General features: G+C 43.3%; 3 protein-coding genes across 9 annotated transcripts in view; 2 read left to right on the top strand and 1 right to left on the bottom strand.

The window, feature by feature from the left end:
- Positions 1 to 6,764, top strand: part of LOC139664672 (peripheral plasma membrane protein CASK) — a 28,003-nt gene extending 21,239 nt beyond the window's left edge. For 4 of the 7 annotated variants that reach the window (XM_071543592.1, XM_071543589.1, XM_071543590.1 and 1 more), the window contains 6 exons: positions 697 to 812; positions 2,736 to 2,816; positions 3,181 to 3,261; positions 3,520 to 3,722; positions 3,925 to 4,008; positions 4,700 to 6,764. In XM_071543592.1, the coding sequence (XP_071399693.1) occupies positions 697 to 812; positions 2,736 to 2,816; positions 3,181 to 3,261; positions 3,520 to 3,722; positions 3,925 to 4,008; positions 4,700 to 4,876 (742 nt within the window). In that variant the 3' untranslated portion in view covers positions 4,877 to 6,764. Of the gene's footprint in view, positions 1 to 696; positions 813 to 2,735; positions 2,817 to 3,180; positions 3,262 to 3,519; positions 3,723 to 3,924; positions 4,015 to 4,699 lie in introns of all 7 variants that reach the window. The other 3 variants (XM_071543593.1, XM_071543591.1, XM_071543586.1) reach the window with 2 other exon arrangements.
- An 8,961-nt stretch (positions 6,765 to 15,725) lies between these two features.
- LOC139664676 (nuclear receptor subfamily 0 group B member 1-like) lies at positions 15,726 to 17,395 on the top strand. The gene is made up of 2 exons (XM_071543597.1): positions 15,726 to 16,272; positions 17,154 to 17,395. The coding sequence occupies exons 1-2, from the start codon at positions 15,726 to 15,728 to the stop codon at positions 17,393 to 17,395; spliced, it is 789 nt and encodes a 262-aa protein (XP_071399698.1).
- Positions 17,396 to 28,646: 11,251 nt separating this feature from the next.
- LOC139664674 (interleukin-1 receptor accessory protein-like 1) lies at positions 28,647 to 62,970 on the bottom strand. The gene is made up of 5 exons (XM_071543596.1): positions 62,843 to 62,970; positions 51,616 to 51,761; positions 41,112 to 41,258; positions 35,015 to 35,185; positions 28,647 to 29,374 (listed from the first exon to the last, which is right to left on the bottom strand). Exons 1-5 carry the CDS (start codon positions 62,902 to 62,904, stop codon positions 28,647 to 28,649), a joined length of 1,254 nt encoding a protein of 417 aa, XP_071399697.1. The 5' UTR covers positions 62,905 to 62,970.
- Positions 62,971 to 72,089: the final 9,119 nt, after the last annotated feature.

Raw genomic sequence — 72,089 nt, 5'->3', positions numbered from 1 at the left:
TCCTAAGCAATACTCTACTTAATGCCTGAAATGGTATTTGGTGGCAAGCAACATTAGCGTGTTGTTAGCGTGTTTATCAGTAAGTACTGGGAAGTTATCATCTCTTAGAGCCTTGCTGATTTAATTGTCATTGCACTGTGAAATTATGAGAAATTATGTAGGGCTATAAAAATGTGCACTATTGATATCATCAAAGAATTAGTGCATGTATAGCTTGCTAAGTATGTAACCATATGAAGGATTTACACCTTTAAATGCAATGTAATTGCTCTATGTGAACCAAGCGTGTCACATAAGCTATACTTTAGGTTTCGTAGACACTGGTGGGACGGATGCAAACTGTAAAAAAAATCATGTAGAACTACAGATGGAATATTTGTTGAGGAAAATCTGCTGAATTTACCAGCCTCAGAAAGCATCATAAGGTAGTTTTTCCTCTTATCAATTGAGTCACCAGCTAAATTAACCTGAATGCAGCTGTTAAATGGATGCAGGTGGGAGCTGTGAAATTGAGTTAAAGCAAAGGCTAGATTTGGCAAATCTCGGAAGTGAGCTTGATTCAACAGGGTGCATGATGGATGGGGTGTTCAAGTGTGTGCGTGCATGAATAGCCAGAAGAAGACTATTCAGGAGCAGACGCAGACACACAGGCACAAACCAGGCCATTACATCTCGGTGTGCATGTGTCCTTTGCAGGCGTGTGGCGTGTATAGCTATGGAGAAGACCAAACAGGAACAGCAGGCCAGCTGTACCTGGTTCGGCAAGAAGAAGAAGCAGTACAAAGACAAATACCTGGCAAAGCACAACGCAGGTATCTCCACACACAGCACAGCATGACAAAGGTGTAATAGACACACACACACACACGCACACACATGCCTGTCAGTGTATATGTATGTAAAGAACAAAGCCGACTGTTGCACTTCCCTTCAATCCTTTGAAGGAATGTGTGGATCCATACTCACAAATCTTTGATAAGATACTGATGTCTATTCACTGCACTGTTTTTGATACATTTTGCCCTTTGGCAAGGCTTGGTTCAATAAAACAGACTCAGTAAAAAGTTGAGGGCAGGTTCCCACTCCTTTTCATCTGGTAGAGGTGTACAAAAACCACAGCACACACACAAATGCACACAACCTAGAACTGTTACACTTGCTTCACAGCCTTTAAGTGCTTTGTGTTTGTGTGTGAGTGACATAGGGTCAGGAGGGCTCTGACCGTGCCTGACACTGTGAAAGCTGCCACCAAGTCTGTAGTTGGTGGCTAGCTTCCAGTGCTAACCCATAATACATATTTACCTTGGAGGCTAAGCTAGAAGCTCACTAAGGCAAGGTAGTGTAACCCCCAGCACATAAGTAAGTACTCGAGTTGGCTTTGCAGTTGACCCTTGCAAAGTAAGCTTGCACCTGTCAACACAAATCCACTCTGCAAATTACACTTGAGTTACACAAGCAGCAGAGCTAGCACACTATGAAATTCTCTGGGGCTTTGCTACTCATTTGCTAAGCTACCCACAATTGGATTGGGAGCATAAGCTAACTTGCTAACGTTTCTCTATTTCCAACAGGCATATAGTATTTTGCTGTACCATTTTTGGGTGATGGGGTTGGAAGGGGATGGGCTGTGGGGGGAGATGTAAATGCACAATCATATTGTTGCAATGTCACATGTTTTATAACGTTTGGTATACTGTATGTGTAAACGCTGCATGTCTGTGCTCTGTTTTCCCTCCCAAAGACGACCTCTCTAACTGCTGTCTCAATTTTGCCTCAATGTTCAACGACTAACAGTCCTGTACTACAATTTTTGACGTTAACCAGTTTGTCTTTTTTTTGTTCAATTTGTCTTCTGTTATGGTGTCTTTTTATTAACCCCTCCCTTCCCTCCCTCTGTCCATATTTCATGCCGTCTCTTACCCAAATGACTTGGCTGCATGTAAGTAACTCCGGACAACTGGCGTCCAGCTTCTCTCTGTTTCTCCTTCCTGCTCTCTCTGCTCCTCTCTTCCTTCTCATCCTCATCCTGATGTCTCCTTGACTTTTGAATGACGGCCGCATTTTTAACACTGTTATGAGCTCTTGTGTCCGCTCCGTCTGGCAATGTAATTCAAATTGGCGAGATGCTAGTCAGCTTAGCATTGCTTAGTTGTGTTTTTCATCTGACCAAGGTTACTGCAAACAAGCAGGATTTTATGCTTTCTTAAGGCGTTTGACCTTGATCAGGTCTGCTTGGTGCTTATTTGAGCTAGCGTTTGGTGTACATTATGGCATCATTTGAATAATTTAGTTCTAAAGATTAAATACACAACTGATTCAGGATCCCAGGCTTGATTTAAGCCAGAGGGGAAAAAAACATGGAACTAATGTTAATCTGACTAGCATTGGCATTGTTGGTGTCCCCTCTGATTCTTTATTAGGCTTGAATATCATTATTGAGATGTTTGTTTTCACAAAATTGTGGAATGTATTACTTATAACGATATTCACCTGTGGAGCATATCCCATGTACTTGTATTGGAGTACTTAGTATCAGTCACACTTGTGCAACATCAAAGCTACTCCAGTCTCATCATCCAACAAGCCTAGTTAGATTATTTCCATAGAACATGTGAGATTCACCTCATTTCATTTTACACAAGCGAGCCCATAGTGTCCTCATCATGTGCTCACTTAAATCCTATGGAAGTTACCAACCTCACAGCTAATGCTGTCATTTCTCCTCTGCTCTCCAGTCTTTGACCAACTAGACCTGGTGACATATGAGGAAGTGGTCAAGCTGCCCGCGTTCAAGAGGAAAACACTGGTTTTGCTGGGTAGGTAAAGGCAGTCAAAACTGTGTTCATTTGTGTTATTTGTGTTGTGTTACTGCTTGTAGATGAATTGTTACGCAAACATATTTTTAGGTCGTTAGCAAACCAAATGTCAACATCTAGTGTGTACTTTTGTCAGCATGTCATGATATCGAGTTTTAGCTACTTGGTATTCTCACTTGCATGGAAATTTAAACATTTTTGCCTGTTTCCACTGTCAACAGGCTATAAAATGTTAGAATAAATAACTTTCTAATTCTAACATGCATAACAGTAAGATGGTAGGCATCTCTATCAACATGTATTATTGGATTGTCCAACCTGTTGTTTTTACTAAATTATCTCCGCTGTGTCACCTTCATTCCAGGTGCACATGGAGTTGGCAGGAGGCACATCAAGAACACGCTCATTACCAAGCACCCAGACCGCTTCGCCTACCCCATCCCTCGTAAGTTCACACACGCTCACACACACACACACACACACACACACACACACACACACACACAACTACACAAGTCGGTTTGATTCAAGGGCTCGTCCTTTGTAACACAAAGGCAGGCGGGCAAACGCACACTAACACTCAGAGACATCAGTAGCAGTCTCTTCCTTCCACTGTCTTTTATCTAATATCTTTTTTCCGGTCCTTTCATCTCTTCTCCCTCTCTGTTCCTCCATCCACCCCCCCACCCCCCCGTCTGTCCAGACACGACTCGGCCTCCTAAAAAGGACGAGGAGAACGGGAAGAACTACTACTTTGTGTCACACGACCAGATGATGCAGGACATCAGCAACAACGACTACCTGGAGTACGGCAGCCATGAGGACGCCATGTATGGGACCAGGCTGGAGACTATCAGGCAGATCCACGCCCAGGGCATGATCTCCATCCTGGACGTGGAGCCACAGGTAAAGAGGGATATGGTGTTAAGCAAGCAAATTTTTGGGCTTCACCCCAACTGGTGTCCAATTCGCATTTTATTTTTTCAAATTGCTCAAATTGCTATTATTTCAAAAGTTTGCTTACAAAATTGCAGGGCAGCTGGGTGGAAACACAGAATACAGATAATAATACAATACTAAAAACAATCTTGTTTGTCTTTCTCATCAGGCACTAAAGATCCTCAGAACAGCTGAGTTTGCCCCCTATGTCGTCTTCATCGCAGCACCCACCATAACACCAGGGATGAACGAGGTAGAGGTGCGTACATGCATACTTTCTCTCTTTCTCTCCGTAACCAGTTAGTAGTTCACCATTTTTTTCATTCACACTCACTCACTAACCCACACTCAGTTTACTTCTGTTTCTGTACTTCTTTTGCTTTGCCTTTGCTGAATGTATCTCACACTGCATGTGCCTTGTGTGCTTTAAGCATGTTTGTATTTTCTTTGGCATGCCTTTTTTCATTTGCACTCAAGGTCCCAAAGTGGTGCAGGAAACTGCCTGTAAGTACTGAAAAAAAGTGGTGTTAGTTCAGCTTGTGTTTTCCTATTGTAGACATGCATGTGTGGCCTCTGTGCTTGTGTGGCTCCAATAGTTGATGCCTCACTCTGTCCATCCTTATTCCTCTTAATTTCCTCTAATTCCTCTAATCCCCTAATAATCCTCTTAATTTTGTGCTTTCTCAGTGGTGCATTCTCATTTGTGGTGCATCTTCATTCACCGATGTCTCCTCTGGCCCAATCCTACCTCTTTATTTCCCTTCTCCTCTCCTTCCCCAAACTTCTAAATCTTTGCGAATGAAAGCATGTAAATGGAGAACAAAGCTGGACCCAGCATGGAGCCTTGAGGCACGCCGCACTTAATGAGCACAGGGTCTAGCCATGCTAAAAGCGAGTCGTTAAAACCCCCCCCCCCCTCTTTTTTTCTCCCAAACACCCTGCAGGACGACTCCCTCCAGAGGCTCCAGAAGGAGTCGGAGACGCTGCAGCGGACCTACGCGCACTACTTCGACCAGACCATCATCAACAACGAGATCGACGACACCATCCGCCTGCTGGAGGAGGCCGTGGACCTGGTGTGCACCACCGCGCAGTGGGTCCCCGTCTCCTGGGTCTACTAGCGCACGCGACTCGCTGAACTCCGAGTCAAGCCCCCACGCACCTGGCCGCCGCCCCTCGAACCGCGTCTCTCTTCTCGGAATCGCGGATTTCTGTAGATAAACTGTTGTGGAAAAAAAAGAGGGTGATGAAGAAATAAATGACTGTGAGGCCTCATTACAGAGACTTCGCCCTCCCCTTGCCCCCTCTTCTCAACAGCCTCAAAGGCATATCGTTGTGTGTATATATATACATATATATATATAAATGATAGAAAACTAAATGAATATGGTCCTGTCCTTATATAGTTGAAGGGTGGGGAGTGGAGGGGCAGTGTGGTAGATATTTTGTACTTCCTTTTTTTTTGTAATTGATGGATGGGTGGTAATATTGGAAAGGCAATAGCGAGCATGAACATACAGCAGTCTTATGTGGGTGCCTGTGTGTGTTGACCTTATTAAGGCATTACTTGTGGTACTGTGTCCCCCCCTCTCCCCGATCCTCTCGTCCCGTCGGCCCCCGTGACGAACGGGCCAAACTTTCAAGCACATTGGAAGCTGCCACAGTGGCAACAAGTACCCCTGCCCCCCCCTCCCCCTCCCCCTAAACTCCACCCGCGATTTTGAGTGAAGCGAAAAAAGCACAGGAAACTTGGCAGTGGCTTTCTCTTTCCCCCCTCCCTCCCCTTATTTATTTCATTGGCCCTTGCACCTGTCAATCAACTCGTTGAAGGAGCACACTACTCCCCCCCTCCCCCTACCTTTCCCTGTGTTGCTGTAGCCTGTTACACCCCCCCTTCCCCTTCCCCTTCCCCTTTCCATCCTCTCCTGGTCTTTGTTTACATCTCAGTTTGCACAAAATGGACAATTGAGAAGACGTACCGCATCTTGTCATCTCACTATTTTCATTCCCTCTCTCTCTCTCTCTCTCTCTCTCTCTCTCTCTCTCTCTCTCTCTCTCTGTCTTCTCCTTCTCTTGCTGTCTTTAATCCTCTCCTCCGTATATGAGATGTGTATGCTAATCAACGATCAGTGGACCTGGAATTTCGTTCTCGGTGCACGATCAGCGACGACGAAGCACCGGCAGCCACCGCTAAACACGGCTCTCGAACCCGGGAGGAAAAAAAAAAAAAAGCTCTAGAGAAACTGAAAAGGAGAAAAACGGACTGCCTCACCTGAGCCTCGGGGGAAGAAGACAGTAACACCTATGCACACCCCTGGCTTCTCTCAGGCAGACTTTCTTCTGGAAGCCCCTCTCTCCCCCCCTCTCTCCAAACTTGAATAGTGAGCCGTGTTTGTTAAAAAAAAAAAAAAAAAAAAAAAAGAGAAAAAAGTCATTTGAATGGTTGTGTGGAAGGGGACGGCCTCATGGAGTACGAAAAATCCAATCCTAGAGCCACCATTTCAGAACTGTTAACTGTTGTCTTTGAAAATATAAATAAATAAAAAAAATGAAGAGTATTATTGTTTTGAGGGAGAGAAAATTACTGCAGATTTTGTGTGTAAATGTTCCAATGGTGCGTACGTCATACGAGTGAATTACGAAGAGCCAGTGTATATTAACCCTTAAAAGAAGCTCAGTATGTGACATAAACTCTTCACGCTTTACGAGAAGTGGCACAACGCTGCCCCACATGCAGTAACTCATGAACAGGGCACATCTGTTGAAGGGTGTTTGGAAAAATTGTGACCAAGGTTTTTCTTTTTTCTTTTGTTTTTTTTGTGTTTGTTTTGTTTTTACTACTGTACGATGTGGGTGCCGTGTCCTGCCGCTTCAAGTAAAGTGTTTTCATTTCAAGTCCTGTGTAAATTACCTCTGCAAATGACAAAAGCAGCTCTTCTGTATGAAATGTTGTTCTTTTTTGTTTTTTCATTTTTAAAAAATATATTTCCTTTTAAGTGTTGAAAGTAAACTGCCTTCGGACTCTGTCTTCCTCCTGATTTGCGACATTTGTGTGTGTGTGTGTGTGTGTGTGTGGGGGGGGGGTGTTTGTGTAAGCATTCATGCACATAATTATGCAAATAATTGTCATTTTAGGAGCAAAAATTCAAGCAGCACCCAAAATTTTGCATACTGTTATAGAAGTCCTACAGGGTTTTCATTCAATCTAAAACACTGTAAAACTGCTATTTAAAAGATTGTTTCCAAAACAAAACACATTCTGATTGGATTTCATTCTGCAGCCCATCTTGAAACCTATGAACATTTTCCTATTGGATTTCTTAATGATCCCTCTTTAACGAGGGATGCTCCCACAGACATTACTATGTAAATCTACTCTGTATTCAATGCCATGCTCATGGACACACAAGAAAAGCCCAATGAAGCTCTATACACAATCACGTTCCTCTCATAAATATTACAACATTGCATTGTTTATCGCGGTTATAGTTCCACGTTCTTCACCAGCCTCTTTGTAAACCGTGTCAGTGATAAACTCATGCGAGAATAAAGCCGAGTTGAAACAAACCGCTGCCAGGCCCTGACATGCAGCACAGCCACTCCTAATAACCAGACTTCTTTCTTTTACATGTATATAGATTTCAAGCACAGTTTTCAAGGAGACCCAAGTGGTAGGTCATTAAAAAGGGATTGGAAACACTCAGTGGAATCTGTATGGGGCTTTGCTGGATAGACCCAAGGCCTGTACACTTGCACGGTGCCCTCGGGATGGAGAGGTGTGCGTTCATACATGCTCAATTGAATTAAAGGTGGTGTAACGTCATCCGCTGCTGCTTCGTGCCCCGGATATTTCTGTATGATGGATGGGAAACCGGAGTCCCGCTTGTCGTTTTAACATCCGCTATTAGTATCATCCAGTCTAATCATCTGAGCTAATCTTTTTTATCTTTCAGTTGATTGGCTGACAGATTTCAAAGCTAGATATTCATCTACTTCAATTAATACTGTCAAACCAAAAAGCATCTACAGATTGAGCAAAGATAATAATGCAATTTACAGGTTACTTGCGCTGATCTGAAAGTCTTAAAAAATATGGAAAATGATCATTCCCAGGTCTCGTGAAGTGTGGAAATTGCACGAAAGTATGGAAAAGTTTGGAAAAATATGGTTCAGTCCTGATACATATATGACTACACATTTTATACAGTTACACACTCACTGTTTTATCACATATCATATGTGATATTAAGGTCTGAAAATGCCTGAAATATTGCAGCTCAAAATCTGTGGCAACATGGAAAATATACTACTTAGAAGTGTCAAAGTAAAACAAAAATCTCTTTCTTTTCAATGAAAAGATTTTTTTATTGCGTATTCCTTTGTAGCAGAAGAGAGCTACGTCAATGTAACTTCAAAGGCTAAACAGACTATTTCACCCCGCATTTGAAAGTAATGTTTTAGCGGTCAAACTCATTTTCTATCGCTCAATTCTTTGTGTTTGAGAGGAACGTCAAATTGGAGAAGGACAAAGGGCTAGAGAAGAAAAACAAAAATAATCTTGAGTTTCCAAGTCTGCCTTTCAAATACATATTCTGCTTGCCCTGAAAGCACAACACAATAATGAACAGTGCGCTTGAGTTCACTCCAAGTTCAGCATAATGAATATCAAAGCGGCAGACTGAGGTCCAGCCATCAAGGGCAAGCTTAGCAGCTGCCTGTATTGCTTGCATATAATAAGCGAAGGTCTGAAACAACACATGGTATGTGCAGTGGTGTTACGGGGAGATTCAACAGTCTCACATTTAAACAGGGCATCATAATAACCAAAACTATATGTTATTTGCTATATAAGTATGCTGATAATGAGAGATAGTGTGAAAGAGGCCCCAGGAGAGAAATCAAAGATGATATATGCTGTTTTGGGGTGCTGAAATTTCACTGGTATGTAAGTAAGTAAGTGGACTGAAAATTCAACAAATTGTACCAAAGTGAAATGTTGCTTCTATCATTTTTCTATCATTGTGCATATTGTGTGTATTCTCTGCCTCCCAATGTGATTTTTGAGAGGTTTTCTTCATACTGCAAATTTCACAGAACAGCACAGAGAGGAGCTGATTTGTTCCACTTCTGTTTTGCCGTTTTAAAGCAGTCTGAATGCCTTATTTATTACGGTCCCAAGTCCTCAAAGAGTAGAAAAAGAGGGGAGTTAAGAGGAAGGCCGCTGAAGGAGGTCTGGCCAGTAGTCTTCAGTGAGGTTTTCAAGTTTGTCTGTCCTTCTCTAGCTGAATATCTGGACAAGAGGGCTGGTCTTCGTCTCTGCATGAGAAAAAACAAGCACAGGATCATCCTACATCGTGCCCACGCATTCGTAACTCGTGCACATGCTTTACTCAACTGTGGCCACGCATTAGAAATATTTTTTCTTAATGCAGTGGGCTTCGCAATCCAGAGACTTTCAGAGAACAAGTTCAGAAGCCGAGCCTGCTGAGAGATACACAAGTAAGATAAGTAGATACGGGAACTTACTGAGGTGCTGCCTTTGATAACCAGTATCTAGAGGAAAGACTGAAAAGCTCTCAGAAACAAGCTTAGAATCAATGTGACCCAGTGGCTCAACGTGACAGACAGCTGTCTGTACAGTCTGATGTTCTGGGTTCAAGGTCTAGGCCAAGTTTCTGCTTATGAAATTTTGAAAACCAACAGCCCAAGTAAAGTTTGAAGGCTATGTGAAGGTTTTCAGTTTGTGGGTTCAAGCCTTAATAACTTTGTGAATTTTGATAACCAACATCCCAACTAAAGACTGAAAAGCTCTGAGAAAACAGGCTCCAAGGGAGAGTGACCCAGAGTGGCTTATAGGGATGGATGGCTACCTGAAGTTTTTGAGGTTGTTGGTTCAAGCACAAGAAAGCTGGTCAATTTTAAAGCCAACATCCCAAAGAAAGATTGAAAAGCTGTGAAAAGAACCACCCTGCAGCAATGTGTGCCGCACTGCAGTTTTGAGGTTGTGGGTTCGAGCCTGAGTCAGTCAGTTTTGTCATTCGTCTTTCCGCATATCATGTCAATCACATATAGCATTTGTGTCTAATACTGTACTTGTCCATGTAACTGCCTGTAGGAGCCAGTCAGTATGCATCAGTTTCTGACTGTTGTCTTGTAGTATTTGGATCTGCCTACAGCATCAGTATGAACATGCTGTGTATTTTTTTGGAGCAGCCTATAGGAGCCAGTATATAGTATATTGGTCTGTAAGCCAGTGTGTTTACCAGTCAGGTTTAATGCACTGCAGACTGGTTTTAACAAGAAAATCTCTCCTCCACCAGACACTCAGACTGTCAGGTAGTGATGGATAAAAAAGAAAGCTTATCCTGCTGAGCTACTTCTGAGTTTAGAAGTACTCCCGTTCATCATCTTATTTCTACATCACGTTCACACTACTGACAACACTTAAGAGTGAGAGGGCTGGGAGTCAAACCAACAACCTCCTACTTATCTCACTGAGCTATAGCCAAGGACTTCTCCATCTGTGCATCATCTTATCTAAGTGTTCTAACTACCGATGATGGGTATCTTGAGAGAACACAAGAAGACCTGAGGTTTGAACCTGCATATTCACGCATGAAATCCAACAACTTATCTGACTGAGCCAGACCCGTCGCTATGGGCCTTAGGGGGCGGGCCTTAGGGGGCCGGGCCCGCCCCCAAAAGTGCTAGTGCCCCCCCACTGGCACCCAGATATAGTTTGAAAATTATAATTTTTTTGTTATTAATTATACTATTTTTCTGTTAAAAATTTAAAAATACGTACTAACTTTATATTCCTTATAAATGAAGACATTAAAATAGAGAAACGATGGTGTGTTTTTGTTTGACGGGGTTCTGTTATGTGAATCGGAATCTGCTGTGGCTCGCGAGTTCCTGGTGAAGAAGATGACGAAGACCTCGATTCCCCCCAAAGATGACAATAGCCAACATTCTCAGTACATTCCACTGAGCGCTCCAGGCCATGCCGACTGTCATCACAGCTTAGACCCTTGCCCTAACTTTGGGGGCCTCTACCGCAACGTGTGAAAACTCCTTTTCAACACTTAAAAACGTTCTTTTCTTCTTTTTTTTTAAAGAGCGGTCGGCTGCTTTGCACTTCTGATGTTCTAGTTAAATGTTGTTTGGTGCTTTGCATATTCCTATGTTGACTGCTTTAAATTATGGCGACATGATATTAGCCTATAACGCGTCAGCATCCGCCGTGGTGCTTTTTCAATTCGAGAGATGTGGGCTGCTTTGCACTTCTGGTGTTATATTTAATGTGTTGTCTAGTGCTTTGTGCATAACATTACCTCTGTGTAATTGACTGCTTTAAATTATGAGGACTGATGTGGTATCTTTAGGCTGGTCGTATTTGCTGTTGATGGTTTAACGTCATGATCGCATCGGTCATACTGTATCTTATTTGCAAGTGCACTGATTGCGGTGCCAACCTCCCCCATTTAGTCATTGTATCCCTGGCATCTATTCATTTTCTAAAGCCAGTTGTTTACAAAACCTTGCAAGTGCACCTGATTGATGCCAATTGTCTAATCAGTGAATGTCTGCATTGTGAATGCGCCAGTTTTGTTGCCGCTCTCTTATGATCGTAACTTACTGCATAATAAAAAATAATTTTAGGCCTAATACATCGGGACATATTAAATCTATCTGAGTCCAATTGGTTAGTACGCGACCTCAGTATAGTTAGTATGCGTCAGTGCTGCACGAATACAATAGCATATTGGATTATCAAAAATATTTAATCATAATTGTGCCCCCTCATGCAGTTCATATGCCCCCTTAAGACTGAGCCCTGGTGACGAGTCTGAACTGAGCTACTAAATCTCATGATAATTGTCTATGCAAAACTGAAACCTATCCTTCGTCATCTGAAGAAAACATGAACACTGTCTGCTCACACTGGCTTTGTAAAAGACAGAAACATAAATCACACTACTCTTTAAAATCTAATTAAAATCTCCACCTTCCCAGTCTCCTAATTTCCAGTTCATAGGACACAAATGCGGCAATAAAATATGTCTGCATTTTGCCGTTGTCAGGCGAAAACCTCGGAACTCCAGTTTTGCTGATTTTCGTAAATTGGAAGAATTACATGGCAAACCGGATGGCTTTTTTTTTCTTAATTCCTGAAAAGTTGACACTTTTTGGAGATAAAAGGTTTCCACCTGACGGCAGTGACGGGCGGCCGTCCCTGCCTCCGAGGCCGCTCCCATCCGTCTCCTGAGCTGATGGCTGACTGATGTTTTACCTCAGGAGACAGACAAGACAGGCCTGATGGAATAACTCAGTGCCAAATGGAGCGAGGCGTTTGCTGGCTCATCGCGGGGCCAGTTGTTTTCCACTGTGTACTCTGGCTCTCCAGCGGGGGGGAAATGGTCACCGGTTGGTTTCTACTGCTATAAATTGCTTGCTGGGAGCTGAGAAAGCAGGAAAAGCTGTGATATGGGGAGAAGTCAGCAGCCACTGATGAACCACTGTCACCCCGGCGCTGGCTGTTGTTTGATATATTGGATATTGGAGACATTTTTCTTCACTCTGATATTTATTGCCTGAGCTACAGTACTGATACAGAGACTGAGAGCGTGTGGCAGCTTATCAGGATTTTTTTTTGAAGTAAATCGGAGCTGTAAATAGTGTTTGTATCAAGGGCTTCACTTCCCTAAACTCAAAGGAACCACTTCGGACCCACATCATCACAGATATTTGGAGGCCACAGGATCATAGAAAGGAACTGAGTGTCCTTCAAAGAGGGATCCACTCAGTTCACAGCATGTTGGTCCCCAAGCAAACGTTTTCACAAAAGTTACTTGTCCTTGATGTTTGAACTTCAAGGTCGTGGCCTTGCCAGCACGTCTGAAAGCCCTCTTCAAGTCAGAGCGGCACGCAGGTTGCGCTGAAAAGTGGACTCCCATTTGAGACAGTTTATTTCTCTTAAACTGGAAATAAAGATAAAACGGAAACAGAATGAGAAAGGTTTCTATGTGTTGACTCAAGGCTTTCTTGACATTGAGGCCTGTTTAGCTGCGATATGAAAAGATATAAAAGCCCCAGATGAATGATAAATGAAACACTTCTGACGACAACCCTGAGAAATAAAGTGTCTTTTGCAAAATTTTGAACAAAAAAGTTCTTCTTTTTTCCCTCTCAAAATCCTTCAGAATTCTGCATAATATTCATCCCACTCATGTCCCAGAATGATCTTGGTATAATCATGATGATTAGTTCTCCCTGGTTTGAATTCAGACATATGTTTTCTAGTACACTTTGTTACTATAGAAACCAATTCCTTCACAAGGAGAAACGTCTGGCCTTGTCAGGTAATTACACACTGAGGGCAGCTTTCTTTCTATGCTCCTATGTCACTCTCTGCTGCTTTAAAACCTACATCTACCTACAACTGTATATATGTTATATACGATTACTGCTAAATGTTTAGAGCAACTTAATCCACTGGATTGTTCAAATGCTGTAAAGCTTTCCCTTACTTTTGTCTTATTTTTTGACCAAAGCCCATAGAATATGGAGTTAAGTGGACAGTGTATTTAAGTTGCAGACTGGAATTTGACTACTGTTTATCATCATCATCATCAACAGACATTATTATTATATGCAAAATTATGCTGAGGTCTATAATGTCACACTCTTCAAAATTGCCTTCAAACATGCTTCAAACTAGTTCTTGAAATGTATGTGTTTTTAAAGAAGCTGCATCACATCAGGTATCATTTCTGTAGTCAGATTACTCTGGTCCTGATCTGGTATGGTATGGGATGGTTTCTCCAACTGCATTTTTGCACTCGAATCGACCCAATCTTGATCCAACACCCACAGAAAACCAACAGACATGGGTTAAGCCTGAAGTCAACCAGTAAAAAAACTCTCTCGATACTCAGCATTATGAGGCTGTTGTGTTGAATGAATAAAATGGATCTCAAATGAAGAGGGGGTCTAGCCTGTCGCTCTGAAACACACCCGCAGGACTTTGCTTTGGATAAACAAACAGGACTTTACATACTGTATTCCCCATGACTCAACACATCTCAAATTAGGTCCATGAGACTGAGCGGAGGGTCGCCTTATTTCAAATTTTTTTTTTTTTTGCATCTCTAATGAATCAAACTGTTACATGCCCCCAGTCACCGAGTTCAATTTTAATAATCCTATTCTATATTTCTGACTGTCACACTGCCTGCTGAACAGAACAAGCAGAGTTGGAGAGAAGCATTCAAAATTTGACTGTAATTTAAGCATCATTTAACATATTTGGCAAGCAAATTGTATTTCAAGTGGTAGAGTAAATCTATGTACATGAAAAAAATAGTTTCATGATTCACTGAATTTTAGTTTTACAAACATTTCTCAGAGGGAGAGCAGAAATTTCTGGAGTTGATTCCGATGCTGATTCTAAATGTGGGAGTCGCTGGAATCAACATTGCACTTTTTCAGTTAGTAGTAAGAGCATTAGGCTTCATAATATTAGCTTCCACCTCTTACCTTTTGCCTTTTTCACTGGGCTTCAGTCCAAGGTACTTAACCAGACAAACTGTGGTTCTTTGGCTCCGCCCACTGAGGTTTAACTCAACCAATGAGATTGTTCTGCCTCCAGAGCAGCTCTGCCTCTGAGAGGTGTCTCTAACTAAAACTCCAATCTGCTGCTTTATATGTAAAATTGAAATAATGTTGGGTTATGCTGCTGGTTGTGTGCTGGCTCCCAGGAGTGCTGCAATAGCAACGACTGCAAACAAGCACAAACAATATTCCTATGAAAAATACATAGACAATATTCTCCATCTTCAGGGTCATTGCTTGGCCATGGGAGCCACTGAAAAGACAGTAATATACACAAATGAGAAACACATACGTTCAGGAATAAAAATGCATTTGCTCAACCTGTCCGTAATGCTTAACGGCCTTGTGCTGAGAACAGACTGTGCAGAATACCTGAGCTGATCTCACCATCCTACTTCTTAAGGATTTCCTTTCAGATAATTTCATTGTTAAGAATTGTATGAGTTCTCTGCCATGGGGAAGTAGTTTTGATATTATTGTTTGAACAAAGCTACAACCTGTCAGTGGCATATACAGTAATACAGCACTGATTCACAGTCTCTGTTAAGTAGGCCTATAATAATAATAATACTTGACATAGATGATAAAATAATGATAAAAAAGCAATGACTTTTTTATTGGAATCTGTAACATTATTGTTAAATTAGTAATCAGTTACATCGCTTGTTATTGAGGAAAATAACAATAACGCCTTACTGTACCAACACTGTATTTGGGAGTTGCATCAAGCCAGACAGAGACAGCCGGAATGAGACCGGACGTCAGGCGATTAACCTTCAAAATAAAAGCGTAAAATGTGCCACTTCCAACATGTGGCGTGAGTCTTTAGCTGTAAAACAGACGAAAGAAAGACTATATCCCGGGATGTAGTGGAAGGTAAGCCCGACTAAATTCAGTTGACCCTCTTTTCTATTTGCAGAATAAAGTGTATTTACCTTTTTAGCCTGACATTTATCACATAAATTCATATTATATATCATAGTGAGAAGCACTCAAACTGATGAGTTATATGAGGATAGGGAATTTTAAGGGGAAAAAAACTGTATAAATAAATGCCTTTCTAAAATATGAGTGACTGTTGTTTATATTGGCGGTCATTTTCCTAATGATGATCACTGACCGGAGCTCATGGACTATCCACATTTTAATTTACCACTATACCACTTGCGTTATGTTAGGGATTATGGTTTTACTTTGAAACTTTGACCGGACGTGTCATTTTGTAATTCTGTCTGACTTGACACTGGTGTATTTGGGGAGGGCTGGTACCCAAAGCCTGTATATAAAACATCACGTCCGCGACAGAAACATCGCCCTGATCAGTCTGGCCGCGCGCTGCGAGAGGCGAGAGGCGACATGGCGTGCTGCTCCAGCTGTAAAGGCGGTGAGGAGGCGGGACAAGGCAGCATCCTGTACAGCATCCTGAACAGAGGCACCCAGTGTCCACCGGGACGCCTGGACACGGTCTCCGCGCACCAGGCTTGCTCCTGCGCGTCCAAGAGGAAACTGGTGGCGATCCGCGCTCCGCACGCGGTCTTCAAAGCGGCGTCCGAGGTGCTTCTGAAAACTTTCCGCTTTGTGAAAAACGTCCCTTGTTTCCGCGGTTTGCCGGCGGAGGACCAGCGGCGGCTCGTGCGCAACAGCTGGGCGCCGCTGCTGGTTTTGGGCATGGTGCAGGACTCCGTGGACTTCGACACCGTGGAGACGCACCAGCCCAGCCTGCTGCACAGGATTTTAACCCGCAGCAAGGAGCGACAGCAGCACGCGCCGAACGAGGTGCAGGACCCAGGGGTGCCGGTCACGGACGTTCAGGGGATACAAATGTTTCTGATCAAGTGCAGGGGGCTTGGGATCAGCGTCAAAGAGTACGCATATCTGAAAGGGACTGTTCTGTTCAACCCAGGTACATCAATACTCTGGTGATTAAAGATCATATAGCATCTCAGCCTACGCCTCATAACACTTTCATCAAAGTTGGCTATAAGCCTATAACTGCATCCCTATAACGAAAACTATTGCCTATAATAGGCAATTTTTTTCCTATATAGGAACTTAGTGTATCTGGTAGGGTACTCATTAACCTTTATAGGCTACTGAGATAGGATGGTATTTTACCTGATACTTTATGGCATTTCTAACCTCGTATGGTGTCACTATAACATTCCTAGAGAGCGTTTCTGTGGTAGGCCTAAATACTACTGTACTATAGTGAGTTTATAGTGACCTTACGATACTGACCTATGGCATTACTAGGATAGGCAGTAGGCCTACCAATTGTGTTTATGGTGACCTTATTGTATTTCGTGTTAATCTCCTACAGCATCACTATAATATTGATATTCATATAGTGACTTATAGCCTAGGTGTGTCTGTAGGACTTGATAGTGACTTTATGGCATTTAACCTTTCATGGTATCACCGTAATATTCTTATAATATTCCTATAGTGACTTTAAGTGTGTCGGTATAGTCAATGAGTTTAGTGACCTTAGTATAGACTACTTTACGGTAGGCCCTATTTTTAATCTCCTATGGTATCACTATAATATTCCTATAATATTCCTATAGTGACTTATAGTGTGTTTTTGCTACTCAGTAGTGAGTTTAAAGTGTCCTTATGGTAGGCTACTTGATGATATTCTTTTATCTCCTATGGTATCACCATATACGAAAAAAAGGTTAGTCATTAATTAGTCTATAAAAAAAACGCAAAAAAAATACATTTTAAGGTCACAATTCTGTAAGGTGGTAAGGAATATTCCTGTGTGATTTGTCTCTGCTGTAGATATCACAGAGTTGGAGTGTCGGGACTACATCGAGGCCCTGCACAGAGAGGCGCAGCGCGCGCTTTATGAGCACGTGAAGACGGTTCACCGCGGGGACGCGACCCGGTTCGGCAGGCTGCGCGTCGTCCTGAACACCCTGCGCTCCATGAACGCGGACGCAGTGGCGCGACTCTTCTTCAGACCCGTAACTGGGACGTCCAGCGTAGATGAACTGGTGCTGGCGATGTTTTATGAGAGATAGACTCAAAAAAAAAAAAACATTAAGGAAGAGGATGGGATCTATTTTATGGGACTGAAAGATGCCCACACCAGTTTTAATTTAATTTCTCTATCTGTTTCTATCTAGTACACAAGTTACACTTTGCTCTACATTGTGCAGATCACCCTCTGCATATATGGACATCATTGGATCAAATATCCTCCTAAATAGTCCTGTTGCCACCAGGACTTCTTTCCTGCAGTGGGCATCAACGAGACGAGAGAGAGAGAGAGAGAGAGAGAGAGAGAGAGAGAGAGAGAGAGAGAGATATGAACTAATTCAAAACTCTGCTGTTATTTTCTGTGTCATTATTCACTCAGCAGTGTGGGTCAAGATTGCCCTCCTCAGGTAAAATGTGGAGGAACTCTAAAGTAAATCTCTTTCCAAGCTCTTATTTTCCATCATTCCAGTCCCTTGGCTCGTCATTGACATCAAGACTGTAGCATTAAGAAGGCCCCAGCTTGACATCTGCCTCATATTGACCCTGTGAGGATCCCATTCACAAAGGAAGCAGGAGATGAGAAACTGCAGGACCTTGGATGCTTGTTATAACAATCTAGGAATATAAGTGTATTCTACTGTTGCACTCATTGTAAGTCACTCTGGATGAGAATATCACCTAAATGCCTAAAGTGTCAATGTAAATAAATACATTTAAATGTTTTTATACATACTTACATACATTTAATGTACATTTAATGTATTTATACATCTAAATACATTCCCCATCCATCCACGACAGATTTGTGTTTTCTCCGTCTGTCTCAATCTATCCAAATCATGTTTGCAAATAACTCTGTTTTAATCGAGGCCTACATGTAGTGCCAGATAGGTGAGGTTTATCACATCAGAAAATGCCAGGTAAGTTGTCAGAAATATATGCTAAATTGATTTTCAGTTTTTCAATTGATTTGATGTTTGAATAGGTTAACAGCACACATTTGCGGAGCATCTGTTTGCAGAAAAATTGGTTGTAATTGGACTGTGAAAACGAGACCAAAGAACAGCAAAGGTTGTTCAGAAATTTACACATTCCCCCCAGTGATATAAGCAGCAATTGCGGACGTTACAATTTGAAATAACAAGCCATGCCAGCAAATCACAGGTTTGGGAGGCAAAGAAGGAGTAAGAACCAATCCCTAGCAATTTGAAAATTGCACTGCCGAGGCTCAATTTGACTGGAGGAGCCGCCGGTGGAGATAACACACATCACTTTCTGAGGAGGACGGTTTTCAGAGACGTTTTAGAAAAAGGGGCGACAGCATCACTGGAGGAGGAGGAGGAGGCCTTTAACTTGTGTCCTGCATTAGTTTTCAACACAGCATGTCATTTTGAAGTGTTGACAATGTTGCTATAAACACAAGTATTGTCTAATTATGCTCACAGGTGGGTTTAAAATGATACATCAGCATTTAGAGTGTATCATGTGTTAAAGAGGCATTAAGCGATAAAGTTGGTGATTAAAAGTGTGTTGAAATTCCAGTGGGTGGCGAGTTTTTGTTCCAAAACTGGCCAGAAAGCGAGTAATCTCAGCACCTGGTGAAGTAATTATTGAGTTATTGGTATTGATCAATAACCCTAAGCAGATATATTGTGGTCATTTTGTGCTGTGGGACAGTAAAAATCTATGTAACTTATTTCCCCTTTAAAAATCAAATAGGCATCCTCCTCATTGATATGACTTCATCTCTGGGATATTTTTCTCAGCTCTTACACACACACACATACACATAACTCTTCAAAAATGCTATGGGTGTCAAACCCTTCCAAAGCCTTGTTGTAATGTTATTTAAAAGCCCACTGTGTAATTATGTGCCCCTGCTGAAACACCAATATTGGCTTTGTTTGCACAGCGATTTTATTGAGTTGCAGAACATTTTTTTTATTTTGAAATGTCTGAGCTTTTGATACAAAGACTGACACTGTGTGACAGCTAAACATGAGTTTTGAGGATGCAAAGTGTTGTTAACATTTGTAATATTCAGTGAAACAGATCTGTTTTTAGGGTTATGATGGTTTGGAAAGGTTTCTAAAAGCTTATTTTACATTGTCAAACTCATTAAAGACACATTTGAGTACACCGACAATTTAGAAATAAAACTGAAATTAGCTATGGATTGTATCTTAAAGGTACCATATAACCGGCCTGGGACAAAACAGTATTTGCAAACAATTCCTCCTGCACAGTGGTTGTAATTCCTAACCTGCATGGAATAGACAACCAATGTGTGGGTTTACCACATCAAGACCATTCAGGTAGCTTCAAACATAATATATTAAATTCACTCTCAAGTATTTGAAGATATCGTCTAAACTTTCCAGCTCTCTGTATATTGTTCTATGTGGTAAAACACCATAATACCTTCATCAAGGAGTGTGAATAACAACAACATTTACAAACATATAGCTAAAAACTAGCAGACCTCATTGACCCTAACTGATACAGGGGAATGGCCAGTTCACATACATCAATTCACAGGTGATATACAGTGTTGAGCAATGTATAAAGCCCTGTTTCTGCCATCAGCACCTGTAATACTGATGTTTCTCCCTGATAATACACAAATATTATTATGTGTTCTAGGAAACAGTCTGCACTTTCACATTTTGAGTAAAGACACTGCCATTGATTATAGAGCAAATACATAGCGGCTCCAACACAGCTACTTATATAGTTGTTCAGTCTCTCCTCAGGATACTGGCTTTCTACTGTTAAATACAATGTCAGGTATCAAAATGTAAAAACTTACCAACTTCACATTTCTACTTTGCTTAGTCCAGCTTGTTCTCTCTCTGAGGCTTTCCTTCCTCTGGATGCTGGCTTTCAAGACAGAATAGATGTTTAAGCTTAGCCATGAGTATTAGCACCACAATCTTCAAGCATTTGCATAACAGCTTACTGCGCTCAGCTGCTGAGTGGAACAGCAGCTAAGCCTGTCTGAGATCATTTCAGTTCCCCTTCAGTGCTGGATCCCCAAACACAAACACCGCTCCTAGGGCTCTTCAACACAAAACCTCTCACTTACAGACTAGTCACTGATCTCATTACACTACTGCAGTCGGACTGCCTACACTGCCTCAAATTAATATAACAGTTAATTCAGACAATATGATTCCAATATTGATGATACCCACCATTAAAAGTATTTTGCACACTGGACCAGATTTCAGTGTTTAATCACGTGACAAATCTGCCAAAATTGGGTTAATTAAATTATTGTTATTGTAGTAATCTAACTTTTAAAATATGGTAGTAGTGAAAAACCAAACTAGCTTAACAAGTTATAGTTAGCTAGCTAGCTAGCTAGCTGTGTTGGCTTGGCTAACGTTAGTAGCTAAACGCCTATACGTGGAGATCAAATGTCAGGTTGCACTGATGAAAAAGAAACTGTTGCAAACCAAGTTGAAGTTTGGAGGTAGTTTTGATGAGATCCTACTATAAAATGAGGAAAACTGTCCTTCTGTCTGTCTGTCTGTCTGTCTGTCTGCATCCATTTTGCTCCTCAATGGGTTGGCCAATCAATCTGAAACTGCACCTGGGCATTGAGCATTGGCATAGGCAGGGACTGACGACGCTGATTTTTCCATTTTCCCAAATTTACGCTGTTTATGCGCATTTTTGGCAAGTCTGCGCGGAATTGTGGCGCACGCATCCCCGGAAGTCTGCACGCAGTTATGGCGCGCGCATCCCTGGGTATGGACTAGTTAATAGATACTTATAAAGCATGTTTCAGGTTTGAATCCCAATCCCTCTGAAACTGTTAAGAAATGTGAGAAATGTACAAATAAGATTTTTTTTAGGCTATTACCTCTCATACATGCAATTTTCCTAGACAGACCTGATATGTTTTCAGTCTTAAATGACAGAAATTAACATCCCTCCTTTCATGGCAACGTTAAACTCATAGTACACAAGTGAAAACGAGCTTAGTGCTACTTAGGCTACATGATTGTCAGCTGGCAAACAAGCAGCCAAGTTGTTTCTCTGTGTAACAACCATCGGTGTAGTTATACATTATCATCTTAACACACCATGAAAGTGTTTCCTGTAGAAAAAGAAAGGTAAGTAGGTATCTTCAGATAATGTAGCACAATGGGTGAGGTACTAGCTCACCGATAAAGCCCAAGTTGTCAATCAGCGCCATCTACAGGCCAGTAGGGGCTACAACCACTGGCTCGAGCAGAAGAGATGAACCAGCAGGGTTATATCATCAGCAGGCCTCTGAAGCATCCAGACATGAACATCATCATCATCAGTCATAATCAAAATCCTCCAGTCACTTACCTGACCTTGGGACATGTAAATCATTGCTGGCACTGCTGCCAAGCAACTAAGATGAGAGGGGCGTTGCTCTGAGTTTGAGGACCTGCCAGGACTTCAACGACAAGTAGGTTTGGATACAAAGTGCCATCTATTGAGTCAGAATGAATTCTTCAATATATTTTACACAAATTAGCATAACATAGCATATGCTCCATTAAGCAGGATATATCCATCCTGCGAATGGTCCAAAGAACCCAAAGAGTCAGAATCACTGTTCCTTTGGGTCCCATAAAAACTGCTTTGTAAGTAACAGCAGCAGTTTATCTAATGGCAATCTAGTCTAAATGCACAATCCTCCATCCATCACAGTTATAGGTTTTAGATGGCAAAGATTTCAAACAGGGCCATTTAGAGAAGATGTGTGTGACTCTGTTCTTGTGACTGAATGATCCACCCGTCACCCCAGCTGCTCCATATTAATGGCTGGGATTGGGTCCTTCCTTCCCGGCATGCTTTGCGAGGCCAGCTGAGGTGCAGCGTGGAGTATGTCCAGCAGATGACAGCGTTTCACTTGAAATGTCTTCGGTGTCCAGCTGGAATTTCTCTGCCTCTGCCTCTCCATATCTTTTAATTGGAGGACGCAAATAGACAGCAGGCCAAATTCAATGTTCCAACTTTTTACTCTAATCAGAACGCATTTAAATGAATTCACTGTGTACAGTGCTGTCATTTTTGATTTGGTAAATTAATATATATATAAAATACCAGCAAATACAACAGACTTTATTAATGAGACATACTGTCTTTTGATACACCAGCTGTAATCCTGTATCCACAGTTAAATCAATAGCCCAGCAACCCAATTGTAAAATAATAAATGATTAAAGATGGAGCCGCTGGTGCAGTAATACCGAGCAGAAGGGCCAGGTTGGGCTGGTCAGTGATCAGTGATCCACGCAAGAGAGGGCTGTGCATCTCACACACACACACACACACACACACTGCCTCCGCCACGTCTGATACACGCATGGACAATTATGCAGTGTTGAACCAGGGTGAGTGCAAAATTACCCCAAAACTGGGTTAGCACCTGCCTGCATCAGCCCACTCTCCAAACGCCTCTCTCTGTCTCTTGTCTTCTCTCTCTCTCTCTCCCTCTCTCTCTCTCACACACACACACACACACACTGCCTCCACCGCCACCTACCCATGCACAGACAATTGCCCTGGTTCTTGGAGTGGAAGACATGTCACACAGGGCACAGAGCGCACAGCTCCAAGTAACAAGGTCCTGTGGGACGTGGAGGGGCATGGTATACCTGCCAGAGTGAGTAATACTGTTCACCCGAAGTGTGTGTGTGTGTGTGTAGGCAGAGCATTGTGTTGCAGGAGAGGAAGAAACATGAAAAGTCTGTGGGCATGTGTGTATATGTGTACACTCATGTCTGTGTCTGTGGCATGTGTGTGTGTGTGTGCAGCTATATCTGCAGCCAATGTCTCCACTTTTCCTGACACACTCTTTTGTTTGGGGAGCTCATTATGGCGTGACACCGTAATGAAGTGAAAATGATTTCATTTGGAGAGAGAGAGTGCAGAAGCTGAGGAACTCCCTCTTTTCACAGACACACACACGCAGACCATATGGCGACACTTCAGCTCGGATGAAAACATCTGGAGGCTTTCCATGTTCACACAGGCACGGATGATTGGAATATACCTTCACATGTAGTCCTGCCTCAGTATTATACAGCAAAGATGACAGAAGAACAAGATGGCTGTAGAGAAACACGTTTTCTTTCACTACAGCTTCTGTACAAGACTCGCTTTAGAGAATGCAGGGAAACAGCAGCCTGTCAGTCTCTAGTTTGACTTTTTCACCTGCGTAGCAAAAATTTTGTTTTCATTATGCTGCTGTGGATTCTGGGAAGATTCATCCAGCTGCTCTGAAAGAAATCCCAATGAAAAAAAATCAAGTAAAATATCAATCCTTGCCTGTAACGCTCAAGCAATAGTTGCAGTACAGCATATCCCACGTTGAATCACTCTTGCCCCACCGCTGGCTTTCTTTAAACAGATTTCTTTGGACTGAAGGCCTGTTTTTATAGTTTTGATACAAAGACTGACAGAGCTTTACATGCATTTTGAGGCTGTAAACCATTGGTCTTCAAACATGCACTATCGAGAGCAGTGTGTATGCAGCTTTTGACTTCAACCAAACTACAGCACCGGATTCCAATGGCTATATTTACATGCATATCAAAATGCGATCATAGTGCAATTAAGGCAATAATAAAAGTAAGGCAGAGTCCATGTAAACACTATACTCTGATTACATGTGATTATGCTCAAAGTAAGCATAATTGCACTAACATGGGGAGATTCTATTATCATTAATTGACATCGGTTAGGACATGTATTAGGTTGAACTGTTGAACTGAAATCATTATATGTGGAGGTGGAGGGGAAGTGTACTCTGGACTGGACTGGACCAAGATGGTGGGCGACAGGAGTCAACACGTTTGGAGCTTGGAGGAGACAGACTTTATGTTACACGTGTTGCAGACATGGATGTCATGTGGTTTTTAGACGGGCTTAAGCACCGCAGTGGTGAGTCAGAAAATCAATTGCATGTGTTGTCTCCTCCTTTACAACAGGTTTCCCAAAAGTAGCACCTGAAGGAAGGCATTTTGTAATTGCAGTAGAGATAGGCCTAAGGCTGTGATGAACAGCATGATGTGATGGCTCTAATTGTTTTGGTATAATTTAATAGTAGATAGTAGATAGGGAACAAGTTATTTTTTTAGCAACTAAAAACTCCCACAATTCTCTCTGGATAATCAAATTAAGTACTTCACTCATGTAAATGGGATTAGTGTGGGGAGTTGTCAATTATGGATTCATTTAAACGGCTTAATCGGACCAATGCCTTACTCACAGTATTGTCAATAGTTCCATTATTATGTGCATGTAAACGTAGGCACTGATTAACGCCTTCAAGTAATCAGTGAAATCAGCAGCTGGAGTGTTTGGTTTGATGGAAACCTGCATACACATGGCTGGAGACCGCTGCTGTAAAGGCTTTGTGCATATTTCAAAGGTTTGTACAGAATACTGGGGGAAAACAGTCTGTGTCTGAGCCGTGATGGGGTAAGAAAGCTCCACAAAACATTACTTTTAAAACATTTCAAGAACACATGAAAATACCCGACATTTAGACGGCATCATGAATTGAGGATTGTATCTTTTACACTAAACTACAAATCTGTTTTTCTCCTAATTAGACAGCAAAGAAACCGTTCTGCAGCAGGTTTCGAGCTGCCGTGTGAACGCACCGGGGGTCACACAACAAAAGGGACACCGGTCGAGCGGCGGGGGCTTTGAAGTGTTTCTCAGCGCATTGACTCCCCTGATTTAGTCTTATTCTAAAAAGGGGGGCCAGGCCGATTCAGTCGCTGAGCGGAATAAGGAGACGTATTGATTGTTGTTTCAAGGTTTTACGGGAGACGGTAGAGTTATGGCGGTGGGGCTGCAGTGGCTCTCCGCCAGGAACAGGAATCTGGGCATCGTCAGCAATCTGTGCAGCCGCTCCATAAACAAAGTGAGCTGTGTGGCGTTTTCAGCAAACAAATACAGTATTCTCACTCTCTACACACACATGCACACAGCAGTACACAGGACTGAGAAATAACATTACCGTAAATGTGTTTTTATTAATAATAACAGTATCTCTTTTAATGAACATTGCAGATACATAATAGAAAATAAATCAGAAACAGGAGAGACGTCGTCTCAAGAGTCGTGAAAGTGCCTGGAATAATTCTGTGCTATATATTGTCATTGTTATTCATCATCGTCTTCGTCGTCATCATTATCAAAGCCATCGTCACCAGAAATGTTCAGTCCATCATGAAACAAAAATGTATATCACCCCACTCAGAAAATGCAAACGTTTGCTCGTATTCACACAGCTTCCCAAAGCAGGAGCGCTGACTCCAACCTCCTGTCTGAATCTCATTGATTCTACAAGTTAATCTCCTGTCAATATTAGTATTTCTACTTTGAGAGGCCTTGCGAATAATCACCATTGGTTTTTATCAATAATATGGCTCGATTGTCTTCATCTTACTTATGTTATTGTCTTGATTATATTTACACAATATCATAGAGCACAGGGGACGCCCTTCAGAACCGTTGCAGAGTCGGTGCTCTTGAACGTAATCCGAATGTTACTTTTTGCAGGTGGGAGAAGGTGCAACAGATTCAAGTGGATTGACTCGGGGAAACCGGCCTGGCTCAAATAATCAGTTGAAACGGACTCTTGGTAAAATTGAACCAATAGGATTGTCTCCCAAAATGCAAATCCCTCCCATGTTGCACTCTGGGAAGGTTCTAGCAAAACACTTTCAGCGACTGAAACGTTTTCCAACAGACCCAGGCCTCGTCTGGAGTGAGAAATATTACGTTGCATTAAAGAAGACTTGACACTTTCAAACTCCAATCAACCAAACTGAAATCCAAAAGCAACAACTGAATATCACAGGAAGATGAGGGCAAAAAAAAAAAAAATACACAACGTAGTGTCATTTATTGTTTACTAGTTCATCACTTTTGCATATTTTATGGCACTAAATGAAACACGCAACCCCTACCTTATATGATGTTGCAAGTGTTTTAGTATGAGGTTAGTTTCCCAAAACAAATATGGCACAGTTGCAGGACAGTTGAGAAAGAAGAAGTACACAGGCCGCCTTTACAGGTTTGAGATAGTTCTGGTTTTGTCGGACTTGGTGAAATCGTACTGGCCTCCTCTGAGGGAAAAAAGGATGTTTTCGTAAATGAGAATGGTTTACTGTAGCTCGCTTTGGTCTAACTTGCTTTAAGTAGCATCTCTATTGTACAGTTACATACACTCCAGGGTTTAATTTGCATTTTAAAATACATTCTAGTCATCCTTAAACATTTATTACATCTTAGTTTGAAGGGTTTCATTCTAAAACGCTATATATTGATTCTGGGGAGAACAAAACCCCTGATGATTATTGGTCAGTATTTCAAAAATACAGTTGATTACACCCTCTAAACTGTTACTACTTTATAAGCAAAGGTTATTAATAATAACTTCGATAACATTTCAAACTTTACTGTCAAGCCAGCGACTGTTTTGGAAGTGTAGGCGTCACATTTTTTCAGACGTTGGATATCTCATTTTGGAATGAAACTCTTCACTTTTATTGTCATTATATTCCCAAGTCCCTTTCCCACAACGGTTGCCAGGCAGCCAGGGCCGACTCAAAGTGTTTATAACCGAGGCCTGAAATCCCTATTTTTTGTATTTTTTATTTGAAAGCATAACTCAACCGACAAATCATTTCCGTTGACACCGGTGTGAAAAACAAATCATAGAGCTGTCGTTTCAGAGGAAAGCGAGTGACGCAGATAGCGGGTTAGCCCTGGACAGCCCGTATTGTTTGGTCCTATAGAGGAAAGCAGGTGAGACGCTTTCGTGCCACGGCTTCCCTCTCCTCCGTCTGCACTGACATCATCTGTAGCTGCTCCGTCCTCGTTGTACCAGATCAACTGTGAAACGATACAATGACTGTGAAATGCAGTCAACGCGGCTCGAAAAAAAAAAAAAAAAAAAAAAAAGCCTGTTGAGTTGCAAACACTATGCATGGTGTATTGGAAATGCCCAAACTCTCCTTAGTATGATGAAAACACAAACATACTCTTTTTTTGATCTCTTGCAATACAAGGGTAAGACATTTAGTGAATGACTTTCTATCGATTTTTGTGAGCTATGCAATTCCACACACTGCATTATGTTCCCCACTTCCTTCTGTCAGAAACTTTATAGGTATAACTCGTCTAAGCAAATATCCCTCAGTTACAAAAATAGACTTTTTTTTTCATAAAATAATACACATAATTAATTTTAGGTGATATAATCATCTGTTAAGGTAAATAGCAAGGCTGTTTTTTTTTTTTTTTAAAGTAAATGTTATCGAGAGAGAGAGCGAAAGAGAGAGAGAGAGAGAGAGAGAGAGATGTGAAGCCTAGCACCAGTATTCTTCATATCTCCCCATGAACCATGACTCGGCTCTTCCAAAAGCATTTTAACGTTGAGAATGATCGAAGCGCTAAGATGGATTTGGGAAACCCAGCCCATTCCCTTTGAATCTTTCGCGCTCTCTGGACTCCGTGTTTTGCATAATCTAGTTGAGTCCCTTTTTAAAACCAGATTCCATCTCTCAAAAAAACCTCGCAGCAGCCGACGGAAAATAAACTTTGCCCCCCCGACATCGCAAACATCACACTCGTCTCCCAGACGCTGCAACTTTTACCCCAAAAAAACAAAAGCTTTAGAAACTACACCAGCCAACAAGTTAAGATAAAGGTAACAACGGTTTAACCAACACATCTCACAGGCCATTGCTTCACTTTTATACAAACGGAAACAAAAAAATAAAAAAAAGAGAGTCCCAAATTGATGATAAAACATAAAAGAAAACAAGTCCCAAACACTGATGCTACAAAGAATTAGAAAACATATGTACAGGACCCTGTATTCCTGGGTAAATGATCGTAGGTGTTGGCTTGTGTTACGTGAGTGTTTATACAGGCATACAAAAACAGTTCTCCTTGCTTCTTTTTTTGTTGTTCAGTTTCAATAAAAGCTCTTATTGGACCACAAAAAAAACTGAAAATAAAAGGAAATCTGCCACCACTACTTTGTCCAGTGTGTCTGACCCCCTCCCCCTCGCCCCCCCCTCCCCCGTTGTATCCTGGTGCAAATTCAACAGCAGCAAGTAGCTTTAGTGCCATTCGGGTCCATCCGGCCGGAGCGCCGTCGGGGTCCAAGTGCCAGCGGCGAGTCCTCGCTGTGACGGACGGCGTGTAGCTCGGCGCGGGGGGCGGCGGGGCAGACCCCCGCGCCGAGCGCCCGCTCCGTCCCGCCCGGCGCCGGCTCTGTCACCAGATGACGCTGGATATGCTGGTCTCCCTGGGCAGCAGCGGCAGCATGGCGTTGTTGGCGTGGCCCTCCTCCAGGCTCTGCTGGCGCGGCGACTTGGCCTGCGGCCTCTGTCCGTTGATGAGGGTCATGGGGATGTTGCAGTAGGTGTGCTGGTTGCCGAGCGAGGAGAGCGGCGGCAGCGTGCCGCCGGGCGGCAGGTCGTAGTCGTAGCTACGGTAATAGTGTTTCTGCCTCATCTGGGTGTGGCAAGAGTTGTGGAACGTCGAGCGCAAGTCCGGGTGCGCCGTCGCCATGGCGGTGGAGGTGGCCGCCGCCATGGAGATGGCCGAGACGGTCTGCAGCTCGCCGAAGGGGCCCTGCTCGCTGACGTCCAGCACCTGCTCGTGGGAGATGCTGAGGGGCTCCATGCGCTTGAAGGGCATCTCGTACTGCAGCTGCTTCCAGAACTTGGAGTTGAGCTTGTTGCTGGACGGCCCGCGCCACTTGATGACCGTCAGCATCTTGATGGTGTGTTTGAGGGCCTCCACCTCCTGGTAGTTCATGATGCCGCGCAGCTCGGCGCACTCGATCAGGATGACTTTGATCTCGCCGGTCACCAGCATGTTGCGCAGCCGCGTCTCCAGCTCAAAGATGCTCCACCCCCTGCGCACCACGTAGTTGGGCGTCATGACGATGATGAGGCGCTTGCTCTGGTCCACACAGCGCGCCACGTCCTCGATGTAGGCTGGATGGAGAGATAGATAGATAGATAGGAAGAAAGAGAGTGGACAAAGCGAAAGGAAGGAGCAATATAAACTCTGTTAATTTAGTAGAAATAGCAATACGGATACTATAAAATGCACTAGTGATAAAATAGCCTTTTTTTTTTACAATTATATAACTTCTACCTGCTTGTATAAATTCAATTTAGATCACAGTAACTGTACAGACATCTACACAGAGCTGACAGACGATGACGCCAACAACACATACTGTACATAAAGAACTCTCTTGGCCTCATAGCCACTGGTTACCAAATTGGTCTCATTCAAAGGCTAAAAAAAACACATTTTCCAGGCCAGTTATTACAGTTTGTAACACGAAAGTTGTGATTTGTGAAAAAATAATCTTAAAAAAATGTATTATTTTCTCCTCTTTCACTAATTAAAACTAGTTTCTTCCATTATCCTAAGTATGAATGTTGTGTATATAATTTTTGTTCAATAAAACTACAGTATATACAGTATAAAATGTATTTGTTTGTGCAGAGGGAGTGGACAAAAAAACAAAGAGAAACAGGAGGGGGATCACTTTACTGCAGGAGGACAGAAAACACAGCGCTTAAAGCAAAGCCAAATACCCATGTGTGCTTAAGCGAGCATCTTTACACCAAAAGGTAAGTGGGAGCGTACTGTAAATAGTGTTCATGCCCCTAATGACTAGCTCTGCTGCTCTGGTAGTGCTGAATGTGATTTAGTGTTTCCCTAAGCCTGTCCCGGTGTCAGGAGGGGAGGGGGGGCGGCTAATGTCTGCTTTTAGCCTTTCCTGCCGGAGACAAAGACAGAGTGGCTCCTCAAAGGCAGGTAGACGGGATTAACTGGGCTTCCCTTCCCAATCAAAGCTTATGACCCTCCTGTGTGTGTGTGTGTGTATGTGTGTGTGTGAGAAAGAGAGAGGAAGATGGAGAGAGAGCCAGTAAGAGAATTTGTCTTTCTCCCTCTTGCTTTCCCTCTGAGGTACAGTAGTAGTAGTAGGAGAGAGACAGTGTGATAGTGTGTGTATGCTTAAGGAAATGTGCATATGTGTGTGTGTAACAACACATAATGTCTCTCGGTGTGTCCGCAGGCCTCAAAGCAAAGCATCTCTTCTCCCTCTCTCTGTCCTCCTCTCCTCCTCCATCCCTCCATATGAGTGAGGATGAACTCAAACGGCCTTGTTCTTTCATGTCCCGGGCCGGCCGAGGCCCGAGGCTTTGAGAAGACAGAGACCTGATTAGAGTAAACTTGGATCTGAAGTCGTCCTTTACTCCAGCATGACAAGTCAATCTCTTCTCTGTTTGGTAATTGGGCCTCATGCGGCAATTCACCACTATGCCGGCTCTAGCTAATACTCCCCAGCAGGGTTACGGCCCGTTCAATTAAACCAATCTAGCAAAAACCAAAGTTTTTCTCAAAAAGGGTTATTTATCCCATCTTGAATGAAACAAATGAGAAGCTATGTCATTAACTAATGAGGAGCGGTTTCACTTTACATTTTGAATTGATTAAATTGAAAGTAAATTGACCCTGACCCTCCTTCCCCAGGGTGCTGTGTGGTAGCCTAACACTTTAAGGCTCGATTTAAATCCTCCCTACAGAGGCCTCACAAACAACTGCCTCGCCAGCAAATCATTCAATAAGGAAAGGAGGAGAAATAAGTGATTCCCGTCCATTTAAAAAAGGCCCCAGCTTCGCCCTGATCCCCTGCTGCACATCTGAACCACATTTTGATGTGCTGAAGAGAGTAGAAAAGTCGGAAATTTCAACTTCCTTCTAGGAAAAATGCAATGGAATGGCCCTTCAAGTAGGATTTCCAAGTAAGAAACTCAGGATTTCTCAACCTCAAAGTTTCCAAGTTGCAGTTATCTGATCAAATCAACATACATACACTGTGAACGCTATCACCATGACTTTTAACATGTTTATAATCCGCAAAATACACTCAAGTTCAATTTTGAGCGCTGCATGACCTTAAATCTATCCAAACACCTGTGTGGTAGATGGTTAAACGTCTAAATTTGAAATGTAATGCTAACTAGCTTGCTAAATATCTGTAGCTGTTGCATGGGGAACAGTATTATACGTTGGGCAAAGTAAATCTTGTGGTTTCTCCCCTGGATTTTACAAGCTGGACCACTGGAACGCACAGGTTGTAATTACGACCTACTGTACCAGCTGGGAATATCTGACTTCCGACTTTGAATGGCAAGCAGCATAAACAACCTGCTCAAAATCAATCAATTTCACCAGGAGTGACTCCAGCGGGTTCCCATAGAGAAACAACCAGGCTTTAGAGGCAGATTAGAGGTTGCGGCACTTCAATTAAAACTGAACTGGGCCACAGCTGAACTAATCTAAGTGATAGAAAAACAACTTTTCTATGTCAATGGGATAAATGTGAGAATTCACCGAAGACATGCTGTCATTCATGTGATCCAAGACTCGGTCCTATAAGGACACGGTTCAATCGCTTGATCTGAACTCAACATTCACATCATTTTCCTGCTGAAGTCAACTCTTATTGTACTGTCAATCAGACCTGGGCAAAATGGGCCTCCTTTACACTTGGCAATAACATGCGTCTCTTATGCGGATTGTGTCTTGACTGATGATGATTTAGCTGGATTACATTCGCATCTGACATTAAAGGTGCATTTCCAGTATACACAGTGAAATTGGATTTCTCTTTCCCTAGCAAAACGCTCCTGGATTTTATGCGTTTTTGCTCTATTTGAATACAACCGCTCACCCAGGAGGCATGTTAATGCCAGGTGGAATGGGAGTCAAAGTGTTTGCAAATATCATATTTGGTTTGTTTTATCCTACTTAGCTGCCTGATTGGTGGGATTTTCACATGTAGACAAAATGTAGACATAAGAAAACATGTGAAAACCAATTTAGAAGATATTTCTGGGACTGAAAACTTATCTGAATTGTCTTTATGCAGTAAACCCCACCCATCTGGTTCCCTGAGCAGGTTAAAACAAACGGCAAGCATTTTTTGGGACTACTATTTAATCTAGGTCAATGCAGCTGTGAAAAAAATGACTGACTTGATTAGAAAATCACAGGTCGGTGTGTGCTGACACAAGTGTTAAAAATCTGGGGAAAAAGTACCTCTAAGTAGTCTTGTGTCATCCTGGAAATGATCATTGGTGAAACCTAAACATAGATATTTACATTCAAAGTATGATCAGGAGACTTGCAGAAAAGCATTAAAAACAGTTTTCTCAAAGTGTGTGTGTGGGGGGGGACATCGCTCTGGCATAAACTGTGTTTCTCCATTGGTTCTCCATGGCGATTGCAAAACAATAATCGCGCTGACCAGTTTATTCCAGTTTAATATGGGATGTGTAGCATAAAAAGCCAAGGAAAAGGCTACAGCCTTGGTGGAAAGAGCCGGGCCAGGTTTTACTGTTGCTGCCGAATATTAAGAAGTGCTGGATGTACAGTAAATATAAGAAATTTATCACCGTGGCGAGATGCCCGACATTTTAAAAATCATCCAGCATAGAATAAGTTACTTATCAGCAGCTAAGGAGCAGGATTGTAGACACTCTGAAAGCAGCAACGGCCAAACTGTATCTATCTATAGCTGTGGATTATGTTTTACTGTAGCTAGTGCTGCAATGCTGATGCATTCCCAACGGAAACTAAATGTTTATACATAGATACAGTAAGCTGCCAAGCTGTGGCACTCAAATGGCAGAGGCAGACACATGTTAGATGCCTCTCAATCCTTGCATTTTTATGCCATTTTTCCCATATTACAACAGTCCCCCGCATCAAGCACATAATCACAGCAAGGGATTCAGCTTATAACCTTGGCACAATGCCACTGAAGAGGAACATAATTAGTAATGGCGGTGTGTGCGGAGAGACAGGCAGATGCAAGTATTCAAATCAAGGCTAATAACATAATGATATTATCAAACTCATCTGATAAGTCTGATGAGTTAATCAAAGATAAGCACGAGGCATGGTGAGAGGCTCCATTAGAAATATACTGTGGCGAAACATGCATTAATATCCATGCATAAAGAGCTTTTTGATTGTACAGCTGACATCATTACAAGGCGACATGCAGAGGTACAGTTTGCGTGGAGCTGGATCTGGGCCACATAATAATAGGCTTGGTTTTTTCCACTAATTACACTGTACATGTAGGTTGGGCTATTATACCTCCCACAGGCTTTACATAGCGTAGATAATGCACTTTAAAAACTTGAAAACTTAAAGAACCACCTAGCAACTCCAGACTCTTACTCAGAGTAGTATTTAAGACAATTTCTAAAGATCAAAATAAAAGAGTTGCACTTTTTTTTTTTTTTTTTTACAATTTACAGTAAGGAAGCAAGCCTTCCTAAAGCCAGAATAGAGCCATAGGGCAGGAAGGGCTGGAGGGGGTTACACTCAAAATCTAATTTCTTACAGAATACTTGCGAAAAAAATTACAAAATTAAAAAATGGTAGTCAGCAGCATATTCCCCTGAGTTAGTCAAACCCAGAAGCGTAATCTGACTGAGTTATTTTACTATGACTCCCCCTGAGCTGAGTATGATTCATCCATTGATCCATTCCAACTTCCCCGCTATGACTTGAATAGTGCAATTATCACACAAGCGGTATGTTTCAAAATGTGGTAAGTGATGATTGTGACCATTATCCCACAAATGAAACACATTTCTTCATTAAGATATGCTTCTGAGGAATCATCTCTTCCTCAAAGGTATTTAGAATCTGATTACTTTTTCCTAGCGACTATATCATTACAGTTACCATAGTTTTGGAATCAGATTACTGAAATGTTATGTGTAATCGTTCCTCAACTCTGTTTCTTGATGTAGGCCTTCCCTGAATCACATGCGTGCTGCTGCAGGGATGAACCACTAAGAAAACAAAACTTAGGGGTTCTTCAGGGGTGCTGCTAGGAACCCCGGGGTGCTTCGAAGATCCAGAAAGGTTCTTTTCACAACCTTATGGTTCCTTGAATAACCCCATGGAAGGCGGGTTTCTTGGAAGTACTTTTAGAGGACTCCTACAGTTTAAGAGTTACAGACTGGCAGAATTTGCATATACATGTATTTGTACTCTTTGTTTTTTCAGGCTGTTTTGCTCATGCTAGTGTGATGTCTGTGGGTTTGTATGCCATGATTGCATCTTGGCACCCATTACAAGCTTGACACTGAGTTTATGAATGTGCCACATGTTAAATCTGAAATATTAGGTATGATAACTGTATATCTAATTGCTAAGAAACAATACTGATGACTGATGATTGTTATCTTTAGCTAAGAACTGAAAGAAATGAAATAAATTCTGCAACATAATGAAATTGTAATTTATTTCCGATTAACGTCAGTTCCTTTTAAGTTCATGCTGAAGAACCCCTACTGATCCACTTCAATTCAGCTACTGGTTATGATAAATTTCATAATTCTCTTAGATCTTAAAAATTGATGGCCATGTTTATCGGTCTTAGTCACACGACAACACAGATGCATGACGAAAAGAAACGGCGAACAAAGCACATCACCGACGCCAAGTGACAACAGCAAACACGAGCAAAAACACCAGCGACAAAACATTCGACACAAGGTGAGATCGCCGTGAGAGAGAGAGCTTACTTCCTGTGGGGATCAAGTCCCTGTCTGGAATGAAGAGTTTATACCCATAATGCTTCTCCAGGACGTCGGGGAGGATCTCCAGGGCAAAGCGCTCCTCCTCTCTGGTCTCCTGGCTCCATTGGTCCGGGTCCACCTTGGTGTAGGACAGGTAGGCGTCGTAGTCCTTGTTATCTGCAGGCGGGGAGAGAGAGAGAGAGAGAGAGAAAGAGAGAGAGAGAAAGAGAGAGAGGTATGCGTCAGCGCTTGTTATCTGCAGGCGGAGACGCACAGATAGGTGAAGTGTCACAGTTCTTGTTATCCGCAAGGCAAAGCGATGGCGAGATTCGTCAGCGGAGCCTTTAGTGTCCTCGGCCCTTCAAGCCAGACCCTTTTATTTAGCGTTTCATAATGCCCGCTATCGAGCAGGTGCAGAGAAAGAAAGAGTAAAGCCTTGGTCTCAGTACATTGAATCAGAGTAAGTCTCCCAGCCTTTTTCGCACTCCCTCCAATTGGACCGCTTGCATCACTGCATGTATGGTGTTTTGAAAAGGAAGAGCTCCCAAACCATTTTCCTTCTATTAAATACTTATATTTTTACACAGCTTTTCTGGTGTATGGTGAAAGCCGAGGATTTCGACACAATGTTTCCTGCTTCGGTCAGCAAAGTGGACCTCATGCGCCGCTGTGCCCGAGACGCTCACAATCTATTTTCATACCGGTGTACGGCGAGCTGTTTATCCTCTAGGAGACTTCATCACAATGTGGTAAAACAAGACGCCTCCGTTACGCCGACCTCTCCGGCCGCCTCTGCTCGTCGGATCGCTTTTCTTTTCGGCTGCGTCCCTATTGACAAATAACGCTACCTTGCTAGCTGCTTGCCTACCGCTGGCAAAACAAATTAGACTCCGGGCCGTCCGCTGGGCCGAGCTAACGGGCCGGCGCTACCTGCCGGGCCGACGCGTGGCGCGGCTCCATCACACACATGAAAGACTTGATTGATGATAGATTTTGAAAGGGCTGAGCTGAGCGGAGGGAGGGGAAAAAAAGTCTGAAAGCGGGAAGGCGGAAATGGAAATGGAACAAATGGAAAAAAATGGAACAAATGGAAGCGAGACGCCAAAGAGCCCCCCACTCCCAGGGAGGAGAAGATAACAGCAGGTTTTGTCTCTGGCTAAGTGCACACTGCGGGCCTTGGTGCTCAATTCAGATTTTTTTTGCTCAGACCCCGCTTCTTTTGGGCGGTGACATTCATTTTTCAAAGTGACCCATATCCAATATCAGTTTGAAATCACCTGCCTGCATTCTAATAGGTTTACCACCCACAATACGCTCAAGTTAATTGTAAAAAGCACATGATATTCAGCCACGGCCACATTGGTAATTGGAGTCTTTTGCCTCCTTGATTTTAACTTTGAGGATGTTGGTTTTTTTTTCTTTGGCACTGCAGCCAAGTTCTGTTGTGGCCCCAGTCGTCCATTTCTCTCGCAATTGTTTCAAACACTGGTCGATTACGATGTGTCCCTCTAGTTTTGTTTGAATGGCGGCATCTCGCCAAATACTAACTACATTTGTGACCTTGCTGTCTCCCCGCTGGCTGCTCGAGTCCGCCATGTTTTTCCAGTCAAACGGACGCAGTTATGATGACAGTGATCTGTCCCATGGAGAGTGACGCAAAAAACCACATGAATTCTGATCTGACGGACTGCAGTCACATGGCCATGGATCAGATGTGTATCAGATTTAGGAGCACATATGAATGTGGCACAAATCAGAAATGAAATGAATTTATCTATTCACACTGCAGCAAAAACATCAGATCTGTGTCACACAGGAGGGAAAAAAAGAAATCACAAGTGGGACACTTTCAGCCGCAGTGTGAACGCAGCCTCCTCCTCAGGTAAACTCATCAGAGGCACGAGAGGGGCGCGGAGCTCGGTGTTCCTCTCTTCATTACCCTCGAGACAACGCGCGATCCGCGGCCGGCTCTCCCTTTATAGCGCCCACCTGCAGCGCCGCGGCCATGAGACGACGCTTTCAAGCCGTCAACACAAACACACAGAGGAGAGGAGGAGAGGGGGGGAGGAGGAGAGAATTGTGGAGAGAATAGGAGAGGAGCGGATGAAGAGGAGAGAAGGGGGATTTCGACGATCAATTCTCAGTCCGGCATCCCATTTTTCTACCTTTTAATATGCTTCTCCATTTTACACTCCTATCTCTCCGCCTGTCTCTCTCTCTCTCTCTCCCTCTCCAGGCACCGCTACCAGACTGTCAACAAGATTCATTCATTTTCCAGAGGGTAATCTTGATGTTTGGCAAGCGCCCCACGCTATGATTCACTGTTCTTACATGACACCATGTAATTAATCTAATTCATTTTATAACATGCAATTCATTTTACAACATCGGGGACATGTAAAAATAATTGAAATGTAACCTCGTAATCACTCGGTATAACTAACTCTGAGGCTCATATTCTGTTTCACTGCGATATAAATCTTCCTCTCTCTCTCTCTCTCTTTCTCTCTGGTATCTTCTCCTTTTAAAAGAAAGCCGTGTAGGCAGATCAAGGGCTATTTTAGTGGAGCTGATTCACCGTCTCTCTGTGCGAGGACAGAGAGAGAGAGAGAGCGAGAGAGAGAGAGAGAGAGAGAGAGAGAGAAGGCAGGGGTGAAATCTCGAAGGCGGGATGACCCTCCTCTCGCATCTTTTGAGGAGTCGCTCCCTCCACGGTTGAGGAGCGCTGAGGTGTATCTGAACACCTCTGAAAGCGCGTCCGCACTTTCCACGCCCTCCGTCCTCCGCTTCCCACGCACCGACTGCCGAGGGAGCGGCCTGACTGACGCATAGCGCGCAGGGGAGTAATGTATGCGTGTGCGCGGCGAGCCCACAGTTAGACGGTGAACTTTTGAACTTGCGGTGGAGAGCGCCCGGGAGAGTTGGAGGCGTAATCTCTGGGATATCTCTGGGCTCCATTATGTTTAATGGAGAGTAGATTGGAACGTAACATACGTACTTAACTCAGAAGCCGCGAAGCACACGGGGCTGACTGCTAATGAGCAGCGGGGCTCTTTCTTTTTTTCTTTTTTTTTTTTTGGGAGCACATTGTTTTGTTTTCCGTTATTTAATTTAGCGATAAGAATGCGGCTCTGCATCAGAGAATAGGAGGCAGACTGCTGAGATAATGGAATTATGCTTAAACAGTTTTTCTTATTTTGGGCCTTGTGCACTGCTTGTGTGCAATATGATTTTTTTGTGCTCTGCTTATTGAATTTACACATTTTCAGCTTGTAATATTAAGGCCTACCCGACTTTTCTTCTAATTATAATTGAGTTATCCACATATTCACGATCCTTGAATGTTGCTTTATGCTTGCGCGGTTTTTATTTTATTCAATATTTGAAAAGATAGAAAGTACATAACAGTTTTGCCAGCTGGTTTGTCATATCTTTGATGCCCAATAGGCCTTATCTTAGAGCTGCACTCCACCCAGATAAAACATTACAATACCAAACTCACGATTTGTCTTCTTTCTTTTATTACAGCTAACTTTTGAAATACATTCTGATCAAAAATGAGTTATTTTGAAGAAGTCTTATCTACGTGGCTAAAATATGCAAATGAGCAGGGATGTATCACTGCTGCTGCGTGTGCGAGATGTGAAAACTACTAACGCTCAATATCTCAAAACTACTCTGAGCGCGGGCCGAACCTCATAATTCCACGCCCCGCTGACAACAGTGACACTCTTATTTACGGCGGAGCGTTGATGAGTTCCCACCTCCTTGACAAGCCCGCTCCGCTGTTGTCATCATGAAGCCTATTATTGATTCCACTGACACCCACACAATGTGACAACTGAGTAGTCTTTAACGAAAGGGCGCCGCTGACAAGTGGCTGACAGTCCATCATGTTGTTACGTAAACCTTACAGTTTTACATCCGGGAAAAAAAACGGGGGAGAGAGGCATTTAATTAGGTTTTTTTTATTTATTTTTTTTTCGAGTGGCCGCAGTGGAACGGATTGTATTCTTGGTATTGTGGTATGCGGGGAAGAAGCACTAGTTGTGTCAGGAAACACTGCTGGCTTTATTGATGAAAAATGTGTGTGTGCAGCAATGTCTTAAATGCAGTTACTTCTCTCTTTCGGTGCAGTGGTTACCATAGCGATGGGATCTCGGTAAACCCCCCTTGCTTAGTGACTCTTGTGTCACTTAACAGACAACCAATTCCAGTTGCCTCTTTTGTTTCCTGTTTAATAATGTTTAAACCTACACTTTACACCTATACTGTCACTGGAATGCAGAGATGACTGTGAGATGACTGCGAGGCGTGTGTGTGATTGCAAGAGTGTGTGTGTGTGTGTGTGTGGCGTGCCCGTGCCGGAGGTGGCAGCGAAGTGATCTAATCGACCGCGGCGTGGAGGAAAGTATCGGGGGTCTCCTGAGAGCTCCGGAGGCAGCGCGCTGTGTCTTATTGAACCTGATCCCCTTATACCCGAGAACAAATTGAAAATCTGTTTCTCTCTCCGAGCACTCACTCGGGTGGCACAATTAAAGGAGACAATTGCTGTTTGGCATTAAGTTCAAGGCCCGACATTTTTTTTTTTTTTCCTCCCTTCCCCTTTTTCAACACAACCGCCCCTGGGCCATCCATTATGGCAAAGCTCCCTCTTTCCGGAGGCCGAGAGCCCGACACAGCCGCAGGTAATGACTTTCATTGAAATGTCTGATGTAGCAGCCATCAAAGTTAAGCAGGGCTGGGAGTAGGAGGGTCTAAGAAGAGAGGAGTGGAGTACAGAATACCTTTTACCTTTTAATGCTCATAACTCTCCCTCTGTCCGTCTCCGCCGCTCTCTTTCCACCGGCGTACAGTCCCTCGGCCACTCCAAACTAATCTCATTCCCTCTGAATTCATTGCAGCCCCAGTGCTTCAGAGACTCATTACGGGGGAATCAAATTAAAACTTGTTTCTTGTCTCAGTTTGATGCATTCTCAAGCCAAGTCTCATCCACCAGGCCCAATCAAGAGTTTGTTACTATTGAGGATGGGGCCCCAGAGTTACTGTTTTCGTCTGGCACAGTGACTTTGTTTTGATTTGCTTCCCAGAGAGTCTTCAGCGGAATATATTATCATTTCATTCTGCCGCTTACTCGCATGCAGCATGCATGCAGCCACATGAGCATGCATGCTGCACACACACACATGCATGCAGCCTCACAAACCTACTGTATCTAAAATCTTCAGTGATTCTCTTCATAACTTAAAAGGAAAATCCACCACTAAATACTCTTACACTTTTATATATCATCAGTCTGTGATGTCCAGTGCATTTTGTTGAGTTATTTTGTGATGAAGTGTTGTAATTTGCTTTTTTGGTCTACCCTCTTTCCCTCACCCTGCCTCGTTTACTTCTACTTCATTAAGTGAAATCCTATATTTCCCAGAATGCCTTTCGACAACCTCCACAGAATGTGCCTGAACTTGTTGCATTAAGTTGTTGGTTTTACATGTAGGTGGAGAAAGCAATAGCGATAGTGGCATGTTTTCTACATTTGGCCAGTTATCCATGGGAAGAAGAAAAACACATAACACCCTGAAGAGCAAAATACATTGCCAAAAGCTGTTTTTAACATTGTTAAAGTGTTTTCAGCTGGATTTTTCTTTTTAAAGCTGAACTAGGCAACTTTGCATAATACCCAGAAATCATGTAAAGTCAGTAAACTGCACACAGCAGGCTCATGTTTACCAACCCGGATGCTCTGTGATGCTTTATACCAAAGGAAACCAAAGGAAAGAGAGAGGCAAAAGCTCTGATGTTGGTGAGTCCAGCTTTCTCTCACTGCTGTTTAGGAGACAGTTTTGTATCCCGCTCTTAAATTTAAATTCATCACTTCTTGTGCGGTGAGAAGATTTCCCACCAGTCTCCATACCCGACACCAGAATTTTCTGAGTAAAAAGTAAATATCATGTGGCCCTGGGTAGCTCAGCGATTCCTACTGGGACCTGCCAAACTAAGAATGGATGCACTCATGGTATTGTAAAGTGCTTTGGGAATTGGTATGGGTATGCTGCGATGTGATGCAAGGTAAGTTCAGTTTTCCTATCTCATCTCATCTTACCCCCATCTATATCCTCACTGCCGAAGTGGTTCCTGTAGAAGAGCATGAGCTCGATCTTGTAGCACTTGTAGAGGGTCACCAGGCAGATCAACAGCAGCAAGATGGCTCCCAGACCTCCGGCCAGCTCCACCGTGTACATCAGCTCCGCTAACATCGCCAACACACAGAGAGAGAGGGAGAGAGGGAGAGAGAGAGGGAGGGAGAGAGAGAGAGAGAGAGAGGGAGGGAGGGAGAGAGGGAGGGAGCAGCAGGAGGGAAAGCAAAGAAAAAAGGAAGATTAAAGGAAAAGAGAGAGAGGAAAAGTTCTTTTTAATCATTTGTTTAAGCAAATATAAACATACTCCTACTCCTACTCCTATACCTGGGATAAACAACTCAAATTGTGCCAGGTAAATGGCAATCAGAGAAAAAAAATGTCAATCTTAATCACAGCATGATTCACTGTTTAAGAACAGCAGTGTGGCAGTATGGTGCAGTTTCAGTTATATCACAGTGGATTCATGCAGTGACTTGAGCTTTCAACTCACAGATCAAATTCTAATTTGAAGAGAGCGGCAACTCAATTTATTTACCTTCCAAAAAACAAGATGTCAACAATAACTTACATTTCTTACACTCTTACAGCTAAGGCAGTAAGCGTAGCCTAACCTGTTGCTGTGAGGAATGAACAATGTCTTTCATGACCTGGAGCCAATGATGCACATGATGAATAAATGTCATTTAAAATGGCTACATCTCTAACTTATAGTACACGGAGTGTATAGCAGCAGCACTGGCAGTTCAGTTTGGTTGAACAGTGTGGAAAAACCATGGACATGACCCTATTTACAGTTACACTTATCGTTTTAATGGGATTTTTGAGATCCCACTGCAGAGATATGATGTTGTGAGACGACATCTGTGGGTCTCTACACAGCCTCAGAATGTCACTTTTCTCTCCTGTGGCTCTTTTTTTATTTAAAACCGTCCCCACATTACATTTCCCCACTCTTCCGCTCCATCTCTTTCCATTGTTCATATGCGCATTGTGGCTGGATCGCATCCAGACTGAATTCTGATCAGTGTGAGTGAGCCTCACCACATTGGGATGTGATCTGGCTCATCAGATTACACTACCAGCCAGTAAATGCATGATTCTGGCATGTGGGACAATACAAATCACATTGGCTACGGTTAACATTTATGATTTCGACATGATTTTTGAGAAACTAATTCTAAAGATTGGATTTTATGAGATCACATCGCTGTATTTCCACACTTGAAAATGCATTTATACAAATCTGCATCTGCATTGCTTTTTCTGCTCTCCTTCCCCATCTCTTTAGATTGCTTCTATGCTCATTGTGGCAGGATTGTGTCCAGATTACATATCATTTCAATCTCGATGCAAGCCCAACCACTTCCATATCTGATTGTGAAGATCCGATAGCAATGTGAATAAAACATGATTTTTGTGCATCCAGACCCGCCACTTAATGCCTCCCGGCTTGATCGGATGATTCCTGCTACCCTTGACCCATTACAGTTTGCCTACTGTTCTAATAGATCTGTAGATGATGCTATCTCACTTGCTCTGCATACTGCTTTAGTACACCTTGAAAAGAAAAATACCTATGTCAAAATGTTGTTTATTGATTATAGCTCTGCTTTTAATACAATTGTACCATCCAAACTGGTGTTGAAACTCAGAGGTCTTGGTCTGGGTAACTCTGTAATTGGCTATTTGATTTCCTGACAGGCAGGCCCCAGACTGTGAGAATAGGTAAAACACACTCATCTATTAGTTGTTAGGACCAGTGCGCCTCAGGGCTGCTGTCTCAGTCCCCTATTGTACAGTCTGTTTACACACGACTGTGTTGCCAAATATGACAACAACACCATCATAAAATTCGCAGATGATACCACAGTGATTGGACTAATAAGCAACAGTGATGAGAGGGCCTATAGGAGGGAAGTGGAAGATCTAACCATATGGTGCCATGATAACAACCTCGCTCTAAATGTCAATAAGACAAAAGAAATCATTGTTTACTTCAAAAAGATCAGAGAAAATCACATTCCTATTTCCATCAATGGGTCATCTGTTGAAATTGTTGATAGTTTTAGATTTCTTGGTGTACATATCACAGACACCATCACATGGTCTCTTAGTATCCTCAAGAAAGCACAGCAGAGACTGTACTTTCTGAGGCGTCTCAGGAGTTTTGGCATGAGTACCAAAGCTCTTGTGAACTTTTATCGCTGTACCATAGAGAGTGTTCTGACAGGCTGTATCAGTGTGGTCTGGCAACCTGACTGCTCAGGACTGCAGACTGCTACAAAGGACTGTAAAGACAGCAGCAAAAATCATTGGCACAGAACTACCACAACTTCATAACAACTGCAAAAGGAAAGCCCAAAACATAATTAAGGACAGCAGCCACCCCGCTCATGTTCTGTTCTCGCTCCTTCCACCTAAAAAATGTTACCGGAGCATCAAATCACACACCACCCGTCTCTTTCCACAGGCAGTCAGGTTGCTGAACAGCTGACGCACCCATATGCACCCATATGCACCACACACTGTTGTTGTATAATATGTAATGTTATCGGGTACTGTATATTGTGTATATAATGTATACATACGAGAGCATTGTGTACATAGTTTATGTAGGTCTGTAGTGTCTTTCTCTTTTTTGTTGGTTTTGTGGTGTGCCCTTTGTGTTAAGGCAGAGAGAACCAGAGCACAAGTATTTCACTGTATTTTAATACACATGACAATAAAGTTAAAAATGGAAAGTTGAGTTAAAAGTCACACTGAAACGACAAGTGTAAGAATAGCATCTGACAGATCAGCCCCCCCCTGCCACACACACACACCCACACACATATACACAAAGACTGGTTACATGTGTGTAGTGTGTACTGCTGCAGGGGTGTGTGAGATGAGGCAGAGCTGCTGGCTGTTAGCTGAAGCGGTTGTTCTCCGCCGGATCGAAGTCGTCCACTCTCCCCGCCATCCGTCATCGCCGCAGCCCGACATCTGCTCATGAAAAGCCATCAGTGGAAGCTAAATTCAGGCTACCACTGGGCTTTACTGCTGATATTTCACCGCAGTTTCTTTTACACCTTGTAATTTTTTGGACTCCTACCAGATCAAGAAAGGTTCAAAGTGAATTAAGGACGAAAAAGAGTCAATTGAGGCCAGATTTAAGCAGTGTTGTTCAGCAGGATGAAACGGTGATATTTCACACTACAGGACAATGGACTCCGCCATTAGGCTCCATGGTCTGGTGACTCGCCTTGAAAGCCAAGTCGTTTGCTTTGTCTTTTCATGATCTTGTCTCTTTTTCAAGGGTTTTTACAGTGTTTTCTGTACGCTGTCACTCCGCCTCTCGCAGTGCAACATTTCCTGTTGGCTACGCCTCACAAAATCTGGGTGGTCAGCCTTCATTGGCTGACTAATGGACAACAGTGGAAAGGCTGGACTCACTGCATCGCTGCGCACAGACACACACACACACACACACACACACACACACATAGAGAGAGAGAGAGGACTCGCATGCATCACCATCCATCACAGACACACATTTAACCTCATTGGAGTGTGCGGTGCCCACCCCACTGCAGCGGCCATCAAGCTGACAGCTCCCATGATGAAGGATGATGTTCTCAAAAGCTAACGAGCATGGCCCGTGCCGCTTTATCACGCCTGTCCAGGCACGACCTTCAGCCAAACTCACGGACAGACGCACGCACACACGCGTACGCAAACATGCCCGCAAACAAACTACACAAACACACATACACACATGTGCCCGGTCCTCCGGTCTTCTCTCCATCCCTTGCCCTCCAGCTTCTTTCAGCCTCTTCCCTCTCCTCTTCGTCTCATCTCTTCTTCTCTCTCTCCGCTCTCGACTCCTCTCCTCTCGGCCCGGGAATCATCCCAAATTAGTTTTCTTTGAGAGATGTGGTGCACGGGCTGGTTTCCGGGCAACTCCTCTTCTCCTCTCCCTTCCTCTTCACCTCCTCTTTGCCTCCCCTCACACTCCTCTTCTTCTCTCCTCAAGACATCTGGATGGTATAACAAGCCAGTTGCTCCTCAAGCGTCAGAGATTACAGTGGAGGAGGCCAATTCTTCTCTGCCTGGCATCCATATGGTAGCAGCGGTGCTGCGGCGGGACAGATTAAGACAAATTAGCTCCTGACGACTAGGAGACTGGATTTGACGGAGCCACATGGCATCGAGCGATTCATCACCCCTCTGTTTATTTCCGCATCTCTCTCTGTCCTTTACGGAGAGAGAGAGGGGTAGAGAGACAGAAAGGTGGCTACACGGTAAAATAAAACAGAGGAGAGCAGCAGTGAAAATTGTGCAAGCAGGGAGCAAGCTGTGTTTGTGTGTGTAGTGCAACGAATTCAAGTTGCTGTTTGTAGATTAGAGACAGTGTGGTTTTTTCTTATAATTCTGGACACACAGCCTCAAAAGGTCGACAATAAGTTCTACAAGGATAAGCCAAAGCTGTAAACAAACCCACGGACCGGGGTGATAAACACTGTGTCCACGAACACCCAAGGTTTGGCCTTGATACATAAAAGCGCAGACAGACTAACATGGAACTCTCTCATCTCTCCCTCTCTCCCTCTCTCGCTTTGTCTCTTTTATACTTAGGCCCACACACACTACAAACAAAACAAAAGTCCACATCAAGAACGGAAGGTCCATCTCGCAAGCTTCTCCCACCGCGCTCCACGACCGCTTCCTGGCACTTTGTAATTTGCCGTCGCGCGTCTTGCACTCGGCGGCGCGATTCGCCACCTCAGACGGAATAAATTATCCTCACCTTGTACTGCCAACGCAGAAGTAAAGGAGCCGGTCCAATCTGCGATAAATCAGAGAGCCGACTCAGGACAGGACCCGAATGCAACGGCGGCGTCTGACTGGGGCCTCCATTAAAAACTGATTACAGAGGGCGCCCGGTGCCAGCGGACGAAATAAAGAAAACAATTATCAAGGCGGAATCTACGAGCTTGTATTGCAACGCCGGCTGCCAGGAACCGAGGGCTGAGGTTAAATTAAAAGAGAGGAGTAAGAGGTTTTGGGACAGGAATGGAAAGATTCACGGTCAAATGACAAGAACTAGTTTCCCTGCTCTTCCATCTGCGACCGTGACTGGCACGGCGACACCGGCCTGCGTGTTAATGAAGTTGACACTGAAGCACTGACGCAAGTCCCTCGCCGACCAGAAGATATTCCGTTTCCCACTTGAGCGACCCGGGCTTGAACGGCGTCTGTCACATTAGCGCTCTTCTGTCTCTCTCATGCACACACATGCACACACACACACACACAGACACAGGACAAGGAAACCTGGTGCCATCAAAGCTGACATCGATTCATCCTGAAATGAAGCAGGCTAAGATATAACAGATAATAACAGATAGCCATGGAGAAATGCACCTTAAAAATTGCTTTGTTTTTAATTTAGCTCTAGCTGATTATAGCTGTGCTATTTCCAGGTGCTTTTTTCTTTCCAACACTTTTCAGGAGACCCAAAATTGCTTTCCTTTCAACTGCTGTTGGATGAAAACCTTGCATCTTAAAAATGTACACTTTTCAGGAGTTTTGAAAAACTTGGGTGATTTTGCATTTTTTTAATTGTAAGGTGATACTCTATTGATCCGTGTGGAGATCCTCTCTCCACAGGGAGGTCAGAGGTCAGGATCAGCTACAGAGCAGCAGCCCTGCAGCTGGTAAGGGTTTGTTTTGCTCAAGGAAACTTCAGCAGGGACGATGCTTGCCAAGACAGGGACTTGAATCCGGGTCCTCTGGCTGAAGGATGGCTTGCTCCAGTAGTTGGCCATGTGCCATTGGGTGATGAAACTGTGTAACACACCCTTTGGTGGCCACAGCAAAAGTCCTCAGTAGTTGCGAACGGTTGATTGCGTTTCTAAAGATACAACTTGCTTGGTCGTCTCAACAGAAGTGAATACTCATTGTTAATTTCTGTGCTGTTGACTGCAAACTGATCATTTTGCCACTCATTTTTATTTAGATAATGTCAGCTAGGTAACCAGAGTATCTGGTCAGCTGAACATCACAGTCTTGTTGTAAACACATCTGATTAGCACATTCCTAGTAGAAGCTGACATTAGCAGTTGCTAGGAGTTGCATGTTAACTTTAACATCAGTTGCTTTGCCAGCTGTCTGTTCATATTAACTAAGATGACTCTTCTTAAGCAACAACTTGTAGTGCTTTGGAGTAGAGACGAAGACCAGAGGGACAAGGACTAAACACAAGATAGTTTCCTATGTCACAGTAACCAATTCTTTCCTTAAGATTTTTTCGTAAGATTTTTGGGCATTTTGCCTTTACTGGATAGCTCACAGTAGAGAGAGACAGAAAAGCTTGGGAGAGAGAGGGATGTGCCTTAGCCAACCGAGCCACCAGGAAACCCGATCAGACTGTTCACTTTTACTTAAAACATTAATGAATGAAACTATGCCCAGTCCACAACAATCTTTTCCAGGACATCTCTTTTTCTAGCCAGACATCCATGATGGCGCCAGCCGCGGTTGCTAAAAGATTTGTGACAGAACTGCAAAGCCTCTAGAAAGGAGTTTCAGTTCCTGTGAACACAATCAAAGTCGCAAAAAATTCAACTTACAAGGTTTTCCACAGCTGCAGCAGAATGCTAGCAACAGCACACAGAACGAATTAAAAATCTCCTACATTTGTAGTGACTTCATTTCTTTTACTCAGGTTAAAGGGAGGCAGCTGTTCTGTGGTCTGGTAGTGAAGAGCCAAGATGTGACTGAACTATTAAAGCAACAAATAAGGTTTTGCTTGTGAGAATGGCAGTGACTTAAACCCTAACTCAATGCAGGTGAAGCGAATTGTGCCTTATCCTGTGCCACATTCAAAGTGTGTGTGTGTGTGTGTGTGTGTGTGTGAGAGAGAGAGAGAGAGAGAGAGAAAGAGAGCGAGAGATAGAGAGACAGGGAGGAAAAGAGCGTAAAGACACACTTCCACTGAGACGGCGTATTCAAATGGACCGCATTCATCTTGAGTCACGCGTACTTCAAGAGACAACCGAGGCAAACGCGACGCTTTCCGCAAAGCAGCATAAACACTGACCTGCGCCGCACTGCGCCACGGATGCACAAAATATAAACATGGGGATGGGTCGATTTCTGGTAGTCTCTCAATCCTGCGAGGACCAGGCTAATCTTCTGCGGTTTATTCCGAGATTCCACTGTGCAGCGTAAACCCCTTTAATATCGCAAATGGAGGGGAACTGGGCTGCCATCAAAGCTGGATCCAAAGCTGTGAGCTTAAAAGAGGAAAAATAACTTACTATGTAAATGTATTCAACACTGACAACTTTAAGGCTGTGGAGACCCCCCCTCCCCCCTAGCCTCCCCCCCCCAAAAAACCCCCCCCACTTATATAACCACTCTGAAAAGTGTGTATCTCTATTAAAAATTATCGTTGGAATCAAGTCTGAAACAGTCATCCTCAGTGAAGCAAAATTACAGGCAAAACTCAAGAATGTTTGCTTGAAGGAAAAAAAAAGAAAAAAGAGAGATGGGGGGGCGGAAGCAACAACACGCAACGTTTGTCAATGCCTCAGTAGCCGGTGATGAAAGATGAGAAAGTGTCTGAGTGAAAGAGTTCTGTAATCAAAGGAGGATTTGTGTGTGTGTGTGTGTGTTGTCAAACAGCCCGTCTGGCATCATAACACCGAAGGCTGCCTCTCTCCAAAACCACTTTTCCCCTCTCTCTCTCTCCGCAAACTAATACTTCCTCGGGCGAAGATGGATGAATAGGTTTTCCACGCTCTCCGCCGTACTGTCCCATTTTTTTTTTTTCCCGGAGGCTAAAAACAACTGGTCAATTCCCCGAATCCCACTAGTTGTTCTTCTTTTTCACTCGGTAAATTGCTGCGAGAGATGTACTCTATTGTCAGAGTGAAGGCCAGCGGTATTAAATGATGTCTCTCACCTCCGGAGCTGAAACGCCGCGTTATTGAATGTCAAGGTCTCCACATCCCTCTGTTGGGTTTACTTTAAAATATATCCTTTAAATAAATGAACTTCTTCCATCTCACCAAAGGTTAAATGCTCTTTATATAATATACACTACCAGTCAAAAGTTTGGGTACACACATTTTTCTTTATTTTTACTATTTTCCACATTTTAGAATAATAGTTAACACATCAAAACTGTGAAATAACACAAATGGAATTATGCAGTGACCAACAAAGTGTTAAACAAATCAAAACTATCTTATATTTTTAACAAATCAAAACTAAACTTATATTTTAGATTCTTTAAAGTAGCCGCCCTTTGCCTTGATGGAAAGGCAAAGGCTTTGGAAAGAAATTCATAGGCATCAACTTCACTATTTATATTTGTCAAAGAAACAAATGTCAAGCATTTAAGCATAAGCCTTTAGATCAGTATGGCTTTAAGAGGATGAAAAACATAGTACATTCAATCAGGTGGGTCCAAACTTTTGACTGGTAGCGTACTTCCATCTGGGTTTCCGTTGTCCTGTAATTACTGTTTTTTTTACCGGGAAAATCTGTTGAAGTCCGACATATTTAAATCTCTCCGGTCATAATGTCCAGTGAAAATAATTCCCTCTAAGCACAGTTATTGGAACATTGTGCTCCTTGTTTTACTGAGACTGAGTTACAGCAACAGGTTGAGTTCTACTCCCAGTCTCCCAACCTGCTCCCGACGAGTAGCTTTGAGTAGCTTTGAGTAGCTTTATGTCTCTTTCAGTAAAGTAATAATAAATATTGCACTTCATGACTTGATTTAAGTGACATGAGACACAACTGGGGAGGATTTACTAAATTGTTTTGAATGTAGCGTAATGTATTAACCAATCAAGGGCGATGTGTGTGTGTGTGCCTCAGGTAGGCCTACGTTGTGCGTCGGGTGAAGGTAAGATGCCTGTGCAGTTTATTTTCAGGACTTTTTGCTGGGCTGTGCTTTTTACATATTTACTGTGTTGTTTTTCTTGGTTGTCGGTTGCGTATTTAGCAATTGGCAATGTGTGATGATGGTTAACGGGACATGCACGTTGCGCATTTGGCATTGCGTAATGGTGAGAGGGACACGTAGTTTTTGGCATTTGGCATTGCGTAATGATGAAAGCATATGGCTATTTGGCATCAAAATATTGACGGGACTTATTTTATTTGGAATATAATGTATAAGCAAAAGTAGCCTACTTTTCAATAAAAAAATATTATAAATCTACATGCCTTGATGATGTCATTCTTTATATAGCCTTGTAACAATGCATTATGTAATAACACCGCATTATGTATCAACTCGACAAAATTTAATACATTTTCACTTCATTATGTAATAACACCCGCATTTTGTAATAATCTGGCGCATTTTGTAATACACAGCCTGAACGCAATATGTAATACATTTCCCCGCATTTTGTAATAAATTATTACATATTGCGGTGGTTATTACAAAATACGGGAGTTGCACTTTTTTTTTGATGAAAATGTAATAATATGGTGCATTATGTAATAACCAACCAAAATGGATGTCTTCATTCATAAAAATCGTTATAACATTATAACAACAATGTTTATTTTATGCATTCTAGCATGATAATAGCATGATATAGCATTATAAACAAGCAGCATCTCCTTATATTCAATTCTGTGGCTGACAGGAAGCCAGTGTAGTGACTAAAGAATCGAGGTAATGTGGTCTGACCTTTTGGTCCCTGTAAGAACTCTAGCAGCTGCATTTTGAATAAGCTGAAGCTTTTTGATGGTCTTTTTGGGGAGCTCTGTCAAAAGACCATTGCAGTAGTCTGCTAGAATTAAAAGCGTAAATGAGTTTTTCCAGGTCGGCTTTTGACATGAAGTCCCTGAGTTTGGCTGTATTTGTAAGATGATAAAAAGCTGATCTTATTACTGCTTTTATGTGGCTATTTAGACTAAGATCAGAGTCAACTATAACGCCGGTCTAATTCAATATTTGGGAAGTTTAATTTAGCTTAATTGTTAAAAATATAACATCCATTTCGGTTGGTTATTACATAATGCACTGTATTATTACATTTTCATCATAAAAAAAGTGCATCTCCCGTATTTTGTAATAACCACCGCAATATGTAATAATTTATTACAAAATGCGGGGAAATTTATTACATATTGCGTTCAAGTTGTGTATTACAAAATGCGGAAGATTATTACAAAATGCGGGTGTTATTACATAATGAAGTGAAAATGTATTACATTTTGTCGTGTTATTACCTAATGTTACAAGCCTGCCAATCAATTGTTTTTAAGCTCAATAAACAAAGATAATATTTGACCGGAATTTCTCCCATTTGTCCGGGACATTGAGATCTTCCAGGACACGTGGACCGGCACCAATTTTTTCTAACGGAAACCCTGACTTTCATGTATTTTATTTGTTCCCAATAATAATAATAATGATATAATATATCTGTGCTTTCTGCCTACTGTTCTCACCTTTCTTGGTGAGCTGGATGTTGGCCTGTCGTCGGCCGTTGCCGTTCTCCACGTAGCAGGAGTAGTTGCCCAGGTCGCCCTCCTCCAGAGAGTCGATGGTCAGAGAGATGGACACCTCCTGCTCCCCCAGGTGCTCCCGGATTGTCCTACAGGGGGCGGTAGAGAACACAGGAGCCAATGGGTTTAGATGTCTGTCAGCACAGAATGAAACACTGGGGTGGCAATGGCGGAAATAAAATATCTCATTGCTGTTAGAAGTAAATCAGGAATTAATAAATTAGTGTTAATTTTGTCACAAAATTAATGACTAAAATGACAAAATGGAAAAACACTCCAGTAGATATTTTTCCACGCTTTTGAATGCTGCTCTGCCCGTTTAGTGTTTGGAAAAAAATGTATTTTAGTATTTGTTTAGGTATCTTGAGAAGGTCAAGTTCCTGGTTATTGAGATCTACACAGTTGATGTTTTTTAGCACCTGTACTTGGCTGATTCAATTTAATATTTGTGACAGTACTCTCACAAAAAAGGACTGTTTCATTTTAGAAGGTTGAATGTAGAGTTCAAGAACAAAAAAACAGGAAAAATATTTCAATGTTGGATTTTATTTTTGATCTGTTGAAGTGGACTATAGGCCATTTTAGTCTGTAAATAATTGTCTAAATTTGATCAATATACCATGGCTAAAACTGGACAAAATGTAAAGGCTATATTTGTCAAAAGACCAAGACTATGACTAAATCTAAAAATGCTGTGAAAATCAACACTGTTCAAAACATAGCGATCATAAGATGCTTTATCTCAAAGCCTCAACTCTTCTGAAGCTGCTCAGTGGTCAACAGTAGAAGGTGGTGGTATTACTGAGCAGCTCCCAGGTGTCAATGTGTGTAAATGTTTGAATGTGAAGCAGATCGTTCCTGAAAGAGAGTGAGCAAACTTCAGCAAACCTTCCCTGGACAAATAAAAGGAGAAAATGGTAAAATTGTTACCGTTCCCTCTCCTTCTTAGTCATTTTGCCAAATAAAGCGACGGAGTCAAACCTCCAGTTCCCCTTCTGTTCGTTGTAAGAAATACATGAAGAAAGCGGTAATTGACAGACAACTTGGAGTAAACCGACTTCTATGATGAAATACTTCTCTTCGCCACTGGATTTGGACCTCTTTCAAGAGGCGGATCAGAGAAGACAGTGCCTACTGGACGTTTGTGGCGATGTGGTGCTGATGAGAGGAGGGCTGGCGGTTTGAGCCGGGCCAAAGGCAAAGTGCTGAACATGAAGTTCCTGGCGGTGGACAGCAACTGTCAATTAACCTTGCAAATCAGACTTCCCTCACAGCAAGGTCTGGCAAGGAGGGATTAGATCCATCTTCTTGCCCAATCACCCTGTGCTCACAGCTTTTAGGGATTTATGACTAACGGCTGGTAAAAAAAACAAAAAAAACAACAACATACAAGCTGGTTGGTGAACTCTGACAACCGACATGACTTGTAATGGTTTGATTCGAACAGGGAGTGAAACCTCCCCATTACTGACTCTGGGGTATACATCAAAGTAGCTTCCCGCAGTCTTTGGTTAAAAAGTCTGATTCAGACCAGGGTAAGATAGTCTGTCTGTAAATCGGACTCAAAACATCAGAGAACAGACAGAATTGATTTAAAGTTTGTGTTTTGGAATTTGTAGTCCCAGGTTTGCAGATACTTTCTGTGGCAACAAATTCCACAACACAACAACTAATTCAATGCTCTGAATCTGATTTACCTTCATAAAAAGAACTGAGGCCGAACTGTGGACAACAGTAACTGCAGACAGCAGGCACTTGCTCAAAAGGTCATAAGTGCAGATTCTTGGTTATTTAATAAGTATCGATTTTTGTGAAGAAAAACAAGAGTCTGTAGGGAAGAAAAAGTTGAAAGAGTTGGTGCTATACATCCTAAACTCTAAGGAACCTTGTTAGTCAATCAAGGGGACAAGGATACATAACAAGGGTGCGAGGTGACAACCCGTGACTGACAAGAACTCAGCGTTATATGACTCATGCTGACATTACCCAATGAAAAACACTCTTTTGTTGACTCACTAAGGGTCTTGATGTGTATTGGTTGTGACATGTTGGCACGGTGATAATAGTGTGACTGTCATGATGCACAACTGTGCCAACCTGCCACACCGCTAGATGCGTTATGTCATGAGAGCAAACCAAAAACCCTTTTTTTTTTGGTGTTTTTGTGAGACAACAGTTGCAGCAGTTTTCTCGAGAAGCACTTTGGAGTATTTTAACATGTTCCATCACAAAAACATCACATTCTTTAACAGCACTATGCAAAAGACTAACAGCCACAACTTTTAATACGTTAACCACGACACTTTTAGTTGGTTGTTTTTCTTCATCGGACACTTGGTGGGGCAAAACTTCTATGTTTGTGCTGTGTTTGTTTCCCTAAAATGGCTTGTTAGCATTATCAGCCTTCCTCATTTAAACCAAGTGGCACAACAGCGTCAAGCTGCAGCTAATTGCGCTGCCTTGCTTTCAATGAGGAACGCTGACAATGCTAACAAGCCATGAGAAAGAAATGACGTCCAAACTTCAAAATGTCAAGGCATCCCTTTAAGACTTTTTGAACAAACTAAGCACTTTTTGACTAAACACTTGTTTTGAAGAGCCTGACTGTGATTTAATGACCAGCGGTGAGCGCAACAGTCTTTTTTCAGCCGCTTAGAAGCCAGACAGTATGTTTTTTTTTCTAGAAAACACCAGAGAGGAAGGGGTGGTGTTGTGGGGGTGGTGGTGGGTGGGTGTGGTGTTAGTGGTGGGGGTGGGGTGGGGGTGCATGGGGGCAATGGCTGGACACATAATTGCCTGATGAAAGGATTCATAACCCACTACCATGGCAACAAGAGAACGACAGGAAAACAATGACGCCTCTAAAAGCCTGCTCTCTCCTGCTGGGCTGATGTGCAAAAGCAGAGATGATATATGGGGAAATAATCTGATTCAGGTTACAGATATTGCAGCTATTCCAAACTCCTGTTTAATGATGCACGGGGCTAATAATGCAAAAAGGTATGAGTGCCACTTGGGCATTCATCTGCTGCTTGCTGCGGGGCATCTGAATGCGAAAACTCATCTAATTCTTGTTGATCAATGAATGGACTAAACAAGGCAGATTGTAAAGTGCTGTGTGGATAAAGATGAACTATACAATCTAACCATTACTGCCGCGGCAATATCTCAGATTAGCTGTAAAAAGTGCACTCCGTAATTGGTATCCCACATAGAAAATATAACAGTTGCAGTGAGATTCCTTTTTTTTGACCACGTACAATGAAGCACCATTAGAGGTAATCATTCTGCAGCTTCGTCAACTAGCTGCTTCATAAAAACTAATTATGAAGTAGCACCTTTTGAGCCGGTGCTCTGCAGGGGAGCAGAAATGTACGACTCCGTCGTGAATGAGTTCCTAGGCTGAGGCTTGTGTGACCGATATGATGTGTGTGTGTGTGTGAGGGAGAGAAATTAATTTCCCTTTTCTTCTTAATTCCTGTGAGCTTTTCTAACCCCCATCCTTCTCCATTGTGTGGCCAGCCAGCCAGAGACACAGGGGTCCATGAGGTTGGGATATGGATCCGTGCTGATGGCTTTTTAAAGAGGCGGCGTCCATGTGTGACTCAACGTGGGCTCGGCTAAAATGGGTGTTGGAGGGGGGGAAAAGTCACTGAGGGAATCAATCTTTGCTTTTACAAGTCTCATAATTAAGGAATCAGTGTGGTTTACTATATTTGAATGCCTGTTTGTGTGTTAGTGTGTACATCAAGTATATCCATCATATGTGAAATCACGCTTGTGAGTGAATGTTTTGCGTGGATGAATATGAGTGGCATGGTTATGCATGTGGTTGGGCGTACAATATATGGGCATGTGAGAGAGGGAGATAAAGAGGGGGTGGAGAAAGCACATGTACACCAGTGTGTGTGTGTGTGTGTGTGTGTGTGTGTGTGTGTGTGGATGAGAGAGAGAGAGTGAGAGAGAGCCAGGATGAGTGTGCTCACGTCTGCCAGGCGGTGTGTATGAGGAGACGTGGACGGTGGTAAACTGGCACAGTGTAGCTGGATGGAGATGAAAGTGCAGCACCAGGATCCTTGATGCTGTACACAGTGAAGAGCCTGTCGCAACACACTGACTCACACACACACACACACACCTCACAGTCCTCTCACAAGCATCTCTGAGTTTGAGTCATCCTTTTGGTCTAACCAGGTATTGTTTTTAGCAATAAGCAGTAAACTAAACCTCAGCCAAGACATCTCTAACCATCACGATCCATCCTTGGCTCATATTCTCACGTCTCCCCCAGAAGATGCCTGACGTCTGACACCTGAACTCTTGAACTGTGTTATTTTGCTTTACTTTACTTATAAGCACCTCTTTAACTGCTGTATGACACAATTTAGATCCCCACCATCGACTACACTTCACCCCGCTACACCCCCCAAAGGTAGACTTGCACTGGATCAGAGCAGATTGTCTGAAAAAAAGACTTGAAGCGTAAAATTATATTCAGCGACAGATTACCCAGTAGGCATTGGCTCTGAGTGAGCAGGACTTGTATCACACCGTTGCATCAGTTAGCGGGGGAGCGTTCCAGTTCTCAAACTGTCTGGCCAAATTTGATACGATGCACAGTAAACCGTGTGCTTGGAAAAGGAGAGGTGCATTGCTATCATCACTGAATTACTGCTAAACTCTATCTGATCTGATCCATCTGATCTTAGTTTTGAGACAAAATGGCATGGTGACCACCACCGCTGTCTGCCAGTCCACAGGCACTGTTCCAGAAATCCACGTGATACTGAAGAGACGTGTGAACAGTGACACCCCAGCAACATCCAGCCTTCAGCCTTCAGTAATTTAGTGACAAATTTTGTCCGCCCCTGCTGCTTTGTCACGGTGGAGCTTTCCTACCTCAGTGAGCTCTGCCAAGGAGATGGCTCACACCCTCCAGAATCTTCCAGCCCAGCCTCCTGAACAGAGCGCATGTCTGTCGGGTTTTGGAGTTCCTCAAATCTTTCTTACCCCTCCGACAATGTTTCCAGTCAAGGTCAGCACTGCCGCTGCTGAGACTAGCCTGATCGATGTCTGCCTTCCCCTCCTGAGTAGCCAATTGTTTTGCCAGAACCTCCTTGAAGCCGCCTGAAAGTAATTCCCCATCGCCTGTCCAAACTCCTCCCACATCTAGGCTTTTACTTCTTCCAACTACAGCAGCTGCAGCAATCTCCTGTTCTTAATATTCATGGACAGGATATGAAGGCGCAGCTGAGGTCTGGAGAGTGTCCAATTCCCTGACATTAGGATGGAATCTCTGCTGTTTGCAGATGATGTTGTCCTTTTTGGCCTCATTGGACTGTGATCTCCGATGTGCATTGGAGCGGTCTGCAGCCAAGTGTAACATAGTTGGGGTGAGGGTGAGCACCTCCAAATAGAAGACCAAGGTTCTCTCTGGAGAAAGGTGGCCTGTCCCATTTAGGTGGGGAGTGAGCAGCTGCCCTACCTGGAGGAGTTCAGGTATCTCACGGTCTTACTCGCAAAGCTCTCAATCTACCGGTCAGTCTTCATTCTCATCTTCACCTATGGTTGCAAGTGACCGACGGGTGAGGAGCTAAGTGTTCCGGGATGAGACCCCAGGGCAGACCCAGGACACGCTGGAGGGACTACATCTCCCAGTTGGCCTGCAAGCGCCTTGGGATCCCCCAGGAGGAGCTGGAGGACGTTGCTGGGGAAAGGGAAGACGTCTATGCTGCTCTGCTTGCCCAGTTGCCACCGGGACCCCGACCGGATAAGCGGCGAGAAAATGGATGAATGGAAAATGAGCGTGGTGAGAATTCCTCATGTTTGCAAGGAAAAGGTCAGTTGGTATCTGGTGTCGAGGTGTGGAGAACTGGCAATACAGTGGAGTAAGACAAAAGTACTCGGCTATAGAAATGCATTGAATTTCAGTGCCAATTGGGAGAAAAAGAGGAGAAAAATAAAAAGCTAGCAAGGTACACAGTTACTCTTCTCCCAACTGTTGGTGAACCAAATGTAAAGATCCATTTTGTGTGTTTGTTAGCCTGTCATAATGCTATCCAACAGACTGTAAAATGGTAGGAATTAATAACTATAATCTGTCTGTCTGTAATGCCAACAGACATTGGGAGCATTGCTGTATCCTGTAAGTACTCAGATTGCCCATGGGTATCTATAAGGATGTTAATTAGTATAAAAGAAATGGAAATTTAATACCTCAGCCTGTTCAAAAGGGGATTGCATGCCCAATTTAAGGGGCTCGAGTTTCTTTTGGTGCTCAGTCTCAGTAGCGTGGCATTTGTGTCAGTATCGGACACTGGGATTTCACCTCTGACAACTACGGAGTCTTGCTCTGCAGCCGCAAAATTTTAGATTGTGCCTGTGTGGAATCTCAATGGTGAAACATTGTGCCAAAAGCTCCATTTCATGTATTACAGGCAACCCTTCGGGGAATACTCCTGTGTGATTAATTTCCATTTCAAAGCTAAAAGCTCATGGAATGATGTCAGGGATTGGGTTTGAAGTGGTGCGGATTCAACCGAAAAAAAAAAAAAAAATACACACAGAGGGAGACAGTATCACGCAACGGCACACAACGAAAACAAATACGTACATGAAAAAAACTTGAGCGTGCATGTACTGTAGGCAGCCACTGTATGCACACAAGCCTCTCCGCTTCACACACACTCTTTGAAAGAAGCTCAGGGTCAGGGTTTTGATCTCTTGCCTCTCAACCTCATTTGACTACCATATGAAAGCAGGATTCCTAACCACACGCGACCCACTCGTCAGTGCCCTCCCGCTTTCGCAAATTTCTCCTGCTGCTCTCTCCTTCTCATCTTTATTTTACCACCTACCCGCCGCCACCCCGCTGCTCCACCACCTCCTCTCTAAATCTTCGAGGCTCTAATTGGCCCGGTGTCCTTCACAATAGAGTGCTGGATGAAGCGTGCTAGCCAGGCTAACAGAGACATCTCTAAATGCCAGGTCACTGACTGGGCCGCTAACTCTCCTCCCAGCCTTGTCACGCTGCTTCCAGTTAACCTTTTCATTAGATGGCATTTGTCGACAACAGGGATTTTCTAGTCATACGTGTAGTCCTTCACAGGAGTACAGCGGGAAGGAGCATGTGTGCGAGTGTGTGTGTGTGTGTGTGTGTGTGTGTGTGTGTGTGAAAGTGCGTGTCAGCCCTGCAGCCCTGTCAGTAAGATTTCAGTCTTAAAATCTTGTTTTCCTTGAAACAAGTTTCAAAATCCAATAATAGGGTGAGATAATTTCACTTGTTTCAAAACTATAGAATAAATTACTTGTTAAGATAGACACTTTTTGCAGTTAGTCTGTTGCATGCGCACTGCAAAAATGACCATTTTAACAAGTCATTTAATGTAGTATTGAGTCTTTAAATTGTACTTTTCTTAGAATAAATGAAAAAGAAAACAAATATGCCAATGTGGTGATCACTTGTTTCCAATGCAAATCAAGTGAAACTGCCAATGGAGTGAGATAATTTCACTCCAGAAAAATAGGATTTTAAGACTGATATGAGACAAACTGACTAGTTAAGATGGACATTTTTTGCAGTGAACATATTCAGTAAAGCTTTGGTGAGTACTAAGTAACTGGTAAGTTGTAATGATGCCACCTTGAGTAACGCTGAATCTGTGACTGAGTGCTGTTAATAGCCAGTTCCATAATTTATTTGCCACTTGCACAGGCGTACCAACATTTGGGAGACAGTGACGACACCACTGGAGAAATACGCGGTATTAAATTATGCTAATTTTTCCATACTGTCCTTCCCTGCTGTATGTCTGTCAAAATATTTATTCCTTGTATTTTATTCAGTTGTAATGTTTTCCCATCCCCTTCCCTTGAGAGACCTTTTGCTGTTTGCCAGTCTGTCACTGCAACTGAGAATTTATTCTTAATTAACCTGTCTGGTTGAATAAAGGTCAAATATAAACATATAAATAAATAAACAGAAAAAAAAGGAATTTCAATGTTGCTTATTTGTGAAAGGCAGGCATAATTGAGGAAACATTTCTGTTGTTGTTTTCGCATCACACTGGCAGGCTAATCAAACAGATTATTAAACAAGCAATGGCTGCAAAGTTCACGACAGAAAGATGATGGTGTCTCCCGCTGACAGGAGCGTCTCCGTTTCGTCACACGTGCACTTTTGTTGCGTATCAGCAGATTGAGATAGTCATCCGTAGATGATGAGGATTGATTATTCTTCTAAGCGGGGGGTCCTTTGAGGACGAGTGCTCGCGCTCTGATTGACCTTCACTGCCTGAGGATGAGCTCATCATCTGGAAAAAACAAATGCGGGTAAAGTAGATTGCAAGTCCATTGTTTTGCTCTCAGTCGGTCCTTCAACCAGAGACATGGTGGCCTTTCTCCAGCCCCAATGGACAATAATAAAGTGAAGATAAGCTACTTTGTGAGGGCAACCAATCACACAGCTGAGACCACTTCCTCTGTGCTCAGCCGATCACAGGGCTAGTCTAATGTCCTCTCTGTCTGGGATAAATCTTTCACGTCAGCCTCCTAGTGGTAATATGATACAAGTAGTATGTGGGGATGTTTTACTAATACAATCAACTACACTTAGGAAAGGCAAGCAATATCTGCTGCAGTTCATCTGTGGTTGATTTTAAATTCATAGAAATGATTTTGGATGAGTTCACATGAACGCTTCCAAGTACCAGATGCCATTCCATTCTTCTGCTTCTACTGATATGACGTGAATGCACCATAAGCCGAAGCAAAGAGCCAGGTCGTCTAGAGCCAGTCTACCTATCAGGAAAACACCAACTTCTCATTAAACCAAAGCAAATGCTGCATCCACATCATACGGTAATAACCTGCGGTACAACTTGACAGTTAAAAGCAAAGACATGGAAGCGTTCATCTGTTTGAACTTGTTTGATGCTGTCAAGATGTCATATTTGTTTTTTGTACACTTTGGTGGCTGCTAACACACATGTACTTAAGAGTGATACGTTTGAGTTCATGTTTTACAGCAAACCAAACATTGCAATGTCAACCGCAAATGAAAAATCCCACAAGTAGTTGCATCCTGCCTCCTCCTGGAAATGCTAGCTTTCTACCGGCCAATAAGATGACATGGTCCGGCCTCTTCCACAAGCTGTCAGCCAATGGTATTGCTCCATGGCCAAGCAGCTTCACGCAGTGTGTGAGATTCTGGAATAAACAGATGTTCAACGAGACCTCTGTTTCCAATAATGAGTATGGGCCAAAGGAGGGGGGCCTGCTAGAGGTCATCCAATTGGATGAGATGGAGAACATGGACATTGAATGGCGCACACACACACACACACACACACACTCACACTCACGCAGGTAAATACACACTAGAGGGAAAAGAAAAGTCTAAGCCCAACAATGTATTTGCCACAGGCAGAAGCTACTACATCGTTTTCAAAAATACATAAAAACAGGTTGCAGAGACACACTGCTGCCTTGACGAATGTAATACATCGTGTTGAAGGCATGTGTATTGCATGACTTTATTATGAAGCTAATTATCGAGTTTAATGGGCAGTATTTTCACTGTTTCCATTACTGTGCACTGTCTTCTGGTGGCAGTGGTAGAGTGGGAGGCAAACACGCACAATGATCTCTTCACATTCTGTTCTGGCAGAATGGAACTACTTTTGATATGACTGCAACTGCAATGATTGTGTCCTTATAAAGTCATGCTAGGAAAAAATACAATACATGTGTATAGTCAAGACAGCAGTATGTCTCTGCGAGCTGGTTTTAATGGATTTTTGAAAACGATGGGAGCCTATGACTTCCTGGAGGTAAGGCAAACCTGCACTAGAACAAACAGTGGGTTCTGTCTGTGGCAAATACATCAGTGAGGAGAGATGACATTATGTTTTGGATCTGTGCGCGTCAATTTTGTAACTGTGAACACTCTCCGGGTCAATATACATCAAAGTAGAGCATGGTGGGCTGTTGTGGTCAGTCAGCACTTTGTCACAAAGTTTACAGTTGTAGCCATTATGAGAGTTCCACTTTTGACTGTATGCCCACTAAAATACTGCTGCACTTTGGATTGTTTTGAAAACCCAGAAGTCCCAAGAAATGATCTGGTAACTAGTTGGTTGAGAGACAGTAGAGTTTTGTGTTACAATATATTAATTTGGTTCAGCAGTCTTAAGGAAGGATAGATGCAGGATAAATGCATGAAGGGTGACTTCTACATTGGCTACCACTGAACTATATGTTTGAGTTTCTATTCTAGATGAAATGAAAGAGAAGCTGTGTGGTGTAAATGTACAATGTGAGCGATGCAGCAAATGGACTCCGATCACATGGAGTTTCCATCTCCTCCACTGCTCCGTTACTCCTGTCCCCGCTTATCTTTCAGTGCAAAGTGAACACCAACACAAAGCATACTGATCACTCTTGGAGTAATGCCTGTACTGTGCACATATACACAGCATACGATTATAAAGAATGCATAGCCATCTGCATTATTGAACAGCCGTATGAAACATTCATGGATATCATTTAAGAAATAGCTTGGCGGTGGCACGGTAGATGTGTGGTCAGAAATTTGTGGTAACTGGGTTTAAATGGTTGTTTACTGGTTCAGCCCATGGGTCCATTTCTATTTCTGAATAGGCGAGTACTGCCTCATGAATGTGTTATGATGTGGCTCAAGCTTTACTTTAATTTCATCTGGATTAGAAATAACATTCAATGGGTTTAACAACTTTAAATGATAATCCTCGAAATCCTTGTTTTATTCTTTTATTTTGGCTCTAAGCGCTCGTTGCTGTGGTGTTTCTGCTCCGCTCTTCCCAGAGATCACCTGTCAATCAAACAGTGTGTCCAGCACTGCAACGTCTTTTTCCTGTTTCCAGTTTTCTGTTGATGCAGTTTGAGTTTCTGTAGGTTTTCTCTTTTCTTTGTCTGTTCAGCCATGGTGGCTATCACTGCTCATGCTAACTACTTCTTCTATTTACAACCTACCAGACACCAAGTGTTTCGAACAGCAAATGTAAAAGCTTTCATGAACTGACTATAGGTTGAATCACAACATTGTGCCAATGGACAGGCTGTAGCTTTATGGTCTTTGACATGGCATTAGCATGATTAGGAATTAAATTCAAAATCAACACAAAGGTCTTACTTGATGTCACTCTCCTGAACCCGCTCCTCGTCCAGATCTTCGATGAACTTCTCCCCCTTCATCCAGTAGATGAGCGGACTGACGTCGCCGCTGTATCCGAAGAACGCTCTGCACGTCAGGTTGACAGGGCTTCCTGTGGGAGACAGGAAACAGGATATGAGGTAACAGAGGGTGAAGAACCTGACAAGTCTGGTGACCAGCACCAACTGCACCAACACATCTGTGTGTGTCAATTGTGCAACACACATGACACAAAATATGTTGCTGTTAATGTGTTGAAAAGTAACACAAGATATGTTCTGGCTAGACAAGAAACCTCCTTTAAATGTGATCAACAAGATAAAACTGGATGAGAAGTATGGAAACTGATGGAAGCTGTATCACTGAAAAAAAAAAAGTTAAAATCCTGTTTACTTTCTGCTCTGACCGCAGACTCCGCTACCATCAATTTTCTGCTCAAGTCATCTATTTTGCATGATTGTCTGCACCGGTTCTCACAACTCAGCGACTACCGACCTCGGAGGCATTGTGTGTTGTCTACAAAGTCCAGACAGAGCCGTCCCATGAAACACAAATGTTGCTGGCAATCACTTCCGTTATTCCAAGTCTGATTCACTCCGGTATTATGGAGGAGCTGTAGCCTTGTGCTTTTTGCGATGCCATTAACGGTCCCACAAAAAGAAATGTACTTTATAAAAACAAACAAAAACAAACACTATTTTCTCCCCAGATTATTTCAGCACCATCTCAGCGGCATTCATTAGACTAGGGGTGTGAGTTTGAACTTGTGTTTACCCGCCCTGTACAAGGGCCAGCTCCAAAACATGGCCCAAACAGCTAAAGAGGAAAAAAAAAAAAAAAAAAAATCAATAAGTCTGCACATGTACTTTTTTCCTTTGCCCCTCAGGTGGTGGATGGAGAAAGCAATGTAGGTGGGTGATACATTGGAGAAAGTCTGGCGATATCTGATACTGCATCAAGCACCGGCCTTCAACACCCAGACTTACATGCACATCACTTTATTGAACTCGTTCGCTTTCAAACACTTCGTGCTTTGAGGTAAATTTTTAACCTTCAACAGCTCCACAACAGCCTCCTCAACTCTGTCAATTGCATTCTCCTCCTCGCCGGTTTCTTGCTCTCCAGAGGCGCCATTTTAAACCATCCCAAACCCTTTAGAATTCCCTCATGGCCTCTTAAACTTTGGAACGCTCTCTTGAACCGCTCTTTAACAGCGACTGCTCAACGCTACCGCAACTTCATAAAAAGCTCTCGCGCTCTTCGGGAGTTCCCTCCGCTGTCAGACCTTTCTTTCAAAATTCAATCACAAGTAGCATGGGGGAAGTGCATCTGAAATTTTAAAAACACAAAACACAAAAAATAGATATTTGCACTTTTAATCAATTCACACGGCCTTTGTGAAACGCTCAATTCGTAATGATTTCTCACTTTCCCCTGTAGAACTTACACTAAGCAACTGTCCAAATTGCACATAATTCACTCAGTTGTACTTGAATTCTTGTGAAGACTGGGGGATGCTGTATGCCCTTGCGGCTCCTATTAACTAGACTGTGATTAAATGATGCAAAACCATAACCTTCTTTCCACAACCTACACAGATGCTATTTGTAGCACACAGCTTCCAGTGTGTGTGTGATGAGAAAATAAAGGGTGATTACACATTGCCAACAGAGGTCAACGCTATGGTGCAGCGGCTTGGTTGCTCACCCATTCACTGGTATAGAATTCCATTTTTTTTTCACATGCTGTTCAAGTCTTACACAAGAACCTGGACAAAGAGCTGTTATTCAGTTATCAAGTGGATAACTTGCACTTGGTACTGGAAACCTATGGCTGTCTAAATGGCTGTTGGATGAGGAGCAAAATGATAGCCCTAACATTTTGGGCGAGGTTGATGCTTTTACATTTCGTAGGCATTTTGAATCTAGAGAGAGAGCAACAAAGAGAGAAACAGACAGAGCAAAAGCAAGTGCGAAGAGTGGAAGAGGACTGAGAGAGAGAGAGGGAGAGAGAGAGAGAGAGGGGAAATGTTATGGGCTATCTATCTTTCAGTGGGAGGCAGTGGGTATGAGGCAATGTGATGTACAGATAGGCTTCCTGGTCTGATCGGGAGACCGACAACGTCAGTGCACTGGAGGGGTAAGAAAACACATCTCAACAGACAGTTGCCCCCCCCCTCCCCCTCCTCTTTCTCTCTCTCTCCCCGTCTCTCTCTCCATCCACAGGGGTTTTTCCTCTCTGCTCAGCGCATATCCTGTGTGACTGGAGAGAGATAAACCCTTTTAAAGCTCTCTTTCTCTCTGGGTTCGGTCGCATTTTGTGCCTCTGCTTCCTCCCTCTCTCCCTCTCTCTCTCTCTCTCTGTCTCTACCTCTCCCCCCCCTCTCTCTCTGTCAGGAGGCCTCGGATTATAGACCTCTCATTCTTCTTTCACACGTATCACACGCACGCCGCAGCCTGTAACAAGCCCAAGAGTGTGTGGCCCGCGCGGCGACGGGCTCACCGGGAGGAGAAAAAATAAAAAAACACACACGCCATCAAAGCCCGGGAATGGGTCTGATCCATAAAAAAAAAAAAAAGCCGCCGCTGATCAAGAAGGCGCCACCGGTTTTGCGTTTCGGGAAGGCAAAGAGGTGATTCAGCATCTCTTCATTAGCGCTCCGTGCTCATCGGCCCCGTGGCGAGGACTCAGAAGTCTGTGAGATGGGAGATAACTGCGGCGTATAATTGGGTACTTGCTAGTTCAAAGATAATAGGGATTTTATTTTACCAAGGCCCGCTCTAATTTGGCCCTCTAGCGCAGTCTAGCGCGGTCAGAAGATAGCCAAAGCATGGCGGGGGGAAATCTGTTTTTGGGGACTAAAAAAGGTCCTGAGTTGGCGGACGGTTTTTGCATTTTGTCCCGCAGCTCGACAAAAATATTGGCCACAGTCGAGAGATAAGGCTTGTGTGTGTGTGTGTGTGTGTGTGTGTGTGTGTGTGTGTGTGTGTGTGGTCCAGGAAACTCTGTAAACATGGACAGATTCTGACACTTCCAAACACACACACACACACACACACACACACACACAGTACTGTACTTTCCAATTCCACTAGGGGTCTCTGTGGAGCTACAGAGCAGGAGGGCCAGTGTGCATGAGGGGTACAAAAAAAAAACCCACAACAACAACAAAAAAAAAAACCAAACACACCATTTTTGACAGGTGCAGGCAACAGTAAAAGGAAACACGGTTCTTTTTGTGTGCCACCTTTGATGTCAAGAGGCTTCACCCATGGATCCGAACAGCGTGTTGTGTTGTAGCATTGACAGCTCCACTGCTGTGCTGACAACAGTGTGCGGTGTCACTCGCGGAGGCTGATTCCGAGGGGCTTTTTCATGCATATTGCCGGGCAAGGCCCTCCCTTTTTCTTACAGCGGCGTGCTAATTTGTACTCGCTTTAATGCAAGCGCGTCTGCCGCAGACACAACAGCTGAGGCTGCACCGGCTGCACAGACAGGCCAAGGTTGCGCGGATGCATGCTCACTTTGGCGACTGCATGAACAGAAGGGCAGGGATAGACAGATACAAGCACACACACACACACACACACACACACACACACACACACACAGATTCTAGGACACAGGGGAACACATTCAAATCCCAACCTCTGGCCTTGGTCAGGGGGGTAAAATGAGTCTTAATGCGATTGTCTCCCTCTCCCTCTGCCGCGCTCCTCTCTCTTATCTCCTTGCGCCCTTCCAGAGCATCTCTTAGTCACAGTGATGGGAGGACGGAGACGACAGCACAGACTCCTATGGCTAAACAGACAGACTGGGAGCTATAAAACCATGAAACATCACGAACTAGGAGACAGACGGAGACAAAGTGAGCGTGAGCGAGAGACATAGGGAAACACAGAGAGACTGTGAGAGAGGGCATATGTGCATGTCAGTGCAGATGCGTGAGAAAGAGCGAGAGAGAGAGAGAGAGAGAGAGAGAGAGAGAGAGAGAGAGAGAGAGAGAGAGAGAGAAATCAAATACATGGGAAAGAGCAAACCATTCTTCACGGAGAATTGAAAGCTTTCCCACAGAGTGAATAGAGCACCGTATCGGCCTTTGTGCGCCGAAGATTACACAGATTACAGATCACTACATCCACATGCGGTACATGCACCGTCCATGTCGAGTTAATCTGCCGACACTCCCCATTCAGATCCAAACAATCCCGCTCTTGAGTGGGGAAGCCTTTTTTTTTTTTTGCTTTTAACAGCCTTGAATAAATTAAGCCCTGCAGCGAGCACCCATAACACTTCAGAGAGGAGAGAGACTAAGTTTACTAACTTTTGCAGACTTTTTTGGAAGGGGATTTGCAATCCGAACAGCAAAAAGGACACAGATAGCTTCCTGTTTATTGTTTGTGGTGAGACGGGGAGCAATTTAGTAGCTGGCAATTAAAGCCAAATAATAATGGGGTAGCAAATGAAAAGAGTCATCGAACATGTGCTGGGTGTGTGTGCGCATTCCATTAGTGGTTGTTATTTTTTTCCCTGTTCTGTATTGACACCACACTGTATAGATGTGTGTGTGTGTGTGTGTGTGAGCTACATGCACATGCTCTTACAGTCTGTGTTACTGGAGGTCATATGGGGCACTGTCTACTCACTGTATGTATGATATGTGTGCATATACTGGCATGTATACAATCAGTGTGTGCATGCGGCTTGTCTACAGTACAACATTGAACTGAATATTTAAAGCTGCACTAGGCAAGATTTCTGTGCAAAAACATAATTGTCTTATGCTGCAACAGAGAATAGCATCACATCTCCACTGATTGGGACACTGGCGATTTTCCCTATTTGCTCTGGTTAATTTCTGGTGTCAGGTATGGTCACTGGTGGGAAGTCTTCTCGGACCAAACAGCAACTTACGAGCGAAATACAAACTGTCTCCTAAAACGAAGTGAGAGCTCCATCCAAAGAAAGCTGGACTCACCAACGATGGTTGAACTCCTTCATCTCCACCAGCCACTAAGAAGATATTTAGGTGTGAGCAGTGGCAGTTTACTGGCGTCACATTACATGATTTCTGGGTAATGAAGTACTTCAAACTTTCAAAAATTGAAACAGTTATCTCTTGTCGCCACATGGAGCTGCTGAAGAGCAAAGTTGCCTAGTGCAGATTTAACTGACTGCATTGGGGAAATAATGTTTGCTCCCAGCAAACATGAAAAACACAATACACATGAGAACAGTTACATGTAACAAAAAGGCATCAGTCTGGACCAGTGCTCACTGACCTTTCCAAGGCCAAGATCACTTCCAAAACCAAGATGGAGGGCATGATGTACCTCACAAAACTCAGATTCAACTCCATTCCTTCATTATTCTGCATTTCAATATATATAGCTAAAACAAAACATTACATTCACCTGAATTTATCAAGATATTTGTTCAATTTCCTGTAGCTTTAGCCTTTTGAGGCACAAGCAAAACCTCCTCATCAAACATCACAACGAGAGTCACTGCCGATCTTCTGTCGTCGGCTGAAAACTCATCTTTTCTCTCCTTGTCCCTTCTGAATGTTATCCCTTCTCCTCCGCTAATTGCTCTTTAATCACTTCACTCCCTCTTTAGCTCTTATTCTACTTCTTATCCTATCATTTATCTTATCCCTCTTACATGATGGTACTGCAGTCTCAGGAATATTGTAAGGGTACTAAGACCTTTGCATCCCTTACTATTGGCTTCTTGTAGTTCTGGTGATCTGGGAATTTAAGCTACTGTTGCACTGTAGCTCTGGCTAAAATGTGATGTAATTTAATTTGGATATTTTGCTGGTTTTGTTTAATGCAACAGCCTGGGATCTAATTGAAAGGTCTTAAAGATCGACCTGTAGCTTGCGATCGACGGATAGGGAGCGTTGGTCTGGACTGAGTAAAAGCTCTGGAATTGAATCAGTGGAGAATCTAATTGTAGATGGTGAAAGGGGTTTCCCATATTCAGTGGAGCAACTGGGCAGCATGAGGCTATTCCTGCAAACACTCTGATAGACCCTGAATGAAGGTGGTCATTATTGTCTGTAACAGTCGATGTTTTCTTCTTTATCATGCTTTGTGTCACAACCTCCGGGGAGTGCAGGGTTACACTGGCAATGGAGGCGCTTAATTGCGACGGCTGGGTACGGACTCAGATCCTCGTTGCCAGATGTGGCGGCCTAATTGTCTTTCTGTTCAGTATTCACATTGCCTCGTTTATTACTGCCCGCGCCTTCCCAATCACACATTTTAAGGTGGCCATTGACTGGGCTGTGTTCGGTATTCATTTAGCTGCGTCCCCTCGCGTATGGCCAGTCTCCTGTTATTCATACTTTTCCATTGCACCTCATTATCGCTAAGCTGGCAAACTGCTGCTGTTAGTCCCCTTAATTAATGCGGGTATAGCAGATATCAGGAGACACAATGCAATGTCTAAACTGTTGTTTCCTCCGCGTTTTACAAGCATGTCAACATGTGGCAATCACAATGGGTAATGCTGTCAACGCTGTGTTGTGATATTACAATTTTCTGTCAATTTATTGCATGATGAAGTGTTCTGTGTTACTTTTGCTGGGGACATACTGGCAATCAAATGCAATCAAATAGGGTATCAATGCTGAATATTATAGTGGAGTGGGGAAGGAGAAGCATAGGGGATGGGCGAATAACAAGATAGACCAATTCAACCAAGCCTTGTGGAACAGAGCATGACATTTGCAAAGATCAACACCCACTCTTGCATTGATGTTCTCATAATGCAATGTTCTTAAGCACAATAGCGGTGCTTATTATTGCCGCCCAATCCACCATAGAATCATTACCAATGTGAAACCTTGCGCCGAACAATATTGCTTATAATCTCTCATGGAGAAGTCACAGTTGGATTCTGCTAATGAAAAGCTCATTAGGCATTAATGAAACACTTAAAGGGTACTTCAGAAAACATTAAACAAATGTCATGTTGAATGGAGGAAACAAGGTTATGCGACAATTAGAAAAGCAGCAGATGATGATGGTGCTTGCCATGTCAACTTTTAAACAGATGCTTTTCTTGCTAATGGCTTTGTGGAGCATTGTGTTTGTGTTTATGTGCTGGGTGGATGGAGGCTTTATTGGGCGTTTTTTCTGCTGAATTACACACTTTCAACTTTCTTAGTCAGGCCTCTCTCCCATCTTGTCGCTGATGCAAATACCTACACTCGCATAGGCCACCATCGTGTCTTGCATGGCAGCACCACTCCATTCTTTGTTTTAGCCTTGTGCCCAGAAGAAGGAGAGATGTTTGGCATAAGCTATTGTCAGGTGGGAGTAATGGCAGTGTTGGGATTTCTTCATCTATCACAGTAATCGAGGGTGGCAAAACTAGGGAGTTTATGGATGTCGTCATGTGTCTAATTTAGCCTGTGTTTGTTCGCTGCTGTATCAATGTAGGACACCGAGGCCAGCGGGTGGGCAGGATATAAAGGAGCAAGTTTTGAGCTCTGGTGAGGGAAAGGGGAAAAACAAACATGGAGTTCACCATCTGCCAACTCCAGAACAGACATAGAAATCATTATTCCCACTTGACGGGTCCTGTCAGTTAGAATGATACATACCAGAACTTCCATGAGAAAGAGTTAACTAGAAACTTTGCCGAAATACCACTCTTCCTGCCCAGCCTGCTTCTCAGTCTGAAATGCTGATGCTGCTGTTAACTGAGTATTAAAAAAGCTTCACTCACAGTAAGAGGGGAGGGATTGGATACCAACGGGGCCTGAGCACTCACTGGGCTTTGGCGCGGGACTAGGCAGGGAGAGAAGGGACTCCTGTCGGGCTTAGCTCAGTACGACGAGGCCACCTAGAGAATCCCTGAGCAGCGCCATGCGGTTTAGCTACTGATGCGAGGCTAGAGAGCCGGGAAAAATGGAAAATTTGGTGGGGGAGAAGGGAGAGGGAGAGAGATAGACAATGAGAGAAAGAAAAAGACCGATGGCACTAAATAGCAGGTTCCTCGAGGCCTTGCTGGGTCACCTTTGAAGCATGCCCACACTCCCAACAACTGCATTTCCTAGCTGAAACTCCCTATGGTTAGATACCCAGCTAGAGACCTTGGTCTCAAATTAGCCTCAGTGAATCTTCTCTTAACGATTGTCCAGGGAATCTGCTAAACTATTCTCTCATCCCGCTGTTCATGTTACAGTACTTTCTCCCAGTGTGCTGCATGATTGCAAAATAAATCTACACCTGTGAAGTGGAAGTTCTCTGGACAAAAATTCTCAGCCCGGATCCAGCCTCGCTTGTATTCGCTTGCTAATTATGGGACCATTGAAATGCTGCGACTCGTGGCGGTGGCACAGTTGTCTATGGTGCTCATGAATCCATCAGTGAAGAGAAATTATATTTTAATCGTCAGTCGAGCTCATTCCTGACTGACAGTTACAGTAGTATAGACTAGCTTTATGGGTACATGCAAACACAGGCTAAAGGCATCGAGCCCTAAAAATGGCGCTTCCATTGGAGGTTGACTCTTCTGCCCAGAAATTTATGCTGGATTTGTGCAACTTGGATTCTGCAGAGGCAGCCACCCTTCACATCAGATGGTTCTTAGTGACATCCATTCAACATATTCAACATGCACCTCATCAGCTACTATCCCTCACATGTTCTGGGGTTCACCAAAGCATCGATTGGATGTTCCTTGTTGGAGCAGAGTGGCCTGCGTCACGTAAGCCGTCGGTGAAAAGAAACTAGTCCCTAAACGGTCGAGTGGAGCCAGCTCACCAGCCAAGATCAAGACAGCTTACTGTGCTCAGTGGGCGAGAGAGAGAGAGAGAGAGAGAGAGAGAGAGAGAGAGAGAGAGAGCTGTGAGTAGAGAGGAAGGGAGCGCTACTACATCCATACCCTCTCCTGGGGAGTCCATGTAATGAAAACAGGACACAGCAGAGTGGCTGGGACCCTGGGTGCTTTTCCCAGGGTTTCGGGGGGCATTGTGCTGGAGATCAGCGGCGCACGTGAGACGAATGAACAAGGAAGTCTGGGCGCCGACCTAACTGAGGCACCGACGTGAAATGAATGAGTGGGACAGGTTTGAAAAGCTTGAGGCAAAGATGTTGCAACTTATCCCCTCAAATCCAACTGTGGGATGAAGGAGGGGGGCTGGATCGGGAGGGGGGGATGGAGATCAACGTCTCCCATCTCTCTGGAGGGAGGTGGGGGATGGATGGCT

The sequence above is a fragment of the Centroberyx affinis genome, unplaced genomic scaffold, assembly GCF_046629955.1.
Source record: "Centroberyx affinis isolate AG114_WGS23_722 - 3 ecotype Tasmania unplaced genomic scaffold, CSIRO-AGI_Caff_v1 ptg004353l_1, whole genome shotgun sequence".
Lineage (NCBI taxonomy): Eukaryota > Metazoa > Chordata > Actinopteri > Beryciformes > Berycidae > Centroberyx > Centroberyx affinis.
This window is presented reverse-complemented; position numbering and strand designations above follow the sequence as displayed.

Coding starts and splice junctions, on each gene's coding strand:
- LOC139664674 (XM_071543596.1), bottom strand. CDS start 62,904: ATGAAGGGGGAGAAGTTCATCGAAGATCTGGACGAGGAGCGGGTTCAG. Junction 41,259..51,615: donor CATCCAGCTCACCAAGAAAG/GTGAGAACAGTA, acceptor TGGCGATGTTAG/CGGAGCTGATGTACACGGTG. Junction 29,375..35,014: donor GGACTTGATCCCCACAGGAA/GTAAGCTCTCTC, acceptor CTCTCCATCCAG/CCTACATCGAGGACGTGGCG.
- LOC139664676 (XM_071543597.1), top strand. CDS start 15,726: ATGGCGTGCTGCTCCAGCTGTAAAGGCGGTGAGGAGGCGGGACAAGGC. Junction 16,273..17,153: donor GACTGTTCTGTTCAACCCAG/GTACATCAATAC, acceptor TCTCTGCTGTAG/ATATCACAGAGTTGGAGTGT.